The sequence below is a fragment of the Gopherus evgoodei genome, chromosome 1 (assembly GCF_007399415.2).
Source record: "Gopherus evgoodei ecotype Sinaloan lineage chromosome 1, rGopEvg1_v1.p, whole genome shotgun sequence".
In the NCBI taxonomy this organism is placed as follows: Eukaryota; Metazoa; Chordata; order Testudines; family Testudinidae; genus Gopherus; species Gopherus evgoodei.
In genome coordinates, this window is record NC_044322.1 from 2234336 (window position 1) to 2292908 (window position 58573).

General features: G+C 53.2%; 1 protein-coding gene across 6 annotated transcripts; it reads right to left on the reverse strand.

The window, feature by feature from the left end:
- Positions 1 to 2062: 2062 nt before the first annotated feature.
- PGAP2 (post-GPI attachment to proteins 2) lies at positions 2063 to 56431 on the reverse strand. 6 transcript variants are annotated; one of them, XR_003999535.1, is made up of 8 exons: positions 56398 to 56431; positions 50821 to 50995; positions 49936 to 50188; positions 41898 to 42004; positions 21152 to 21260; positions 19761 to 20407; positions 17763 to 17765; positions 2063 to 2075 (listed from the first exon to the last, which is right to left on the reverse strand). XR_003999535.1 is itself a non-coding variant. In XM_030555898.1 (6 exons), the coding sequence occupies exons 2-6, from the start codon at positions 50983 to 50985 to the stop codon at positions 20277 to 20279; spliced, it is 753 nt and encodes a 250-aa protein (XP_030411758.1). In that variant the 5' UTR covers positions 50986 to 50995; positions 56398 to 56431; the 3' UTR covers positions 16004 to 20276. The 6 variants fall into 6 exon arrangements, 5 of the variants coding, with proteins under 5 accessions (XP_030411758.1, XP_030411729.1, XP_030411745.1 ...); XM_030555898.1 differs by lacking the exon at positions 2063 to 2075 and having other exon boundaries at positions 16004 to 20407; positions 41910 to 42004; XM_030555869.1 differs by lacking the exon at positions 2063 to 2075 and having other exon boundaries at positions 16004 to 20407.
- Positions 56432 to 58573: the final 2142 nt, after the last annotated feature.

A 58573-nucleotide genomic window follows, 5' to 3' on the forward strand; every position in this document is an offset into this window, starting at 1 on the left:
TGGCCTGGCATGGCCTGGAGCCAGCCACCCCTCTTATCAGGGCTGCTTGGCAGTGCCTCTTCCTCCCACCTCCACAGGGATGCAAATAAGCCCTTTGTAGCGGCCTGACTTCCTGGTGGAGGGACAGACCCAGAGCCGGCAACAGAACCCCATTGTTCCCCCTCTGCCTCCTCATTTCACTAGCAAACCCGCCTTTCGAGGGGGGAGGGGGGCAGCTTGGCAGGAGGAAGGGAAGGGCCACAAGCTGGGAGCACCAGGCCTTGCCCTGCTGAGAAGCTGAGCCTGGCGAATGAATGCAACCCATTGAGCCAGGCACGCGCATGCCCACAGCGTGGGGCAGAGGGAGTGGGACAACTCTATGGGGAAAGGGGAGAGCCCAGCCCCCCAGGGGAGGGTTGTGAGACCAGCTGGTTCTCAGTGCCTCCAGCCCAGACCTACCAGCTACGCTGCCTTTCCGCATGCTGCTGGGCTGGCGTGGCCTCCCCAGGCCTCTAACAGGATGGTCTAGTGGGTTGTGCACAGGTTTGGCCATCCAGAGACCTGATTATAGTCCCAGCTCATCCTGTGACTTTGAGGTTCCTGCTATGTGCCTCAGTTTCTCCAGCTGTACAATGAGGATAATGATACTGCCCCGCTGCTGAGGAGCTCTTTGATACCACTGGATGCCAATTGTTACTATAAAAGAGCAAAAAGACCCCCATTCCCACAGGGTGGGTGCTTCCATCTTCCAACCTCTGTCCAGTCTATTTAGAAGAAGAATCGAGTTTCAAAAATAGGTCGTTGTGTGGGAGGGGGAGTTCTACCTTGGGAACCCCTTGCGACTGTATGTACAGTTGGGATTAGGTTTTCCAATGTGCAGTACTTTGAATTTCATCTGCCATTTTATTGCCCAGTCACCCAGTTTTGTGAGATCCCCTTGTAACTCTTCACAATCCGCTTTGGATTTAACTAGCTTGGGTAATTTTGTATCATCTGCAAATTTTGCCACCTCTGTTCATACCCTTTTCCAGATAATTTAGGAATATGTTGACTATTCCTGGAATATGTTGACTGGGCCCAGTACAGACCCCTGGGGGACTCCGTATTTACTTCTCTCCATTCTGAAAACTGACCATTTATTCCTACCCTTTGTTTCCTGTCTTTTAACCAGTTAGTGATCTATGAGAGCACTTTCCCTCTTATCCCATGACAACTTATGTTGCTTAAGAGCCTTTGGTGAGGGATGTTGTCAGAGGCTTTCTGAAAGTTCAAGTACACTGTGTCCACTGGATCACCCTTGCCTGCATGCTTGTTGACCTCCTCAAAGAATTCTAGTAGAGTGGTGAAGCATGATTTCCCTTTACAAAAGCCATGTTGACTGTTCCCCAACATATTGTGTTCATCTACGTGTCTGATCATTCTGTTCTTTACTATAGTTTCCACCAATTTTCCTGGTACTGAATTTAGGCTTACTGGCCTGTAATTGCCGTGTTTGCCTCTGGAGTCTCTTTTTTTAAATTTGCCATTACATTAGTTAGCCGCCAGTCTTCTGGTACAGAGTCTGATTTAAGCAATAAGTTATATACCACAGTGAGTAGTTCTGCAATTTCATATTTGAGTTCCTTCAGAACTCTTGGGTAAATTCCATCTGTCCCTGGTAACTTATTGCTGTTTAATGTATCATTTTGTTCCAAAACCTCCTCTATAGACACCTCAATCAGGGACAGTTCCTCAGATTTGTCACCTAAACAGAATGGCTCAGGCATGGGCATCTCCCTCACCTCCTCTGCACTGAAGACCAATGCAAAAAAAATCATTTAATGGCCTTGTCTTCCTTGACTGCTCACTCATCCAGTGGCCCCACTGATTCTTTGGCAGGCTGCCTGCTTCTGGTGTACTTTAAAAAAAATGCTGTTAGTTTTTGTGTTTTTGGTAATTGCTCTTCCAATTCTTTTCTGGCCTGCCTAATTATATTTTTACACTTGCCAGAGTTTATGTTCCTTTCTGTTTTGTTCCATAGGATTTGACTTCCAATTTTTAAAGGATGCCTTTTTGCCTCTAACCACCTCTTTTATTTTATTCTTTAGCCATGGTGGCTTTTTTTTCATCCTCATGCTGCTTTTGTTTATTTGAGGTATACCTTTAGTTTGAGCCTCTAAAATGGTGTTTTACATAGCTTCCATGCAGCTTGCAGACATTTCACTTTTGTGACTGTTCCTTTTAATTTCTGTTTAACTGGCTTCCTCATTTTGGTCTAATTCCCCTTTTTGAAGCTGCTGTGCTAGGATTCTTTGGTATTTTCCCGTCTATGAGGATGTTAAATTTAACGACTCTGTGGTTGCCAGTACCAAGTGGTTCACCTGTATTCCCCTCTTGGACCAGATCCTGTGCTCCACTTGGGGCTAAATCAAGAATTGCCTTTCCCCTTGTGGGCTCCAGAACTAGCTGCTCCAAGAAGCAGTCATTAGTGGTGTCCAGAAATCTCATTTCTGCATCCCATCCTGAGGTGACATGTACCCAGTCAATATGGAGATAGTTGAAATCTTCTAGTGAGTTTCCTGTTTTTGTAGCCTCGTTAATCTCCGTCATTATTTCACAATCACCATCACCATCCTGGTTAGGTGGTCAGTAGCATACTCCTACAGCTGTATTCTTATTTTTCAAGCATGCAATTTCCATCCGTAGCAATTCTATGGCACCGTTGCACTCATTTCACATTTTAACTATATTTGACACTCTGCTTTCTGTCACACACTGTGCCACTCCACGACCAGCACAACCTGCTCTGTCATTCTTCTATATTTTGTACCCTTGTTAGTTTAAAGAGGTTATTCTACCTATATTTGGCACTGGTGGGACCACTGCTGGAATCCTGGGTCCAGTTCTTGTGCCCACAATTCAAGAAGGATGACGAGAAATTGGAGAGGGTTCACAGAAGAGGCACAAGAATGATTAAAGGCTTAGAAAACCTTGTGACAGGTTGAGTCACAGAGACCCCCCTTAGGACTGCTAGCTGATGTGCTGAGACAACCTCTGAGCCTGTTTTCCCTGCCAGCTTGGGACTTCAGAACCCTGCCTTGTTGAGCCAGACACGCCAGCCTGCTGCAAACACAGTCCCAGGTCTGAACCCCAAAGCTGCAGGCTTAACTGAAAACAGTTTAAGAAGTGCTCCTGTCTCTATCACCCAACACTCAACTTCCAATGGGATCCAAACCCCAGATAAATCCATTTTATTCTGTATAAAGCATATACAGGGTAAACTCATAAATTATCCGCCCTCTATAACACTGATGGAGAGATATGCACAGCTGTTTGTGCTCCTAGGTGTTAATCACTTACTCTGGGTTAATTAATAAGCAAAAGTGATTATTAACTACAGAAAGTAGGATTTAAGTGATTCCAAGTAATAACAGACAGAACCAAGTAAGTTACCAAGCAAAATGAATTAAAACACACAAGTCTAAGCCTAATACATTTAAGAAACTGAATGCAGGTAAATCTCACCCTCAAAGATGTTCCAATAAGCTTCTTTCACATACTAGATGCCTTTCTAGTCTGGGCCCAATCCTTTCCCCTGGTACAGGCCTTGTTCCAGCTCAGGTGGTAACTAGGGGATTTCTCATGACTGCAGCCCCTTTGTTCTGTTTCACCCCCTTATATAGCTTTGGCACAAGCCAGGAATCTTTTGTCTCTCTGGGTCCCCACCTCCCCTTCTAAATGGAAAAGCACCAGGTTTAAGATGGATTCCAGTACCAGGTGACATGGTCACATGTCCTGTGAGACTCCAAGCCTTCATTCCTCCTGGCCTGACTCACAGCAAGGCTTGCAGGTAAACAGAGCCATTTACAACCAATTGTCCTAGTGGCTGGGAGCCATCAAGATTCCAAACCACCATTAATGGCCCACACTTTGCATAATTACAATAGGCCCTCAGAGTTATAGTTCATATTTCTAGTGTCAGATACAAGAATGATACATTCATACAAATCAGATGACCACACTCAGTAGATTATAAGCTTTGTAATGATACCTTACAAGAGACATTTTGCATGAAGCATATTCCAGTTACATTATAGTCACACTCATTAGCATATTTTTGTAAAATCATATGGAGTGCAACATCACCAACCCGCCTTACAGTGATAGACTCAAGGAGCTCAGAGAAGGTTAAAGGGTGACTCGACCACAGTCTATAAGTACCTACGTGGGGAATAAATATTTAACAATGGGCGCTTCAATCTACCAGAGAAAGGTCTGACATGATCCAATGGCTGGAAGTTGAAGCTAGACACATTCAGACTGGAAATAAGGTGTAAATTGTTAACAGTGAGCGTAATTAACCACTGGAACAATTTACCAAGGGCTGTGGTGGATTCCCCATCACTGGCCATTTTTAACTCAAGAGTGGCTGGTTTTCTGAAAGCTCCGCCAAAGAATTATTTTGGGGAAGTTTCTCTTTCCCTTGTTACACTGGCCATATACTGCTAGCAGCTAATGGTGAGTCTCTGTTAGCTCAAGTGCCTGGAGTCTGGATTTTGTAACAGCAAGAGCAATACCAGAAGTTGCTCCGAAGCGCTGAGAGACAACAGTCCCCATGATGTGGTGGGAGTCGAAGGGCAGGTTACAATACTGAATGCACCTGGTCGGGTCAGTGGCCTCGCTGGCTACCCTGGCCTGGAACACGGTGGTACCCTGCCTAGGAAGCCTCTCAGGCTGCGGATCTCTGGCACTGGGATGTATTTAGCCTGTGTGATCCCTGAATCCCTCAGGGCCAATGTAATGTGAAGAGGACGGGCCGAGGGTCCCACATACTACGGTGATGGGTGGCAGTATAAGCTTCCTATGGTTGGGGAGAGGGGTCATGCCACAAGGAATTCAGACCCTTATTTCTCTTTTTGCTGCCACCATAGGATGCCAGGGAGGGAAGTTGGAGTCCCCAGGGCCCAGTCTCATGGAAAGTTCCAGCAGGTTCCGGGAACGGGGTTGGGGGGCTGCCAAGAGAGAGCCGTCAGCCATGGTAGCAGATGATGAGAATGCTCCAGCAGCTCTGCAGCCGAGCAGTTCTGCCTGTGGATGAGCTCCACACACACGTTCCCGACCAAGCGCAGCCCGTTGGGCCCCCCAGGCTCTCCCAAAGCCGCCCCTTTCCTCATGCTGTGTAGCCCCCTCACAGGCTGCGCTAGCCCAGTGCAGTGCCTCAGCCGGCTGCACATGGCTGGGTGCCAGTGACCACTGGGAGAGAGAGAGAGAGTGTGTGTGTGTGTTGCTGTGCTGAGCCCAATGTCCCTCCGATGCCCAGGCGGGCAGGAGCATGCAGGGCACGGGGCACAGGGCCAGCGCTGTCCCTTTCTGGGCACTCCCAGTGGGCCAGAGAGCTGAAGCGAATTCTGGGTAACAGGCTGGAATCCAGTGCCCCCCACTGGACCCAGCTTCCAACCTCTAAGGCAAAAGGGGGGTGGTCCAGGCTCAAGGCTGGTGTCCCATGCCTGGCCTCATCCACCTCTGGCTCTGGGGCTAGCTCTTCTATGGCATCGCAGCACCCACAGCTCAATCATGGGCCACGTAGTACCTCATGCCTGCCTGGCCCCTAACCCAGCAGGGCTCAGAGACCTGTTCCCAGCTCCAAGCCCCAGCGAAGGTCCCAGCAAGGGCAGTGCTGGGAAACAGCAGCCGTGGAGCAGACAGAACCGGATACAGCTGTCATGTCATCTGTGCTCTGGGCTCATCCCTGGAGATTTGAGCACATAGCACCCGGGAAAATAAGGCCCCTGTGTGCCTAAAACTAAGCACCCACAAATGGAGGTTCCCGCAATGACAGGTCATTTGGTAGAGCATGGCCTTGTCATTGTCTGTGTCTCAGTTTTCCCATCTTGAGCAACAGAGAAATGGACAGAGAGTCCCCTCCCCTGAATCTCCCTCCTTCCGCGGCTGCTTGGGGACCCACTATCTCAGCAGAGCCATACGAGAAACAAGTGTCTTGGCCTGTCCCTTCCCCAGTGCCTCCCTCAAGCTGGGGAGTGAGAGAGCCCATGGACACCAGGATGTGGCAGGCCTGAGGGACAGCCCCTCCGACACGAGACGAGACGTGGAGCCCACTGGGCACCTGAGCTGCCCGCGGATGGCCTGGCTGGCACAGCCTGGCTTTGGGGATGGTGCCGCAGTCGAGCAGTGAGTCAGGAGTGAATAATAATGATGCACATTGATCCCTGTAGGGAATTTCACAGGCCTCAGAATGCCTGGGTTCTATTCCTGGTCTAGTCACGCCCCCTCTCTAGGCCAAATTTTCTCCTCCCATCCTTTGCAGATTATAGGCACTTCAGAAGTGGCTTTTTGTGCACATACAGTGCCTGGCGCAATGGGGCTCTGTGGCACGTTGCCTGGAGCGGCTCACGACTGCGAGTGCCAACCTCAGGGCAGACTGTCAGAACAGGCCAGCCCCCACAAGCTGGTGGTGTGCTCTCTAATTAGATTTCATCAAGCCAGTGACAAATGTGAACTCCCGGACCCAGGGCCGCCCAGAGGATTCAGGAGGCCTGGGGCAAAGTGGGGGAGCGGACATAAAAAAGGGCACCACTCGCTGTGGCACTTGTACTCACCGGGTAGCACCCCAAGTCTTCAGCCGCGGGTCCTTCACTCGCTCCGCGTCTTCGGCAGCACCGAAGGACCCGCCGCCGAAGTGCCAGTGATGACCCGGACTGCCGCCGGGTGAGTAAAAATTAAAAAGGCACCTCTAGCCAGGGAAGGGATTCTCAGCCAGGGCTTGCACAAGGCCCTGGTGGGGCCCGGGGTCTGGGGCAAATTGCCCCACTTGCCCTCTCCCCCTCTGCTGGGCATCCCTGCCCGGACCATTGTAAAAAGTCTTACCATGGAGTCACAGCCAGTCCCCTTAGTCTCCCTTGCCCCCCAGACAAACTGGACTTAATTAAACCAAAAATCACACTCCATCATCCCAAGAGACCAGTGTGACGATGCGGTTCTGGCGGGACCCAACTGAGAGTGCCAATTCAGGACCAATTGCTCAAACAGGGCAGTTACAGCCCTAGGCTTGGGTTTTCCCCCCTCTAAGGCAAACCAAACCAGCCAGACAAAAAGGACTTCGGTTTCACCCCACTGGCTAACCACAAGTCACACAAGCAATGTCCTTAGACACTCCAGTCTCCCAGTATCACCACCAGTGCCACCCGTCCTGGCGATGAATGGTTATGAAAACCAACACCCCAGTAAAAGAAAAAGGTTCTCTCAATCCCAAAGGACCAAGCCCCAGACCCAGGTCAATATACACATCAGATCTTACCCACAAATCACGCTGTTGCCAATCCTTTAGTATCCATTTAGTAAAGGTTTATTCATAAAGGGAAAAAGATAGAGATGAGAGCTAGAATTGGTTAAATGGAACCAATTACATACAGTGATGGCAAAGTTCTTAGTTCAGGCTTGTACCAGTGATGGAGTAAACTGCAGGTTCAAATCAAGTCTCTGGAGAACATCCCCCGCTGGGATGGGTCATTCAGTCCTTTGTGCAGAGCTTCTGTTTGTAGCAAAGTCCCTCCAGAGGTAAGAAGCAGGATTGAAGACCAAATGGAGATGAGGCATCAGCCTTATATAGGCACTTCCAGGTGTAAGAACACTTTGTTCTTACTGTGGAAAATTACAGCAAAATGGAGTTTGCAGTCACATGGGCCAGTTTCTGCACACCCTGCTGAGTCACAGGGCGTAACTGCCTTCTCTCAATGGGACAATTGTGTAGGTGATGGTCCTTAATGGGCCATCAAGCAGGCTAAACAGAGCTGACACCAACCTGTCTGGGATCTTTCCCAATAACACAGCACAAGTTTGAAATATAGACAGTATAGAGCCAATACTTATAACTTCAGCTACAAAATGATACAGACATACAGACAGCATAATCATAACCAGTAACTCATAACTTGGTCTTAGACACCTTATATGACCCCCTTTACATAAGATCTGGTGCCACTACAGGACCTTGGTTGCAACCCATGTTTTATATGGTCCTAGTTTATATCAATAACGTCACAGCCATTCACTGACCTCAGCTCCTACACCAAAGACAACGCTGCAGCCAATTCCACAGTAAACTAACTATTCTTAGTAGCTAAGAAAAGGAAGTGGGAGTTATTAAGAGGTTAAAGCTGATAAAATACATACACAGGTGAGCCACAGTCTGTAGGTCCAAAGAGTGGCAGTGATGTACAGGAGGGCTGGAATCATGTTTACAAGTTGGGTGCTGAGAGCCATTGAATCAAACTGCAAAGCCTGTATATGATGGAAACCACTTCAAGCCAGGGGGTGCAGCAGCACCCCTAATTCCAGCACCTGCGGATAAACTGCCAGTTTCCCACAAGCCTTTTCAGGGTACCCAAATTGTCTCTGGGGCTCTCCACTTTGCATCTGATACATTTCCCTGTAAGAGTCCAACCAGCCAGAGATGCAGGCTCTTTCCCTGAACCACACGTATATCTTCATCTCACAGGAAACAAGCTGTCAGGTCACTACCCATGCTGGCTTTTCCTTTCATCCTGGAGAGTGAGGAACACATTTTGAGTCTTTGACCTCTGGTCATGACACGCAATGACCACTTGCTTTGAAATGAGCAATTTTCTGTTACAGTTCTTCATTTGCATTCCTTATTTGCCTTCGTTCCCCTTTGCTGGGTTATTTAGTTACAGGGGTATGCACAAAGTACGTTTGCTACTCCATTATACCAGGATACAGGTAAGTGAAAACAATGCAGGTAACATTCCATTCATTTTCTTGAAGTTAAGAAACATAAGAACAGCCACACTGGGTCAGACCAAAGGTCCTAGCCCAATATCTTGTCTTCTGACAGTGGCCAATGCCAGGTGCCCCAAAGGGAATGAACAGAACAGGTCATCATCAAGTGATCCATCCCCTGTCGCCCATTCCCAGTCCTGGCCAATAGCCATTGATGGACCTGTCCTCTATGAACTTTAGTTCTTTTTTGAACCCTCTTATAGTCTTGGCCTTCACAACATCCTCTGGCAAGGAGTTCCACAGGTTGACTGTGCCTTGTGTGAAGAAATACTTCCTTTGGTTTGTTTTAAACCTGCTGCTTATTAATTTCATCAGGTGACGCCTAGTTCTTGTGTTATGAGAAGGAGTAAATAACACTTCCTTATTCACTTTCTTCACACCAGTCATGATTTTATAGACCTCTATCATATCTCCCCTTAGTTGTCTCTATTCCAAGTTGAAAAGTCCCAGTCTTATTAATCTCTCCTCATACAGAAGCTGTTCCATACTCCTAATAATTTTTGTTTCCCTTTTCTGAACCTTTTCCAATTCCAATATATCTTTTTCTTGATGGGGCAACCACATCTGCACACAGTATTTAAGATGTGGGCATACCATGGATTTATATAGTGGCAATATGATATTTCCAGCTTATGCATATATGATTTCCCAGCGGGAAGCCGGGAGAGGCACCAGACCCGTGTGACCAGCCAGCGTGCCAGGGGCTCTCGTGCAGGAATGACTGGTCTAGCAGCTATGGCCCATGAATCAGGAGATCTGTGTGGTAGGCCTGGCATTCCCCCCGAGTTCCTGCATGGCCCAAGGCAAGTCATGCCGGCGCTGTGCCTCAGTTTGCCCTTCCATACAATAGGGGTAATAACACCCACCTCATGGACATGGAGGTTTGTAAAGCCCTTAGGCTCCTGTGAAGGATGGCACTGTAGACAGGGAATGTTTTATCCTCTACATTGCAGGAGAAGTGTCTCTTCCCACTGAGCAGCGGGTGGCAGCTGGCTTGTGTATTAACGGTGTCATGGTGGCAAGGTTTTGGGAGAGCGAGGCAAGGCCTGGGCCCACGCCATGCAAATGAGGCCTCATCCCTCCCCACCCCGGGGACTGGGCTATGCAACTGTGTGAGCAGCACCAGGCATCCAGGGCTTGGTGGTGCCTGGTGTTACTCAGGAACAGCAATTCCTGAACAATGCTGGGGAGACATAACATCCAGCAGGTGAACTCTGAGCACACAGGGGTGTCTGCCAGCCTGGAGCTGATTGAGATACATTATCTCCATCACTGGCCACAGAGCTATCAGTTTTGTAGGGCTGCAAGCCTGCAAGATCCGCCCCCCTCCCTCCCGGCTAATCCTCCCAGTGGCGTGACAGCAGCCATTTGCCAGTGGCCATTTACGCTGGACAGGAGGCGCATTCATGTCCCTGCCTCTGGGAGCTGCCAGCTGCAGAGCGTGAAGTCAGCCGGGAAAGGAAGGCTGGGTCTGGCCCATCACCCCTTAGTGAATTCCTTCCCCACCTTCCCAGGGGGGCTGTGTCCTGTGACATAACCCTCAGTCCTGCTGCACCGTCCCCCTCCAGCTTCCCCTTCTCCCTAGTTCACCCGTGTGAGGCCAGGCTCAGGGCTCAGGGTGTGGGTGGGCACTGGGGTCATGGGCTGGGGAAGCTGGTGGGTTTCCAGCAGCGGGCCAGAGGGGTGGGAACTCCCAGGGAAGTCTGGAGCTGCTTGTCCCCGCAGCAGCAGGGACCCCTCTGCCCCATCCCTGCACAGTGCTCCCAGGGGTGCTGGCCCCAGGCAGCTGGGGGCAAAGGGGCTTCCAAACCCCAAGGAGAGGGAAAGCCTAAAATGGCAAAGATGCAGAAGCAGCAAGCAGGCGCATTTGTGCTGCATTATTAGCCTGGGTTTGCACTCGTGGAAGCCGGTTCTCGCTAACGCAGCCACACTGCACTGCTCAGCCCTTCTCAGGTGGGGTTGTGGCTTGAGCTGCGTCCACATGGCCCAAGGCCAGGGCTTGGCCCCCGTGTCTCAGCGGGACTTGAGCGCTGACCCTGCTCTCCCCCGCGTGTCCTAGGACCCGGCTCCTGAGTGCTGGCTGACCTGAGTCAGGCTGATGTGGTTGTGGAAGGAAGCAGGGCATGGGATCAAACTGGAGACAGCGCTGAGGATTAGTGCATCGTGTAGACATACCCGCAGGTTACACATTGCCAGCTGCCCAGGGCTATGGGCTCAGGAGCTTCCTGGCTGGCCTGTTTGTTCGTACCTCAGAGGTGGCAGCCCCCCAGTTCAGCCCAGGATGGGCATTGGCCCACAGGGGCCGGCAGGGGTTGGAAGTGCTGGGCCCCATTTGGGCTGGGGGGGATGCCATGTGAGGCCCATCTCTGGGCTGCAGCGAACATGCGGCTCCTGGTCCCAGGCCTGTGGCCCTGCCCGGCAGAGAGGGCAGCGGGGGGTGCACCCTGCGGGGAAGCGGCTTTCGCTGAGGCCTCCCCATTCTGCTGGTGTCTGCCAAGGCCCCTGCAGAGGAAGTCCAGCCAAGCAGCGAAGACAATGGGCATTTGAGAAGGGCCAGGGATGCTGTGGGATAGAGACGCCTCTGTTCAGCCAGCAGGCCCCTGCCAACCCAGGGCGCACCAGGCTGGGCAGGGGTGGGGCACTTAGAGCAGGCGCGTACTGCCCCTGGAAGGGATGAGCCGAAAACAGGCCGAGGCGGGGGCCATGAAGGGACGAGAGTGCAGGGGTGTCTGGGTCAGGAAGGGAAGGGAGTGTATGGGCGTCTGGGCCAGGAAGGGAAGGGTGTGGTTGTGCGCAGGGGTGTCTGGGCCAGGAAGGGACGGCAGTGTGTGTGTGCACAGGGGTGTCTGGGCACAGGGGTGTCTGGGCTAGGAAGGGACGTGTGTGTGTGTGCGCAGGGGTGTCTGGGCTAGGAAGGGACGTGTGTGTGCATGCAGGGGTGTCTGGGTAGGAAGGGACGCGTGTATGTGTACAGGGGTATCTGGGCCAGGAAGGGACATGTGTGTGTGCGCAGGGGTGTCTGGGCCAGGAAGGGACGGGGTGTGTGTGTGTAGGGGTGGCTGGGCCAGGAAGGGAGGGTGTGTGTGCGCAGGGGTGTCTGGGCCAGGAAGAGATGTGTGTGTGTGCACAGTGGTGTCTGGGCCAGGAACGGACGGGGTGTGTGTGTGCAGGGGTGTCTGGGTCGGAAGGGACGGGGTGTGCGCGCGCAGGGGTGTCTGGGTCGGAAGGGACGGGGTGTGTGTGCGCAGGGGTGTCTGGGCCAGGATGGGATAGGGGTGTGTGTGCAGGGGTGTCTGAGCCAGGAAGGGACATGTGTGTGTGCAGGGGTGTCTGCGTAGGAAGGGACGGGGTCGTGCAGGGGTGTCTGGGCCAGGAAGGGATGTGTGTGCGCACAGGGGTGTTTGGGCCAGGAAGGGATGTGTGTGTGCGCTCAGGGGTGTCTGGGCCAGGAAGGGACGGGTGTGTGTGTGCAAGGGTGTCTGGGTAGGAAGGGCAGGGTGTGTATGCACAGGCAGGTGTGTCTGGGTAGGAAGGGACAGGGTTTGTGTGCGTGCGCAGGGGTGTCTGGACCAGGAAGGGATGGGGGTGTGTGTGCAGGCGTTTTTGTGTAGGAAGGGGCAGGGCACCTGAGCCACAGTCTGAGGCATGACTCGAACTGGCTCCCAGTTCATCCATCCCACAGCCCAGGCCACTGGGCTCCTCGTGGGTGGGAGGGTTCGCCCTCCCCTAGGGGAAATGTCCATGGCGGTGTGGATGAGGTTTTTCATCCTGCCCAGTGCTGCCCGGGCCCAGCCATCCTATCACACCGTGCAGGGATTCCTGCTCTCGGCCCTGTGCAATGGGGAACTGAGACAGGAACCTGGAAATGGAAAAATGACTGGCCCAGGGCAGCTGGGGCAGGCCAACACTGCAAGCAAACCAGGCCGAACCCCTTCCTCTCCCTGGAAGTGGAAGCCATCCTAGTACAGCGACCCCACTGTGTGCCTGGGGGCTTGGCTCTGCACGAGCAATGCTGGAAGGGGCAGCCGGAGTCAGCCGGAAGGATTTTAATGAGGCTGCTCAAAATGCTCCCGGCAGGCATTTTCTGGACCCAAAAAGGACGGCTTTGTTCAAAACAGAAAAACAGCAAATCCCAGGAGAAGCGTGTTTTCCCAAGGGAACTGCTTGCCACAGTGGTGTTTCGCTTCCATTCGTGTTACTCAGAAATGGGAACAGTAGTTCGTGTCCGGCTCCTGTCTGCGGGAACCAGCCGTTCTGAACCAAAATATAAAAAGTCACTTTGAAATGTCTCATGGGAAAATGTTGGCTTCCTGACTGGATGGAGAAGTAACTCCCCTGCTTGTCTGGACTCAGGCGCCTGTACCAGGCATTTAGCCCTCCCGGCGGCAAAGCCCTCCTTGACCTCCACAGACCTCACCACGTTCTCGCTGCCACTGGTGTAACCCTGCTTTGCTCCCTGGAAGCCCATTTCCAGCCGCGTTACCAGGCCCGTCTCCACGGCAGAATCCCCTGCACCCCGGGTCATAGCCAGGTGAGCAGAGAACACACGGGCTGCAGCCGGTGCTTATCTGAGCAGAGGTCATGACCACGCTTGGGTTTCTTTAGCGTTGAGACCACTTCCCATCACGCTGACTGCTATGGTCTCTCTCTCTCTGCGCTCCAAGCTGTTGTCTCGGCTTATACTTAGCCCAGATCCTCAAACATCCTCAGCAATGTTGCTCAGGCTAAGAAGAAAGCCGCTGCCAAGCTCCTTTCCAGGTTCCAGCTCCCTCAACGGATGTAGCCTGTTGCTGGCAGGTGGATTTCAGTGGAAGTTAAGAGCTGAAATACCTAGGAGAATCTGGGCGTGAGTTCTGTCAGGCAGAGACAGGTGGTGTTCTCTGCTTGTACAGCTCCTAGCACAGTGGGGGCTTGGGTGGCGCTCATACCACTGTTGTCATGCAGAGAAATAGCAGGGGTGGGAAAGCCAATGGTGCCTGTCTACACTAGTGCTCCCACTTTTGCTATCCCAGTGGAGGAAAGGCCTGAGGGCAGAATTTGGCCTCATGAGCATCTGAATATAGATGACTTCAGGCATCAGCCCAGGAGGGCAGTGACAGAACAGAATGCTTTCCCGTTTGACCTGATAGCTCGGAGGCATGGGAAGGTATGTCTGCATGGCAAGTAGAAACCCACAGCACAGAGCCTCAGAGCCCGAGTCGAGGAGTCAGGCTCATGCGAACGCACTAAAAATAGCTGCATAGACACTGGGGCTTGGGCTGGAGCCCGGGCTCTGAACCCCGGGAGTGGGGTGAGCTTCATAGCCCGCGCTCCAGCCCCAAAGGCCGCCCAGCTGTTTTGAGCACCGGAATGCAAGCCCCACCAGCCGGAAGCTGTCGACCTGGGCTCAGACTGGCTGCTCACTGTGGAGATGTACCCCCGTACCTCGTTTATCTCCCAAACTACGGTGTAGTGCTCGCTCTCGGTGGAGAGAACCAGCTAGAACCACAAACAGGGTGTGCTCCAAGCAGGTAACTGAGATGCTTGCTATGGATGGTAGCCCCCTACAGCAGCAGTTTTCAACCTTTTTTCGTTTGCGGACCTCTAACAAATTTCGAATGGAGGGGCAGACCTCTTTAGAAATCTCAGACACAGTCTGCATCCCCCAGGGGTCCATGGACCACAGAGTCAGTGTTTGGGGATGTATAAGGCATGCATGCCTGGGCAGACTCTGGACAGAGCAGAGCTGCAGCCCCTGACAATTCTCAAGATATTGAAAATTTTTCCCACTTGGATTCAGGAGAAAAAGTCAAAATCAGGAAAGTGTGGCCAAGCTGGAAATCCAAAAGCTTCATTTCAAAATGTTTCCTTGTGATTGAACATATCTATTTACTATAACTAGCTTAACTGTCAAAACAAAGTCATTTTGAGCCGGAAAACGGCAATTTGTCATTTCAAAAACGTCCAAAGGAAATGTTTTGACAATTTCAAAACTTGAACTTTTTTTTGAGTTGAAAAATTCATCAAAACTGAGGCAAAACTGCAAAGAAGTTTCGGATCTGACAAAGTGGCACATCCCATCAAAGAAAAAAGCTTCATTCTGAACCAGTGAGGGAGATTATGGGTAGGGTCTCCCGGATCTAGTGAAAGTGACTCGTGTCCGACTGGAGACAGCATAAGGGGGCCGGCTATCAAAGAATGTTCTGAGTGTCTGACTGGAGACAGTATAAGGGGGCCGGCTATCAAAGAATCAGTTTTGAAGATTCGAGTCCACACAGGCCATTCATAAGCCACACTGCTCATGGATCACCACAGCGCACGGATGGCCCGGCACTTGGAGGCATTGAGGCGCAGAGCTGGGGGCGACAGCGCCAGGTGCCAGGCTGAGATAGGTGTGGTGGACGTTCCATAGGACGAGATGGAACAGATTCTGGTCTTGGTTACATCAGTGCGTGACTGGGCTGGGAGGGTCACAGGAGATATCTGCTACCTGTCTGGGCCGAGCAGACTCTCTCTGCAAGCTGCTGGCCTGGAGAGTGGAAACCGGTCAGTGAATCAAACCCGTGAGATGTCAGAGGACAATGATGTTAGACTGGCCTCACCCAAACTGACAAGTTTTATCTAGTGGAAAACAGGCAATTCCAGGAAAATTTCTTGCATCTTAGGACAGGAAGGTCTAGTAGTTAGAACCAGGGCTCCTGGCTCTGCCACTAAGTGACTCTGGGCAAACCACCAAAACTTGCTGGGCCTCCATTTTCTGAAATGCAAAACAGGGATCTAGCTTATTTATCATGTCTGCCACCATAGCACCCAGGGCTTTGATTCCACAGGTCATGGGCCATACCATTCCTGGTGGAACCCAGCTGAATCACTGATATTACACTTGGGATGCATTTGACCTGATAATATTTGCCTCACTGAAAGATTTTACAGGCAAAATTATAGTTCAGTGGTTTGAGCATTGGCCTGCTAAACCCAGGGTTGTAAGCTCAATCCCTGAGGGGGCCATTTAGGGATCTGGGGCAAAAATCGGTCTGGGGATTGGTCCTGCTTTGAACAGGGGGTTGAACTAGGTATCTCCTGAGGTCCCTTCTAACCCTGATATTCTATGTCTATTCATGTTTGTAAAGCACTTGGAGATAACACATCTGTCAGGAGAAAGGTCCCCGCATGCCCACAAACGAAGATGGGAACATGAGCCCAGGGGCAGGACTGGGTGGGTGGGAGGAGCCAATAACATTGAAATAAGTTGACAAAAATACTCAGCATTTTATTTCATCCTCCAAACCAATGAAAATATACAACCGGCAGTATCATGGCACAGAGTGTGCGCGATCCCCACCCCAGCAGAATACAATTGCATACAGTAACGGATGATGCGCACGGCGGATTCCACTTGCAAGCAGCAGCGGCTGGCGAGAGAGGGCCGCACCAGCAGTTCCAAAATGCCCAGGAAAATCAGGAAGAGAGATTGCCACTATTAAAGCCAAAGAACCGAGCAGACTTTATCCCAACCTCACCGAGCCCTCGCAGCCCAAGGCAGGTTCACTCCCGGGACTGTTGCTTGGATAATCTTGTGCTTGCTGCTCTCAAACACTGTGCTGGTCGGGAAGGGTGTGTGTGTGTGTGACTTCTCCTTGATGAGTGACCAGGCGTCACCATGTAGGTTGCAGCTGATCTCCCCAGCAGGGATCTGAAAGGGCGCTTGGCAGAGAGCAGAGGTAGGTGCCCCATCAGACCTGTGAGAGGGTAACCTGGCCTTTCCGCACAGACCAGTACTGGCTGTCTGATGGACCAGAGCTGTGTTCCACCAGTGCTAAGAGCAGAAAAAGCACCAGCTGAAGGCACCCAGCATCTCCTGACCTTCCCAGCTGGCTCCTAGACCATCCTACATGTTCTGCTGGGGAGGGCCCATGATGGCCTCTGCCTGGTTTCAGACACATCACCCAGGGTCCTTCCCTATTTCGGATGCCCTGTAACCCTGCCACGGGGCCTGTTCTCCGTACTCCACTCGCCCCCAACTTCACGCCAAAGAAAAAGGAGAATTAACAAGGAGAGGGAGAGTTTCCCATCTGCTGTTACTTATCAGCTGTGTCCCCTCCCTGAGCTCCAAGGAGGCAGCTACCACTGGATGACTGAATGGCTGTATTCTGTTCTGGCTTTGGCCAAAGGGTCTTGGCACATAGGACTAAGAAGAACGTGGTGCCTGACGCAGCACTCTGCTAGCTCTGCTCAGCCAGACATCCTGGGATGGGTTTATCCACCTCCCTGGCAAACCCCCTTGGGGCAGGCTCCTGTCATCTCTGCGAGTCTGCCCACTGGGCTCACCCCTCACCCACCCCACACGCTGCCATGTCAATGACTTGGTAGCCATACCACCCTTGCCCCTCCCACTTCTGCTCCCAGCCCTGGCTTCCTCTCCCCTTCACAACACAGGCAGGCTTCCTGCCCTGCCTTTCGATCCTCACCAGGCTTCGATCCGAGCCCGGCCCACTCTCTCTGTATCCTTCTCCCGGGTATTCCAACACATTTCTGCCACAAAGGTCATTGGGGTTAATTCACCAGGTGATTAATCTTCTGCTTTGCCGCGGTGGGACGGCAGGGCCAGCCGGTGCTCTGTATCCAAAGCACAGGGTCTGTTCAGGTTGGGTGCAGAGTTCTTATGTTTTGGACAGCACCAGGCCATCAGCACCCAGGAAGCCAAGCAGCAATGGTGGACTCCAGCTCAGGGCAGCGGCTGGCAGAAAAGGGCTAGGCTACGGGACACAGGGCCTTTAGGTGCTCAGACACTGCAGGGATGAGATTGGTAGGAATATCTATATCGTACATAACAGCTCTTGCTCTCTGGTCTGGGTCTGGCCCAGGCCCAGGTTGGTTGGGACTGAATGTCACTAGTAGCCAATGATTCTTTGGTAGGGCTCTGTGCAGATCTCCAAGGGCAGGTACCCACACCACAAAATCCACCACACAACGCGCCCTTATTCAGAGACTAGGCCCAGAGCCCAAACTTCCTCGGAGGGGTCACCTGCAGGTCAGGGCCAAGGCACGTTGGCAGAGCGATGGAGCAGGCCTCTTGGCACTGCCTGGCATAGATCCCGGCTCGGGCAAGCAGGAGTGTCTGGTCCCTGGGGTTCTCACTCCAGCCACACTAAATTCACACCTGCCAAAGGAGTCAGAGCAGTGCTACCCACAGCCTTTGCCGCCGGCACCGAGCCTGGGTCCGATGCAGCTGGAGAGATGGAACCACCAGAATCTCCCAGCTGGAGCTTGCCTGTACATGGGGCACCTGCACTGAAATGGACACGACCAGGGATCTGCGACTGCCCTCTCTCCCCAAACTATGTGGAAACCTGCCTGGTAGCATCACTCAACAGCCTCATGAAAAGCCATCGCTGCCTGGAGGCGTGCGCTCTAATGGAGGTGGAGCACTGCTCTGCTCAACCCACCTGGAGAGACTTTGGGGTGGTCTCATAAGACAAGGGCTTGCGCACGAAGGGTGGTCTCTCATAGGTGCCGGGGGGGTGATGCGCTGTGCTTCCAACCCTCCAAAATAAGACCCTGTCCTCCGCGAAATCCAGGAAGCTACAGCAGTGCCCCTCCAGCTCCCCCTCGCTGGTACTATGTCAATCAGGAGCCAGTGCAGCTACCCTAGTGAAGCAGGGTGACTACGGCCCTGTATATCCTGGGATTACAGCTCCTTTGCCAAGCACCCAGCCAAGCTGCAGTGACCCAGGCGAGGATGGAACCCAGCTGTACACAAGGAGACCAGTGACGGTCCTGGGAGAGTGGTCGAGGAGGCTGGAAGGCATGGCCCAAGAGAAACCCGTCAGGCTGGGCTGGCCTGGGCCTCGCTCCTCCCTTGTGGCTTCACCCTCTGTGGTTGTGCCTGGTCAGCTGGAGGCACTGCATCTCCAAGAGAGAGGCCCAACCCGGAGTCCACATCCCAATGGTCTCTGCAGCTCAGACCAGCTCAAGCGCTTGCTCACTCTGACCCTTCCTAAGAGCCAAGGGGCAAGATTTCTAAGAGGAACTAGTGATTGGAGGGGATGGGGGGGACAGGAGGGGACAGGGGGGACATCTTACTTTTTTGGGTGCTCAACCTGAGAGGCCTTAAAGGGGAACATCTCTCAGAAGCCAGATGCTCTGCACTTTGGGCTTCTGGCCCACTGAAGGTTGAGGTCCCTCCTCCCGCAGTCACTAGCCCCACCTGTGATGGGGGCGTATCCCCCCCGATCCTAGGCCATCCCAGGAATTGCTCAAGCTCTCTTAGTGTCCACTCTGTATAATTTATTCAAGTCCCCTCCACCAACACCAGGCCAATGCAACACACCCTGCCCAAGCTCTATGACTCTCTTGCCTTCAGACCTTGTTCAGCAGGGCCCCAGGAGGAAACCAGATCTCTCTTCCTTGGGATTTCCTTCAATCTAGGCGCAGCCAGCCCCGCCTTCTGCTACTCCAACACAGCCTCCCTGCCTTTTATCCAAGGAATTCCCTATCTCAGCCCGCCTCCCCACCTGATTAGCTAATTCCTCCCTACCTCCTCAATCAGCCGTCACACAGGAAACGATCAGAGTGTTGGCCCATCTGTCGGGCCTCAGCACTCTGTCACAGCACCTCTGGAGGCCTTGGCCAAGGATTTTGCAGGGTGAACAAAGCCGACCTGTTGGACTGGAGGGGGGAGAAAACACAGGGAAGACTAACCAGCCCAAGGCAATGCAGAAAAAGAGGCCAGGTCATTCTTCAGCGAGCCCTCAAGTTGATGTCTGAGTGAAGGGGAACTGGAAGTTATTCCAAGGTGCTGAGAATAAGCAACACAGAATGCCTTGAGAGGGGTTTTCCTCCAGTATTCTCAGCCTTTCCCTCCATCTTGTTTGCTCGAAAGGGAATACCGGGAAAGGGAAGTGGGGCTCAAGAGTTCAGCAGAGACCCTCCCTCTGGAGAAGTCCTGTTCCAATCCCAGGGCCACAGCAAGGAATCTCCCCTGTCGATCAGCACACGACTATTACCCGTGCAGAGTCTGGGGCTGCGGCAAGAGCCCTGGTGAGGCAGCAGGTGTGGGAAAGGTGCTGTGCTGAGCTGGGCGGGGCAGTAAAGAAGATCCCATCCCTGCATCAGTTGGCCTTGCAGAAGAAGGATTCCTAGCCACACGGGCCAACATCTTACCCATTCGACTCACTTGGGTCCTGCCCTCTCGGCTCCCACTAACTGCTCCTGTCCTGGCACTTGACAGGAATGACAGATCCATGGAGAGGCTGCTGTATTATTTGTGCGTAATCATCCCACTCCCCTACAATCCGCACTCTCCGGTATTTCTGGAGGTGTTTTTAACAGGATCCTGGCGGCAGCAGCACAAGAACAGGGAGGTCCTGGCGATGTCTCAACAAAGGGCGCTTTTGGTTTCCTCTCAAAGCACATCACGGTCCTCCCTGCCCAGCGTCGCTCCCAGGAGCTCATCTGGCCCCAACACTCGCACCAACTGCAGGACTCCAGATGCCAGCAGCAGCACGGGCAACGAGGCCGCCCTAGAAACGTTTGTCTTCTGGCTGGGAACTGACCACCAGCTCTTTGTTGCCAAAGTCCCACCAGGCGGTCATGTGGAAAGCCATGTTGGAAAGGACAACCAGGTACTCCAGGAAAGCGAAGATGGTATAGGCTGGGAGAGGAAGAGAGGAAACCCATCAGGTTAATGGAGGAAATGGGGCAGAGGAAAGGGAAGAACCAAGAATGTGAGCGAGACCACATCTCTGGATAAATTCATGGAGGTTACGTCCATTCATGGCTATTAGCCAGGATGGGTAAGGAAAGGTGTCCCTAGCCTCTGTTTGTCAGAGGATGGAGATGGATGGCAGGAGAGAGATCACTGGATCATTGCCTGTTAGGTCCACTCCCTCTGGGACACCTGGCATTGGCCACTGTCGGTAGACAGGATACTGGGCTGGATGGACCTTTGATCTGACCCAGTACGGCCATTCTTATGTTCTTATGTCTCTCTCAGCATGTTACCTGAGCCTCTGGCACTATGGGGACTGAAGCTTGGGAGCAAGACGCTCTCATTTCTCGAGGAGCCTGTTCCAGCCCAACCCGGCAGGGTGGGACAGGAAGCCGTTACTTTCTGATGGCCAGTCTCTGATGGCGCATCTCTGTCCATAATCCAGCAGGCGTGCGTCTCCAGCACCACACCCACTGCAAAACCCCAGCAATGCTGGCAGCCTTTCCAGAAAGCCAAGGCCTGAGTGGGAGTTGGAGGAGACTGATCGTATCCAGAAGGGGTCAGCAGGCGGGGGCAGACGCATGCTAGCAGGGAAGCGAAGGGAAACCAGCCCCTGCTACGTCTGCTCTTTGATTCAGGAGAAAGTTGTGATATGGGGCCCAGCGGTTGGGTCCTCAGGGACCTTACCTCCAGCCTCGCAGTACCAGTTGTGGTGGAAGTAGACACACACAGCCAAGGAGAACGTGACGAGGTTGAAGAGAAAGAGCAGCAGCTTCCACTTGTAGGACTTGCGCTCCTGGAAGAGACCGACAGGACAAGGTCTGACTTCCAGAAGCTGGGTTAGAGGAGCAGCCCCCTTCCCTTCCCATACCACTCCCAGGAGTCTCAGCAGAGACCTCCCACCAGCTTCTGAGAGGCCATGGCCTGGACCTCCCAGCCCTGAGCCTGCAGAGGCGAGGTCCTTAGCCCCTGGAAATGGTCCACGCTGCACGGCAACCCCCCGCATGGCCTCTCGGCAGAGCCCAGGCATGACAGTGCAGCTGGCATCCATTAGAACAGCGCCCCCAAGTGGTGGCAACTAAGCTCCCATAAATGGCACAGAAAGCTGCCCACACAAACAAGCAGAGCCACCCCCCTCAGCTGCTAATTCTCTGCCATCTTCTCCAGACATCCACCCAATGACTCTTGTAACAGTCACCATCCTACCGGGCAAGTATGGATCCAACGCCACCAACCAATTATCCCGCTGCCTTACAATGTACAATAAATACAATTTTCAAATAGGTGAAGAACAATTTTTCCTGTGCTGCTGTGCCGGGAGCTGGAGCTCAGGGCTCTGTTTCACCTGCGATCGCTGATCCAGAAAGAGGGGTGCTCTACCAGTGAGCTAGGCATTCCTAGGGTTAACATCAGCTCTGACACTGGCGCATTGTGTAGCCTCGGGGAAGTCATTTAACCTCCCTGTGAAGTGGATATAACACTTATTTAATCAACAGGTGGGTGCGTGTCTATGTGCAGGTCATTGGCCTCGGCAGGAAAGAATCAGGCTGCTCAACCACGTGTCACAGGCCCTATACTACCAACAGCTAAAATAGATTCTCCATTAGCTCCAGGGGTTGGTGCCTGTGCTTTTGGAGGAAGAGTTTGCGTGCCCCCGTGAAGTCGTGTGACTGCAGCATGCCTTGCAATGAGGAATGCAAATCCTAATGGAGGTGCCCATGGATGTTACAATGCTCCCCACCGGTTACCGGCACCCCCACTGCCAGATCCTACCCCTCTGCAGGCGGCCCGCCTCCCTCGGCATTGAGCCCCAGCCAAGGCGCAGTGGGTTCACCAGAAGAAAGCAGGCTGCTGCTGCTGCTCCTCCCCCAGAGCCGTGCCCCGCTCGCTTGCCACTGGGTAGGGGCGGAGGAGGAAACCACACCAAGGAGCAGAGCTGGCGTGGATGCAGAACCGAAGGCATTTCACAAGTAGCGCAAAGCGCCGGGGCGGGCTCTTCCTTCCCACTCCTGAGGAAGGGGTGGGGCCATTGCTGCTCCATAGGGGGTCTGCGTCCCCCTGATGCACACATGAAGAATCGTCTGTGGGGGGGAGAGGTTGCAGCCTGACTGCTCTAGGGCCCTCGAGCTCCACCGGTGGCCTGCAGACCCAAGTAACTGGCCACATTCCCCAGAACACAGGGGTCCAGGCTCTGAAAGGCGCAGCCACGGGAAACACGGACAAGCTGGAGCAGCCCCAAGGCCCATCCTGCCCTTAGACACCTCAGGGAGCCATGGACCTGCCTGCACACAGGGCACCTCCCAACTCCCCAAGAGGTGGAGGTGAGTTTAAGCCTGAAGCAGCCAGGTCAGAGGGACGCGGTCTCTCCTTGGGCAGTGAGAACTCCCCCTCCCCACCCACACATTTCCCATCTTTCTCCCCACACTCCTCAAGATCCAGCAGCAGCTCTCTCCTCCCTCTCACGCTGCCCAGAGCCAACCAGGGGATGCAGACCCAAGACACTGGGCAAAGGAAACAGGTATATCACTATATAGATATGACCCCTATCTCATAGAGCTGGAAGGGACCTTGAAAGGTCACCAAGTCCAGTCCCCTGCCTTCACAGCAGGACCAAGTACCATCCCTGACAGATTTCTGTCCTAGATCCCTAAATGGCCCCCTCAAGGATTGAACTCCTGGGTTTAGCAGGCCAATGGTCAAACCACTGAGCTATCCCTCCCCCCAAGTCATCACTTCAGCCTGCCTGCCTCCGGTAGCGTGGCTTTCCTGGCTCAGCCTTGCTGATGGATGAAGGCACGTCAGCAGCCCGGGCAGGGCGTGGGATAGAGTCGGACTGGGCGCTGAGGACAGGGCTGTTCACACCTTTCAGAACCTGCCTCTGGACAGCCATCACCGTGAGGGCGGACAGCGAGGGAGACCAGGCCGGCCAGGAAGGCTGTGTCAGGGCAGTCGGAAAGGGGGGAGCTACAGCTGCATTTTATTCCTGCTTCTCAGCAGTGGGAGGGGATTTTCCTCCTTTCTGAGGTTTGCAGCATGGCAGAAACTCTAAGCCGTGGGGCCTGCTGAGAAGTAGGAACATTCCAATCACAGCATCAGAGTTTCCATGACCCCACTGAAAGCGCGGTAGGTGCTGCCAGCCGCTCTCAACACACAAACAGGTGACGCTGGGGAGGAAAACCCCCAGAGGAAGGATGGGCTTGTGGTTAATGCACCGGCTGGAGCGTCAGGGGACCCGTGTTCAACCCCCCTGCTCTGCCACAGACTTCCTGTGTGACCTTGGGCTTGTCACATTCTCTCTCAGTGACCCAGCTATGTAATGATCTTTCCTGGCCTCTCCTCTCTATTCAGACTGCTCGGGCGGTCTCTGACTGGTTCCCCATCACTCTAGGGGAGGCTAAGATGTCACTAACTCCTGCATCATCCCCCTAATATATTGTCCTGGTTTTACTAGATAAAAGAATCACGTGAAAGATACTGGGCCAAATTTAAGCCGCCGCTAGAACAGGACTGAACTGGACTCACGACTTCCTTGGCCCTCTCGTGGGTCCTTCCAAGACTGGAAGGCACTATGGGAGAAGTTCCGTAGCTTACCTAAGGCAGGTGGCAGAAATCCAGGTTGCCCCACTCTGGCTGTTGCCAATCCCTAACCAGTAGGTCACACTACTTCCCAGCCCCACACTCTCTGTGCCCATGCCCAAGCCTGTTACTCGGGAGTGGAAGATGCTCTGAAATGGGACACCCCCGCCAAGGAATCCCCAAATTTCCCCAAATCCAGGCCTACGGCAGGAAGATACATTCCCCTAGCGCAGAGGTGGGCAAAGAACAGCCTGCGGGCTACATATGGCCCGTGGAACCGTCCTGCCCGGCTCCTGGCCCGGAAGGCTGTCCCCTCTCCCCCCGCGGGCAGTGCTCTGGGCGGCTGGGCTGCACGCTCATGCAGGGCAGCGTGGCAGTGTGTCTGGCTCTGGCTGGGAAGCGCGGCTCCAGACATGTACTGAGCAGCATGGTAAGGGGGCCGAGGCTGGGGGGGCTTGGATATGGGGCAGGGGGTCCTGGGGGGCAGTCAGGGGCCAGGGAACAGGGAGCGGTTGGATGGGGCAGAGGTTTGGGCGAGGGCAGGGAACTGGGGGGCTGTCAGGGGGCAGGGGTGGAGATAGGGGACGGGGGGGTTGGATGGAGGGGAGGTTCTGAGGTAGGGGGCAGGGGCCAGGCTGTTTGGGGAGGTACAGCCTTCCCTCTCCAGTCCTCCATACAGTTTCCAACCCGCTGTGGTCCTTGGGCCAAAAAGTTTGCCCACCCCTGCCCTAGCAGCAGAGCCCCCAGAAGCAGGGCTGGGGAGGAAGATGCGATCTCATTTGAAATGAACTGTCGCAGAGCAGGGGGGTGGGGCCGGATCGCCTGAGTGCCAGGGCCACATGTGAAATAACAATGAGCCGTACAGCAGCAAGCTACAAGCTATTACGTAAAACTTCACACAGGAAAAAGCAGCTCACAAACCACCTTGTTTTCATACTGGCCCCTCTGCCAGCGGAAACATTACTTTTCTGTAAGCTTGCAGCAAGGACAAACAACTGAGGGCTCATTAACTCAGCAAGAGCTCGCAGCTCTTTGATCCCAGCCTCTGCACTGCACAGGGACTGTGGCTCCGCCCTTGCGACCAGCAGAACCCAACTCTTTCCAAAGGCACGGGCTGCTTTTCAAAAGATTTCAGGTGCTTGAATAGCCCCCTCGGGGATTTCTGCTTCTCAAGGCACAACACTGCTAAGAGCTAAAGGCCAGAGCTTAGATCTAAAAGGCTACTTGGTTTGTACCAAGGATCGGGGATGGTTCAGCTCTTGATCTCACAACAGCCAGGAAAAAGAAGCACCAGCTGAGAAGTTTCTCTAGCCAGCAGAAGTTTCCATCCCTGGGGCTTTAGCCAGGTGACTTCACTAGGTCAGAACAAGTCTGGTCGGCACTTGGATGAAGGGCCCCCAAGCAATGCTCGGGTGCAGCAGGAAATGGTGACTGAGAGTCAAGGGGTTTCCACGTAACACCCCAGCCCCCAGCAAAGGGGGGGAAAGACCTGTGGCTGGCTGGAGATGTCATTTCCCCAGAGGAGATATGCACCCAGAATCCCGAGCATCCTGCTGCCATTAACGCTCCCGGTGCATTTCCCGCAAGAGGTGGCAGCTTAGCTCCAATGTCCTGGTCAAACGGCAGCTCAGACGATTCCATTCCGCCTCCCTACATTTCCTCTGTCATTTCAGTTAGACAAGTTAGCCTGCACTTCCCGTCCTGTAGCCTGCTGTGTAGCAGAGCCACGTCCCACCCCAGAAGCAGCTGCATTCTAGTGGGGAGAGGAGGGGCAATCCTCGCTCACAGAGTAGGAAGCATTTAAGAATCTTTCTGGATGACAGGTGCATTTACTCTGACAGGCGGTACAAACTTCCTCCTCTACCTTGTGGTGATCTCACAGCATTCAGTCATTTTAATACTCTCACGAGAGCCGCTATGGACTGTAACGCACACACAGGCTCTTAAATCCCGGTGCTGGAGCTCAGCCAGCTGACACGCCTGCGGGCCACCCGTCACTGACAGCCAGCATTGGGCACCGTGCTGCTGAACGGCCTTGGGCTGGTCCCGATCAGCTTCGGCATTAGCAAATAACTCTGCCTCACGCAGCGCCATTGTAATTATCTGCTCACCTCTGGGAGCCTGGCTTGGGCTAGGCCCAGCTCCGAGACTAACCACGTCTCCAGGGGGCAGGGAATCTGACTCGGATCCCTGGGACAGGGCCATTGCAGTGCAGCTGGGTGTCACTAGATGCATAGGAACAATTTGGGAAGGATGGATGGTCTTTGGGTTATCATGAGATCTAGGTTCAAGCCCTGGTTCTGCTCCAGTCTCCCTGGGAGAGTCTGGACAAGTCTCTAAGGGTCTGTCTACACTGCATTGTACACCCAGGTCTGTGGAACCTGGGCTTGTGGACTAGGTGTGTCCAAGACCATGTTGAGCATCTACACTGCACTGGAAACCCAGGTCTCACGGTTGTGCTAACGTCAACACTGCACTACTCAGAGTCGGGTCTGCAGCTCGGGCTGTGTCCACACTGCAAAGTGCCAGGGCTTGCACCCAAGTCAGAGCAGGACTCGGGCTTTGATCCACCCATGAGCAGGGTCCTAGGACTTGTTATTCGTGGGGGAATTCTGCGCCACTGCACACGTGCAGAATTTATGTTCCCTGCAGATTTCTTTGCTTCCCACAGAAAAATGACTTTGTGATGGGAAAGGAAAGGAAAGGGAAGCCACAAGAGCAGTCATACGACCCTCCCCAGCGGTATGTTTTGGGTGCTCAGGGCAGCTGGCAGAGAGGTAAATCATCTTGGTGTACGGGGCGGAGCTGGAGAAGACCCAGCTGGTGGCTCTTACCCTGCGCCAGGCTCAGCAGCTAGTCCCAGCTGGGCTGGAGAGGATGGAACTTCCTCTTCCCCTGCACGGCATCTGGGGCCACGTCAGACCCACCCTGATTTCTCTCCTGGCTGTAGGAAGCTCTACAAACTCCCTCCATCCCTTGTGCTTCCTGTACCCATCACTCCTCAGTGGCAAGGGGAAGGATCCCTGTACAGGGACCTGCCCCTCCATCTGCCCAACCCCCACGCATCCAGACCCCTCAGACTAAGACCCTCCTGCCGAGCTTCTCCCTCCCCTGCATCCAGAACCCCCCGAACAAGCTGCCCTTGGACCACCCCAAGCAACATGCCCCTGGATCCCCACCCTACTAAGCCCCAACCAGCTGCACATGGATCCCCACCCCACTGAGCCTCCCTCCCCCAACATCTGGAACTTCCCCCTGAGTCCCCCACACCCAGACCTCCCTGCCGAGCTCTATCCCCCCTACACCCAGACTCCCACACTGAACCCCAACCACCTTCACCTGGCCCCCCCGCAGAGTCCCATTAGCGTTGTACCGAGAACTCCCCAACAAGCCCCTGTGCATCCAGATCACCCCCACACCCGGATCCCCCACTGAGCCACCCACACCCAGATTGCCCCACACAGAACCCTCTCACCCCACACCTGGATCACCCCCCACTTGGATCCTGCCTTGCTAAGCCTGTCTGCTCACACCTGGCACAGAGGGGCAGGGCTGTGGGGTGTTTCTGGGGCAGGCCCAGCCCTTGCACTGTGCAAGGGTTGGGTGCAGCCTCACCGCTGAGTCCGTGTCCCAGGGAGGAGCTGCAATGTGATCTCCGACCTCTGTGCAGCCAGTGGCCTGTGCCCCCCAGTGCCAGGCTGGAGCCTCCACATTTATTTGCAAATAAAATGTGCAGAATTATGCAGAATATTAAAATATTGTGCGCAGAAATTTTAGGTGCAGGATTTTTAATGTTTTGGCGCAGAATGCCCTCAGCAGTAACTGGTGTCCCGACTGCTTGCTGACCTGAGTCAGACTGAAGCGTGTGCGGACAGACGTGGGGCTTGGCCTCAAACCTGGCTTAGCGTGCAGGGCAGGCATGCTCAGTCTGTCTTGGCCTCGCATATCGGTACACTGGAAATCGTAAAGACGGCATCAGCAGCCCAGGCATTGTGAGGACACATTTGCTAATGCCCGCAAGGTGCGCAGACAACACAGGGATGGTGCAATACGGCCCTGGGGGAGTTTGGGTCTCTGGATCCCGTTGGCCTGACCTCCCGTACGCTGACGAGCTGCAGAAGATCCTGCCCCAGCCGTGCTTTGTAAAATAACTGCCAGGCCTGAGGCGCTCAGCGTCCTGGGGGCGGGTCTGTTATAGTCTGAGATGAGAGCTTTGAGCTCTGATCACAACCTCCCTGCTCCATTCCCCCCTGGCTGCACGGAGACAGGGCCGAAGGGGCAGTTCTGATGCAGTTGCCTTGGGGGAACCACTCCTCCGGGGATTTCGCTTGAGAAGCGAACAGGGACCTGCTGCTTGGGAGAGGGTCTAGAAGAGTGAGGGACAGAATGTGGACAGTGGGAGGTCAGGGCTGCTGGGTGGATCAGTGGCACGCTCTCCTCACTTCCTGGGGCTGCAGGCTCTTCCTGGAAGACTCTGCTGCTAGTGGTGATCAAGGAGCTCAGAGCCCAGCTGGCTTCAGCCTCTCCTAAAGGCTCGGCCCAGAGCCCAGCTGGCTTCAGCCTCTCCTAAAGGCTCAGCCCACAGTGCTGGCTGCTCAGGACGCTGCACGGGCCGCCAGCTCAAAACTGCAGGAAGTCGAACTTGCTCAGTCAGTCATTTCAGCTTCCTACTTTCCCCCTGGCGAGACGGCAGGGAGAGACGCCGGGCACTAGCCCCACAATGCCAGCTCACTGTCCCGAGCAGCTGCCCTCGTGCAGCGGCAGTAGGTACCGAACGCGTGTCTGGGCCAGGAAACCACAGCCGAGTATATTTAGTCCAGCCAATTGCACCCCTCGAGCTGAGGCGTGTTTCCCATGCGCTCAGGAGCTAGTCAGCAGCAGGAGAGCAGACAGCTTCCTCCCCCCAGCCCAAAAAACCGCAGCCCCATGGCTCCCTTCCAGCGAGCGCCAAGCCCCTGGGCAATCTGCCGCTCTGCACCAGCCTGGACAGGACAACGGGAAGCCCAGCGCCACGTCACTCCGACCTCCCCATGCCAGGGTCCTGGTGGCCCCAGTGTTATCTCAATCCCTATCACACAACTGCTCTTGCTGCAGCAAACCTTTGGGCCTTTAAACAGGCAGAGACTGCGCACCCCAGTGTGGACTGCTCCCGTTTCACCTCTCAGCCATCCCAGAGCTCCTCAGCTCTCTCCCTCCAGCCAAACTTTTCGAGGGACCCCCAGATCTCTGCCGGGAAACATTCCTCACTCAGGAATTGCAGGATCCTAGAGGCATTTGCCTGGCGCGCTACACGCTTCAGCTCTATTTCCAGCTCAGTTTGCGTCTGCACTTTCTGCCCCAGTTCCCATGTGGTGAATGTGAGGACAAATACAGCTCCTGTGCTGAGAATTTCTAGGGGGATATTTATAGCAGGCTCAGCTCAGTGACCAGCAGCAACGCTGCAGGCTGCACTTGCTGTGTGCTGCCTGAAGGTATCATGGGGAGTGTTAGCACACCCACGAGTCTGGGAGACCCCGTCCATGGTTCTGATACAGGTTCACCGCTCCGCTAGGCCATACGGGTTTGAACACAGCGACCTTCCATTTGCTCACTCCTATGTGAGGAGTACTACAAAAATGCTGGAGGAAGATTGATCCTGTGTATCATGCCCCTTTCTGCTGAGCTCAGGGGTCCCTAAAAATGCAGAGTATAAATTAATCTCACACTAATTTCTCTACTTATAGATCTGTATGTACAGAGCAGCTTCCATCAAAGCCCTTTGCAAACTCAAACAGAGCTTTTAGGAATTGCTTCACCCACCACTGAAATGCAGCCACCTCTGGGGTTGAGTTTTGTCGCTACTGAACAGTTGCGCAGCAACACTGCAGAACAGTAAGGGAATAAGACGACAAATGGAAAAAGCAGGAGTAAGTTAAGAAGCCGGATGTCACTGCAGTTTGGCCAGGACACCAGGGTTAACACACGGCAACTCTTGTGTTTTGGTTTTGTGTGTGTCTGATACAAGGCACTACCTCCATCACATTGACATGCTAGATACAATCTGGGGGCTCCTGGTCAGGGGATATGCTGGAATCAGCACCCAGATGGCGAACGATGCATAGCAGAGTGGTCTTCCAGCTCCCCCTGATGCTGTAACAGGCCTTGGCAAAGAGTCCCACTAATGCAGCCAGAATCAGAGGATAACTAGCCAGAAGTTCCTGGGACGTTTCACGGCAGAAAGTGCAGAGCGTGGTGACGCCGGCTGCTGTGGAAGAGGGGAAATGTGTCTGCACACAGAGAGAGAGACAAAAGGAAACAAGCTTGGCTGACTGTATTGCTGGTTCACGCCTTAGGGGAAAGCTAGGCTGGGCAGGAGGGCTGCAGAGGACACACGCGGTGAAGCTCGGGAAAGACTTGGGAAGATGCAAATGTTGGACCAGAACCTCGGGCAGTGGACAGAGGGGGATAGATGGCTCCAAACCTGTCTGCTCCCGGTCTCTCCTTTATTCAGCCTGTTCCCTGTTTCTTCCCTTGTTCTCTCTGCACTGCCCCATGCCTGGCCTGCTCTCTCTTTCCCTCCCCGTTGTGGAGCTTTCCTTGCTAGTTCACTCATTACAGGCTGCCCTGTAACTGGAAACTGAACTCTAGTGGTTGGAGTTTCTACTTCCCCATTACAAACTACCTCCCCAGCGCCGTCCTGCCCTTGCTCAAAGACGGTTGCAACACGAGCAGTGATGAGCACAACGCTTTTGCAAGACTTCAGACACACATGCAGACACCCAAGCACCTGCACATGGTGCAAACCCCTGCAGAACCAGGAGCGCTGTACTCCCACAAATGCAATCCCCAGCATAACTTGGGGTGCTGTACCTCACCCTCCCACAAACCGCTACATAATCAATGGTGTTGTACCCGCACCAGTGCAAACTCCTGCATAAGCAGTGGTGTTGTACCTCGCCCCCTACCTCCACAAATCTCTGCATCACCAGTGGTGTTGTACCCTCTTACACCAGCACTGAAATTGGCCCCCAGCACATGGGATACGAGACCTGGAGGAGACCCTAGTGGCCATTCCTAACCCTGCTCTGCCCTTTCAGGCCTCCCGTTCCTGTCCCCGACCCCAAGTGTCCACACACAACACCAAGGAAATGCCTTTATTCAGCGCCAAGTCTCTCTCTTGCGCCTTCCAGCTGCAAGAAGGAGAATCGCCGCTCGTCTGCCAGCCCTGGGCAGCCCTGCGCCCGCTGAGAGACGCTTGGCAAAGGGGGCAGGCTCCAGGTGCTGCCCCGGGAATCTGACCCCAGAACCTCAGTGCTTTGTGTGGCCTTTGCTGCCAGTCCATCGTTCCCTGCTCAGTTCTCTTGAAGGTGAAGTGGCGCGAAAAGCCTTCGCCCTGATCCGTCGCGGCTTCTCCTGCGCTGGGAGGTGGCCTATGTTAAAATCCCATTTGGGGCTCTCGAAGGCAGCGAAGAGAAGCCCCCCAAGAACCAATGGCTGGAAGTTAACATCAGGCAATTTCAAATGAGAAATAAGGCACTGACTTTTCATAGCCAGGACAATGCACCCTGGGAACAAAGTCCCCCTGGAAGAGGCGAAGTCTCCACCTCACGCCTGTCTCTAGAAGGGGCGTGAGCTGAACCCAAGCCACTAGGCGCAATGCCGGGGTAACTGGGTGAGATTCTATGGCCGATGAGGGGGTAAGGGGGGTGTCAGACAGTAGCCCAGTGGGTCCCCAAGCAAATGGTGCCTTGGAGCTGGGTAATAACTAGATTGGCCTGAGGCCGCTGCGCCCAGGAGTAGGATTTCTAAGTGCGAGGGGGTGGGGCTGAATGGGAATACTTCCTTGGAGTCCCAAATGGGCTTGCTGTGGGCACATCCAGCCCTTCCCTCCGGCGGGGAGCTCTGCACCTTCCCCCTCCAACCGTTGCTACTAGCTGGTTCCTGCTTCCCTGCCTGGAGCTCTGTCCCCTGCAGCAGGCCCAGCCTGCTGCTCCGGCCCATGAAGGAACCTGCCTCTGCAGCCCCTTGGGGTGGTGGAAGACAAGAAGAGAGCCCAATGGTGGCCCTGACTGTGCAGTGAGGGGGCAGCGCTGCCGTCAGGATGTGGGGCCACCTTCCCCAGCATGAGGAGTTTGTCTGGGTTTTTCCCCCAGAAACTCCCATGGTCAGAATTTCCTACCAGGTCAGCAGCTGCTGATCCAACTTCTCTCTAATCAGTGCTGAGACTGGCAGTTCCAGCCCCGGTGCGAACGGCACAGCCGGGAAGGGAGGAGGATGTGGCAACACCACCGATGGGCTCTCCAGCCAAGCTTAGCCCTCCTGCCCCCGGCAAAGTATCCTGCGTGTCGCAAGAGATGGGCCCAAGCCCCAGGTTCCAAGCCTTTGACTGGTGCCTGCTCGGAGAGGCCACCCGAGATTGGCAGAAAGATCGCAGCATCCCCCCTCTCGAGCCCCTGGGCATGGCAGTGCCAGTCGCAGCTCGGTCTAGGCTGTGTGCTGAACTGAATGCCCGGCTCCTGGGAGCCAGCCAGAGGAAGTGCCTGATGGCCTCTCATTCCAGCACAGCCCACGGGACAGACCCCTGCCCCAGGACATCAGGCAGCATCCCAGCAGGCCCAGCCTGCAGGAGCCTAAGGATACGATGCCACCTGCTGACCAACTCATAGTACATGTCAGAGCGTGAGTTTGATCCAGTTCTGGCTGGGGAGATCTGCAGGTCAGGAGGTTTTCTGGGATCCTGTTAGCTAAGCCGGGGGGGGGGGGGGGGGGCTCCTCTCATCAAAAACCAAGGTCATCCCAGGAACACACACCAAGCAATAGACCAGAAACCCCACAACATTCGCATTGCTCGTGCCAGACAGGGCTGAGAGAGACTGCGGATGGGCTCGCCAGTGTTGCAGCGCCCCCTGCTGGTCTTGGGTGGTTCTGCAGTGCCTGTCCTCAGTTTCCCTCCTCCCATGAGCTCCTCAATACACGAGGCCGGCCTGTCAGAACGGCATCCTGTCTCACGGACTGGATTGTTACTATCCTGCTACTGAAAAACAGGCTCTCTACCCAGCCCCTCGCTGGGGGCACAGTTCCTCTTTCAGGAGGTGCCCAGCTCAACACAGCCTCTAGCCCCCCTACCTCTGCTCTCTCCCCTTCAGAACTGGAGCTTACCCAGCCTCCCATCCCTTTTTCTAAACTTCCAGGCTGCTCCTTGAAGGCTTACCAGCCTCTTTCTCTCAGAGCCCAGCCAGCTAGCCCAGGCCCCTGGCCCTCAGTGCCTGCTGAGTTCTCAGCTCTGTCTCTTAACTTCCTCCCCCTGCGCTGGGGTCAGTGCTGATCATTAAATCTGCCCGACCCTTCCAGCCCTAGATCGCCGGCCACAGGCAGGGCTGAGCCCCGCTTTCCTCAAAGGGCCGGCCAGCCTGTGACCGAGACCATCTCCCAGCCAGGGCACAACCAGATCAGTGTAGTGATGACAATGCCCAGTGCAGAGCTGGCTGGAGGGTCCTGCCCAGGCTCCAGCAGCGCCCACCACTACGCGCTCCAGTGTGAACGAAAACCCTGACCCATTTAGTTCAGATACATTTCATCTGAGAAAGATGCTGTGACTAACTAGCTGCCCCTTTCCCCATGTCATAGCGCCACCACCTGGTGCATCGCGTGAACGGCAGCCAGCTAGCACTGGGCGAGCATCGCTGGAAGAGAAGCGAGCGTGTGTCCGGCGGTGAGCGTGGGAGACTGGCTGTCGGGAGATCTGGATTCAAACTCTGGCTCTGGGGGACCTTGGGCAAGACCTTTAACCTTCCTGAGCCGTTGTGTTCCGATGGGCTGAGAAGGGATGACGAGACGTTCTACCTCAGAAGGAAGCTGCGAGGCTGAAGCATCAGCATTTGCAAAATGCCTTGGAATGCTCATGTAGGCAGGGGGCAGAGAAAGGCAGGAGAGACCTTTAAGCAAACTGAGCAGCAGCCCCCTATGCATCCTATCTGGTTCCGAGGTGCAACTCCAGCTTCCCCATCTGCAGAACCACTTCCTGGATAGGGAGAGGAAGTAGCACTGGTGAGAGCAGGTCCCTGCTGGCAGCACGCTCATCGGTGGTGCCCATACGGAACGTGCTCCACAGCCAGCCCAGAGGACAATGCCTCTTGGTGTTGAGCCAGGGGTAATGCACGTCCCCCAAGTCTGGCTGAGCGCTCACCGGAGCTCGAAGAGCACTGCCAGCAAGGCTGGAGTTCTGCAGACCTTAGGAGTGGATCTCTAGACCCCTCTAACCGGAGGAACTGAAGCCAAAGGCTTTAGGTCTTTTGGCAGGCCTCAAGTGCACCCTTCAGAGGCTGCCTGCTAGATACTACGGTGATGGGCACGACAGGACAAAGACGTTCATGGACCACAAGCACGGCCGGGGCCCGAATGCAGACCAAGGGCATTTCTTCGTAAGGCTACGTTTGCAGAAAGATCTGGGCAGGCACGGCCTCGCTGTGGCTTGGGGTGTCCCCAGAGGGTACGGCCACTTGGGTGTTGCCAGAGGTCGTGGCAGAAGCTCCGTTACTAGGACTGGTCTACACTAATGAGGGGGATTGATCTAAGATACACAACTTCAGCTACGGGAATAGTGCAGCTGAAGTCGACGTATCTTAGATCGACTTAGAATCACTAACTTCGCGTCCTCGCGGTGCGGGATCGACGGCTGCCGCTCCCGCTTCTCGCTCTGGTGGAGTTCCCGAGTCGATGGGGAGCGTGTTCAGGGATTGATGTATCGCGTCCAGATGAGACACGATACATCGATCCCTGATAGATCGATCACTCCCGCCGATAGTGTAGACATACCCTAAGACTCCGCTGAGCTCTCAGGAATAAGGAGACACGATTCTGAACGCCTTTGGTCCTGAGTTCTCCTCCCTAGGAGGGGATGAGGGGTGTAAAAGAGAGAGGTAGATGAGGAGCAAGGCGGAAGGATCAGGAGTGTATAAGGAACACCATCATCCCCACTGCACACACACATGGGAAGAGCAGCATAAGCTGCCTCCCACCGAGTTTCCTAATCTTCTCGGAAGGACCTAAACAAACAGCTGAGCGGGTGACTTGGCAGATTCAGGTTTCACAAAGCGGGCTCTGGAGGAGCAACCCTGCCAGGTGGGCACAGCCCCCTGCAGGCAGGGTTAACACCGGGCAACACCCTGGTTAGACCAGGGTAGCGCCCAGATGAGATGTTACCTTGGGAAGCTGAAAATCTGTGTTGAAATCTCAAACTATCGGCCAACAAAAGCAAGGTTCGCTGGCAATAAAGGCCATGGCTGGACACCCTCCATGGCCTGTGCATTCCTTTCCCCCATTATATTGCTACAAAACCGTGCATAACACACTTCAACACTTCATAAGACTTTTGCTGTCGTCTCGAGCAGAAAAAAGGCAGTATGTTCCCCCGCGTCAGCAACTGTACACTCTCACGCAAACCCTGGACAGATCTGAATTCCTAGTCTCCTTCCCAGCTTAGGGAATTTCTCCCAAGGCTAAAAGGATCTCTCTCTCTCTCTTTTTTTTTTTACCACAGAAGCGAGCGGTGTTTGTGCTGGGGTCAATTTGTCATCACATTACAATTTGATGCCTTTAACTAGGGGCACATGTTTTCTGTTACGATTAAAAATTATAACGTGCTCTAGAGACTGACACGCCCGATGTTCAGGGACTTCCAACCACCGAATCAGAGAAACATAGGGCTGGCAGAAGTCATCTAGTCCAGTGATTCGCAACCTTTGTGGGCTCAGGAGCCATTTGTAAAATGGCCTGTCGCCACCCACTAAATAGCCACAGTACAAAAAGAATCTGGCTTACTAAGTATTTTTTACCCACGATATAGAACGTACACCTGAATGTAACAGTCATAACATATTCCCAGATTTGGACCTTAGCATCCAAAATATGGGTGTTAGCATGAAAACCTCCAAGCTTAGTTACCAGCTTGGACCTGGTAATGCTGCCACCACCCAAAAAATTAGAGTGTTTTGGGGCACTCTGGTCCCCCCAAAAACCTTCCCTGGGGACCCCAAGACCCAAATTCCTTGAGTCTTACAACAAAGGGGAATAAACCATTTCCCTTCCAGGTGTTCCCCCCCCGGGTTCCTGGAGAGATACACAGAAGCAAGCTCCGTGAATCTAAACAGAGGGACTCCACCCTCTCTATTTCCAGTCCTGGAAACACAAGGAGACAGAGCCAATCTCTCCCCCACCCCCCTCCTTCATCCAGAGGGAATGCAAAGTCAGGCTAGTAAATCTAACACACACAGATTTCCCCCTGACTTCTTCCTCTCACCAATTCCCTGGTGAGCACAGACTCAATTCCCTGGAGTTCCCCACTAAAGAAAAACTCCAACAGGTCTTAAAAAGAAAGCTTTATATAAAAAGAAAGAAAAAGTACATAAAAATGGTCTCTCTGTATTAAGGTGACAAATACAGGGTCAATTGCTTAAAAGAAATATGAATAAACAGTCTTATTCAAAAAGAATACAATTCAAAACATTCCAGCAACTACATACATGTAAATACAAAAGAAAACTATATAAACCTTACTGCCTTATTATATTTGTACTTACAACTTGGAAACAGAAGATTAGAAAGCAAGAGACAGAAATCCTCCCATAGCTGAGAGAGAGAGACAGGCACAAGACCAAGAACAAAGGACTCACACACAAACTTCCCTCCACCCAGATTTGAAAAAGTCTTGTTTCCTGATTGGTCCTCTGGTCAGGTGTTTCAGGTTACTTCTTTCCAGGTGAAAGAGACATTAACCCTTAGTTATCTGTTTATGACAAACATGTACTGGATAAATACACCATGCGCATGGCAGCTCCTGTCCCATGGGGCTGCGCTCCCCGCTCTAGGCATCACAGTCTCTGGGGTTGCCGTGCCACTCAGCTTTGGCCCGGCCCAGCCCCCCGACAAGTGCCACTCATTCATATTTAGCCCAGTTGGCCCTGCGTCATCATAATGGAGGGGTGGCTGGGCCAAACCTGAGTGGCACCAGGACCCAGTGCACCTTGTTGCAATGCCCAGAGCGTGCTGAGCCCTGCAGGACCAGAGCTGCAGGAGCCGCTGGTGTGTGTGTGTGTGTGGGGGGGGTCTGCAACACTCCCCAAGGCCTCCCACATGACCCTTTGACACACCCTGTAACCCAGTTTTAAGTCATGACCTAGGGGTTGAGAAACCCTGATCTAGTCCATCCCCCTGCGTTGAAGTGAGATTAAGTATCCCTAGACCATCCCTGACAGACGGTACCGTCGGCCAACCCCAACTGACGGGAGCTTTAGTCTTCACTAGTTGGAGCTTTGTTCTTTGAGCACTCGCTTGAAATGAGTCTGCTAAAACAGTCGTGTCATTTGGAAAACCTCACCCAATATTCAGGTGAGAATCTGACAGGAGTGTCACAGGGGAGGTGGCTCTTTCAGAGAGCTAGTTGGGCTTATTTCACCTGTGCTCAGCAAACCCATAGGGGTCTGCGAGTCCAAGATCTGCTGAAGCTGTGCCCAATGTCCTTATGGGGGCTTGCGTACCATGTGACAAGTGGCCCCTGAAGACCACGTGACTTGTCAACCCTCCATGGACCTTGAGGCACCATTTCCCATCTCAGTCAGAAGCTGGTTTCTAAGGCCTGGTCTACACTATGCGGTTAGGTTGATGTAAGCTGCCTTGCATTGACCTAGCTGTGGAAGTGTCTTCACTTAAGAACGTCATACTAGGTCAGACCAAGTCTATCTAGCCCAGTATCCTGTCTTCCGACAGTGGCCAATGCCAGGTGCTTCAGAGGGAATGAACAGAACAGGCAGTTATCGAGTGCTCCATCCCCTGTTGCCCATTCCCAGCTTCTAGCAAACAGAGGCTAGGGACACCATCCCTGCCCATCCTGGCTAATAGCCATTGATGGACCTGTCCTCCATGAACTTATCTAGTTCTTTTTTGAACCCTGTTATAGTCTTGGCCTTCACAACATCCTCTGGCAAGGAGTTCCACAGGTTGACTGTGCATTGTGTGAAGAAATACTTCCTTTTGTTTGTTTTAAACCTGCTGCCTATTAATTTCATTTGGTGACCCCTAGTTCTTGTGTCATGTGAAGTTGTAAATAACACTTCTTTATTCACTTTCTCCGCACCAGTCATGATTTTATAGATCTCTATCATACCCCCCTTAGCCGTCTTTTTCCACGCTGAAAAGTCCCAGTCTTATTAATCTCTCCCGCTGATGTAAGTGCCTCTCTACGCCGACTTAACAACCCCACATCCACCAAGCAGCACAGAGTCACGGTGTTTGTCAGTATAGACGCTGCATTGCTAACAGCGACTGTTACTGGCTTTCAGGAGCTGTCCCACAATGTCTCACACTGACAGTACAACCGATACAAGCGCAACTGGGGATGCGCATCATTGACACAAGGCGCCAAGCACGCAGACACACTAGCGATTTAGTAACTGCGGTGGCTGTGTGCTGACATACGTTAAGTTGATGTAATTTTGTAGTGTGGACATGGCCTAACCTTTCTCAATTTCATGGCTGGGTGAAAGGAGCCAGACTGACAGCCCTGGAGCCCGAAGGCTTCTACTTTGCAGCTGCAGAGCAAGCTTCTTCTGCAGTCAGCATGCCTTAACTGTGATCCGGAGGGAGGGGCTGAATTCCTGGGCATACCTCCAGGTCTTCTTGCCTCACAGCTAAGGCTGCCAATGACAGGGCAATCTGCGAGCAGCATTTATGGGATGGGATGTGACGTTATGAGTGTAATATATCTCACCGAAAGGTGACATAGTGCCAGAAAGAATTAACTCACAGACTGACCTGACCCATGGTCCAACTTTAAAGACTGGTTAGGAAGATATGTAAATGAACAGTGCTTTGAAATGCAAGCCTGCGTTGTTAGAGGTAGAAGGGTAGATGTTTGCTCAGGTCTTGTCATGTACGCAAACAAGTCTTGTCTATTGCTATAGCTTTGATTCAAAGATCAAAAAAGGAATATTAACACTTATGATGACACTTGAGTGAAATAGTATTATTGTCCACACGTCTCTTTGAAAGTCGTGATAAACTGCACAATGGACAAATTACACTATGCTAATTGCCAGGGTGTTTGACAGACAAAAGATTAAGCTTATTCTCTCAGGCCAAGAGGCTGCTGGAAAATATATAAAAACCCTGGGACATGGTAGCGAGGGGATCTGGTTCCCCATCGCCCCGGAGAGGGACGAGCCCCTCCGGATGCCAAAGTGGGCAGAGCCAGTGGAGCTTGCGCCCGCGCCCGAGAGGTCAGGGCACAGGACAGGACGTACAAAAGCCCAACCCCAGAGCTCACTAGAGGCCCGGTTGCCGGTGAAGCCAGAGGTTTGTGGCCTAGCTCACGGTGAGGAGACTCCTGCAGTCTGCGACCGACCCGAGGACTGACCGGGATCGAGCCGAGGCCTGATGTCGACCAGACCCCAGAGAAGCTGTTAAGCCTGCCTGTGGCAAGCTACCCAGAGGAGTTGCCAAGCCTACCGCTCGTCGGGTACCCAGAGGAGCCCGTGGTGCTTGATTCCTTGGAAGACTCCGTCCTGACGCAGGTACCTCTGGAGGGGGAGGTAGGAAGTAGCCCAGGGGAAGCCGACCCTAGTCTGGCTGCAGCACTACCAGAGCCCATGTCGGTATGTTGCGGCCAGGATCCCCATTGATGCAGCAGCAGGTCTTCTGCTGCCGCTAGGGTGCCGGGTTGGGACGCAGTGGAGTGGATGGGCCTGTGTCCCCCCTGCCACCCAACGTGTGGGTGGCTGTCTCCCCCTCTCCCCAGGTCCTTCGGAGCCAGGGCCTTGGCCTCCTGAATTCATCTGTTTGCACAGTCCCTGCATAAGGACCTGAGCCAAAGACTCTCTACTGCCCCGCCCTGGGCTAGGGCCTGGGTCTGCAGAATAGAGCTGTTTGTTGGTGTCTACCGTTGCCATGGCATGAAACTCCACGGCCAGGCTAGTTCCCCGAAATAACCTGATGGACGTAGCGAGGCGGTGTGATTCCTCGCCCCCCCGGAGAGGGCCAAACCCGGCTGAACCCTTCTGCAGACACCACCCTGTTTTATCTCAGATCTGCTTTCAAGAGGGGGAAATCTTAAGCCGCAAGAATTGAGATCCCCAGTCACTGACTGGAGTCAACCTGAATATGGACATTGGACTGTCACCCATGGACTATTTCTAAAAGGATTTTTGGCAACTACAAACTCACCTTTGCCATGTACCTGAACCTCAAGAATTAAATTCAAGTCTGTCTGTATATTGATCTTTTAACCAACACTCACTCTCTTCTTTTTTAATATATTTTAGTTTAGTTAATAAGAATTGGCTATAGCGTGTATTTTGGCTAAGATCTAAGTTATAATTGGACCTGGGTGTGTGGCTGATCCTTTGGGGTTGGAAGAACCTTTTCTTTTATATGATAAGATTTTCAGTAATAATCATCATATCTGACGTGGGTGTCTGGATGGTGGCCTGTAGGGTGACCAGACAGCAAGTATGAAAAATCGGAATGGGGGTGAGGGGTAATAGGCGCCTGTATAAGACAAAGCCCCAAATATCAGGACTGTCCTTATAAAATCGGGACATCTGGTCACCCTAGAGGCCTGAGGCGGGCATTTTAAGGGAACTGCGTTGTCTGGATTTCTGAGTAACCAGTGAGGTAACAGCAGGAGCTGTTCTGTGCTGACTTGAGGTTTGTTTGCCCCGTTCTGTTTGCAGTTCACCCTAATTGAGTGACTTCAGCTGGCTCCCACTGGCAGCATTGTCACAAGGGGCATCTTTCCAGTGGGCACCAGAGGGAGAAGGGAAACAGGAAGATGACAGGAGTTAGGGAGCACTGAGATCCATAAATACCTGGAAATGTACAAAGACTTAGCCTAAAAAATAAAGAGCCTAAAAGCTGGAGCCCACAGTCCAGTGAACATAGCTTCTCTAGTGCTCCAGAACCAGCGTTCGCCCTCCCACTACTCAAACAACCCAATGCAGGTTAAACTATCAGCAGACTGGAAACCAGCAGCCCTACTCTCTCCAGCGGAAGCAGGAGCCTGTCCAGTGCTTGGAGCAGTGGACTGAGAGTCGGGACTCCTGTGTTCGATTGCTGACTTGCTATATGACAGAGGAGTCACTTTACCAATCTGTGCCTAGTTTACCAGCCTAGGAAAATGGGACTAACCCCCTCTCAGCACCCTGAAAGGGAGGGGATTACAGGGGGACAGTAAATAGCTCGGAGATGTTGGAGGAAAGGCTTAGCTGTGCTAAGTATTACAGTGCGGCTAATACTGCCCTCTGCTGGTGTGTATTAATAATGTATTCTTTTCCCGTTTGCTTGCAAGACCAGATGTCTTCACCCTTCCACAAAACACGAGCACCCAGACCACAAGGCAACCAAGAAACCAGAATCCAGATTCCAATGCAGGCGCTCCACCAACCAAGTGTACCGGGTCAGGGAAAGCAGGGTCACAAACAAGGCCTTAACCAGCTACTTGGGGACTGGTCCTGCTTTCAGCAAGGGGTTGGACTAGAAGACCTCCTGAGGTCCCTTCCAACCCTGACATTCTATGATACTGGTTTTGGTTCCAGCTCTAACTCCAGCACATGTTTTAGTAGAAGCAAGTAGGAAATCAAAGCCTTCAGACCTGCCCTTGTGCAAATAAATGCTCAATTCGTTTTGGTTAACTGGCCCATCTCATGTTTTCCAGTCATCACCTTTCCCTTCAGTCTGTTTCACCCCCTAAAGTCGCACCGACGTCCTGCCCCGTCGTAGCACTTTCCTGCTCACGAGATACAGACATGAAGCCCTCCACCCCCAGCTGTGCACCCCCAGCCCACCCAAGAGAAGAGCAGTGACAGTAGAGAAGGGAAGGTTACTGTACCTCGGGACTTACTGTGTGTTTCTTAGTCATCCGCCACAGAATGCAAGTCAGGAACATGTGACCCAGGGCTGAGGTGATAAAGAGGATGAAGGAATTTTCGTGGATTGCTGCATCAACAAGACAACAGGTTTCCCGTTAATGCTGAGCATGGAAATAAGCCAAAGGGAGCTGCCTGAGGAATGCTGAGGAGGCAAGGAGAAGGCAGTGTGCATTACAAGGCCCCTGCCAGGAGGCTTGGAGGAGCTGGGTCAATACCGCCTAGTAGTGACCTGGGACCCAAAGCTCCGGGGCTCTATTCATGGTGCTGCCACTAACAAGCCAGGGAATCAGGGGCCAGTCATGTGACGTCACCCCATTGCCTTTTTGGGGAGTGCTCTCAGTGTGCACAGAGCAGGAAGGAGAGCACTCCCCAGGGCCTAGAATGTAGTTAGTGGCTACACAGGGGTGGGGCGTAATTGGAGCACAGGGGTCTGTGACAGCACAGCTGAGTGGCACCCATTCCTGTGCAAAGGAGGCGGGGCAGGGGGGTTTGAGAAGGACACTGCTTGGTGATGTAATTGTCCCCATCCATAAGCAGGGACAAAGTCACTCCCCTCCTTGCAGGGGGAATGGGAGGCCGTATTCTTTCACGTGCATAAAGCACATTCACAGCCTGTACTGGAAGGTGCCAGATGAGGCCAAAGGGTCATTACTGGATGACTGTCATGCATCTTTGCATTTAGCCTGACATGCTTTACAGACACGCAAGCCTGGAAAACAGATCAGTATCATTATCTCCATTCTACATATGGGGGAAACTGAGACACAGAGACGTTAGGTCACTTCCACAGTGAGTCAATGGCAGAACTAGGAAGAGAAGCCTGGACTCTGGGCTCCCAGCCCTTTGATCTAACCACCAGACAATGAGCCATTATTATTCTGGTTAACAATAGCGAGACTCTCTCTGGGTCACTGACTGCACATAGATTCCGAGTCAGGACAGAGACATAACCTTTGACCTCTTTAGAGGAACATTGCCAATCCGGGCAGAGGAACTAAAGGCGTTCTCACCCCCATTAGCAAAACCTGTGAGATACTGGGTGGGTCATTTTTAAATAAATGGTTCAAATTAAGAAAAAAATATCCCAACCCTTTCCCCACAAACTCATCCACCGAGCAGCATCCGCAGCCTTGCACTTACAAGCAACTCTACAATAACAAAATGAACATGAGTGTCTTATTTCAGGGTAAAAGAAGCCTGGCAGGGAGTGGTGATAAACAGCGACTTCATCATGAAAAATAACCTTGGCGATCCCTTGCCAGAGACAGTCAAATGAAGCCTGTTTCCCTTTCAGTAAAAACAAGGGAGTTGGTCAATGCTATGGTCGTCAGCCCATAACACTGGGGCTGGGAGAACTTGTATGAAGTTCAGCTTGTACCCCGAACATTGCTCACACATGCCAGTACACTCCCAGGACTTCCAGTCCAATACTCACAATGCACTCTGGGCCAAAGCTGCTGGGCAAGCCACAGAGGACGCAAGATTTTGGGGGGAGGGGGGAGGGGAATGTCTGGCCCAGGGTTCTGCAGCAGATGGAGACAGATTAGGCCCTCGAGGGAATCTTTCAATGTGGTGGGCGAGTCTGTTCGGAAAGTTGCTGGTGGCAAGTTCAGCCACACAGAAACCTCGAGGAAGCAAATACATCAATGCACTATGGGGCACCAGAAGCCATCTATGAGTCATTGAAGTTATAAGAACATAAGAATGGCCAGACTGGGTCAGACCAAAGGTCCATCCAGCCCAGTATCCTGCCCTCTGACAGTGGCAAATGCCAGTTGCCCCAGAGGGAGTGAATCTAACATGTAATGATCAAGTGATCTCTCTCCTGCCATCCATCTCCACCCTCTGACAAGCAGAGGCTAGGGACACCATTCCTTACCCATCCTGGCTAATAGCCATTAATGGACTTAACCTCCATGAATTTATCTAGTTCTCTTTTAAACCCTGTTATAGGCTTAGCCTTAACAACCTCCTCAGGCAAGGAGTTCCACAGGTTGACTAAACTCTTTGGAGCATTCGCCAGTCCCAGTGACCTGATGACCAGACACTGGATTGGGAAGTTGAGGAGGGTGTTCTAGGGAACAGCACAGTTGACGTCGAAGTGGCTAGTCAGTTCTGCTCCTGCTTGCCCCAGGATAACCACGCATTAGTGAAGATCGGGGAGGAGAACATTCAGATTCATTCTCACTCCTTTATACCTTCTTTCTCAACCACTTTTCCCCAAACTTGGCAAATCCCCTGTTCCCCATGTCAGGAACTCGCCAGCTTGGAAGGTCTAAATTTAAATAGCTTCCTTCCCGTCCTTGGAAGAGCCGCGCAGCGAACAGGGCTAGCGGGACAAACCCTGTATCCAGAGAGCAAGAGCTGCAGCAATGTGAGCTTCCTCTTCATCATCCAGGTAATGCGCATCACACCTGGCCTGGACAGGGCACCTGGAGGTTTGCGAGGGGCGTTCAGTTTCCAGGGCCCACTCAGGCCTTGGCCCTCAGCACAGGCTTCCAGCAATAGGGCCGAGTAATGCCTCCTTTTGGAGGTGGTTTGTTACCTGGGTCTTTGCCCACAATGCACTGTACCGAGATCCAACCAACCCATTTCAGATAGGCCACCTAACAGCCATCAGTCGCTGCCACCTGGGGGTAGGTTCAGACTTAGGGATGACATAAATAGGCTCATTGCAACATTTCAGCAGTTGGTTGGCAAATGCCAACTAGTTACCCTTTATGCTGAACAATCTATCCCAATTCATATTTAGCTCACATGCTCCGATTTCCTTCCCCCGACCTGGAAAAGAGCTCTGTGTAGCTCAAAAGCTTGTATCTTCCACCAACAGAACATTAGAAAGGCCACACTGGGTGAGACCAAAGGTCCATCTAGCCTAGTATCCTGTCTTCCGACAGTGGCCAATGCCAGGTGCCCCAGAGGGAATGAACAGAACAGGGAATCATCAAGTGATCCATCCTCTGTCATCCATTCCCAGCTTCTGGCAAACAGAGGTTAGGGACACCATCCCTACCCATACTGGATAACAGCTGTCAATGGAACTATCCTCCATGAACAGATCTAGTTCTTTTTTGAACCCTGTTATAGTCTTGGCCTGCACAGCATCCTCCAGCAAAGAGTTCACAGGTAGACTGTGTGTTATGTGTAGTTGGTACAGTAAACGCTATTACCTCAACTACTTTATCTTTTTTGTATCCTGGGACTAACCTAGCTACAACACTGCAAACAAATACTCTGATGCGACAGACGGTGATTTCCTGCAATATCCTGGACAAATCATAGCAAATTAAGTTGAAATATCTTAGGAGTTCATCATATTAAAAATGGGGAAATGTTTATGTCTTATTGTGAGATTGTGTGTAACATCTCTCGGGAGGAGACCTGACTAATGTAAACTCTGAGAAGCGTTATGAGCTTCGAAGGACTAATTGAAAATGACGTGAAGTTTGAAAGTTATGTGGGTTTCCCAGGAACTCTCTAGCAGGAGGTGTTTGCAAACGTATTCTCTCTGGTTCCGCAGGAATGCAGCCTTCTGAAGCTGCACCTGTTCCATGAGGACACATCAAAGACCCAAAAGGTAAGCAGAAGTGACTCAGATTCCCAGGGGGTGCTTGTTCGGAGCTAATAGCTGTAAAGAAATTGTGAGCACGGAAAACCATCTTGATGCTTTGAAGGACGACCACCTGCCAGAGCCCTTGCTAGAGCTGGGGTGATCTCTGGAGATCTTATTAGCAAGCGGTCTGCCTCGCTGGGGAATTCACAGCGTAGGCAGGAGCTGTGCAGCCTGGAAATGCCCTGGTCAGGAGGGAGAGAGACGCATCACCAGAGGGGTGATGGCTGGGGAGCTGGAAGCCTGAGAGGGGATGCCCGTGCTGGATCACAGGTGAACCATGTCAGCTGGCATTAAAAATGCCAAGTGCCTAGAATGGACGTGTCAGTGAGGGGGTGAACAGGGGTGCCAGGCTAGCGCAGCAAGGGACAAGGCCCTGTAACTAGCACCAACCCAGCAACGAGTGCGTGAGCAGAACCAGAGCACCCTGCATATTGGCAGAGGGCACGTGCGGAAAGACAAGCAACAAGCTGAGAGACACTGAGAGCTTAAAAGGTGCTACATCTCCCCCCCCCCGAGATGTTTTTCCTGCACACCGACAGGGTGGCATAGCAGGACGCCATCTTTCACACACCCACTCGACGCCAAGTCTGGGCACTGGTTGCCCTGTTCTACCACTTGTACTGGCTGGGAAATCCTGGCCCCACTGGAAATCAATATGAAACGACCCATTGAGTTCAGTGGGGTGCGGGTTGCCTCCCTGACGTGTAATCATCACTGTTTTCCTCCTCGCTACACAGGATGTCTACGACCAAGTGCCAACTGGCCACTGATCCTTCCTGGCAATATCACCAGTCCCCAGCAAACTGAGGCTGGGACCTCCTCACCACCAAGTCAAAGCACCAGAGACAGCTCCACCCGGATCTGACTCCCAGCAAGTCAGCTGCTCTCTGCCTCCCTGGCCCTGCTGCTGAGCCTTAGAGTCCAGGTTGCTGAGGGTCGCTGCAACATCCAGGGCTTCTACTCAGAAAGTTGCATGTACAGAAATGGTACCTTCTTCCCATATGCACTCAGTGAAACCCACTCTCTGTCCTCCTGCTTCCACTGCCATGCACAGGCAGCTATGCCACAGTATGTCCCATTCCAGTCTGGGTCACTCACCACCACGACTGCCTTCCAACAGCCGGCCACCTACATCTGTTTGACCCAGTTGAAAGCAATGGGCCATTTTCATTGGTGGAACTCCAGTGAAATCACCAGGGATGAACTGGGCCCACTGGGTTATCACAAGCGCAACTGAGGCCTGAATTTGACATGCAAAATCTTTATGACTGGGGCGAACATGCAAGTCAGAAAGAACTCAGCTTATCTCTCCAATCCCAGGCTGGCAGCTAGAAAACTGACACAAACAAATGGTAGACACATAAATGCCCATCGTGCCTTCCTTACAGGGCTGTCATTCAGACTAGAACTGCACTAGTCTGTCTCTACACCTGTAAATTAAACCACGCTAATCAAACCGAATTACTCAAGAGCGAACATTTTTACTCAGTTGCAAACAGATGGGAGAAGCGCATCTCCTAGCCCAGCATGCAAAGATATCCCCCACAACACACACACACACACAAAATGGCGACACAGTTTGCTTTAATTTAAAATCAAGAACTTCACCTTCCATAAGAAGAGCCATACTGGGTCAGACCAAAGGTCCATCTAGCCCAGTGTCCTGTCTACCGACAGTGGCCAACGCAAGGTGCCCCAGAGGGAATGAACAGAACAGGGAATCATCAAGTGATCCATTCTCTGCCGTCCACTCCCAGCTTCTGGCAAACAGAGGCTCGGGACACCATCCCTGCCCATCCTGGCTAATAGCCACTGATGGACCTGTCCTCCATGAGCTTCTCTAGTTCTTTTTTGAATTCTGTTAGTCTCGGCCTTCACAACATCCTCTGGCAAAGAGTTCCGCAGATTGACTGTGCATTGTGTGAAAAAATACTTCCTTTTGTTTGTTTTAAGCCTGCTACCTATTAATTTCATTTGGTGACCCCCTAGTTCTTGTGCTACGAGAAGGAGTAAATAACACTTCCTTATTTACTTTCTCTACCCCAGTCATGATTTTATAGACTTCAATCATATCCCCCTTTACTCGGATTTTTCAGCTTGGAAAAAAGACAGGTCTTATTAACCTCTCCTCATACAGATGCTCTTCCATACGTCTAATCATTTTTTTTGCCCTTTTCTAAACCTTTTCCAATTCCAATATATCTTTTTTGAGATGGGGCGACCACATCTGCACACAGTATTCAAGATGTGGATGTACGATGGATTTCTATAGAGGCAATATGACATTTTCTGTCTTACTATCTATCCCTTTCTTAATGACTCCCAACATTCTGTTTACTTTTTTGACTGCCGCAGTACATTGAGTGGATGTTTTCAGAGAACTATCCACAATGACTCCAAGATCTCTTTCTTGAGTGCTAACAGCTAATTTAGATCCCATCAGTTTATTTGTATAGTTGGGATTATGTTTTCCAATGTGCATTACTTTGCATTTATCAGAACTTAATTTCATCTGCCATTTTGTTGCCCAGTCACCCAGTTTTGAGAGATCCTTCTGTAGCTCTTCGCAGTCTGCCCTGTACTTAACTATCTTGAGTAGTTTTGTATCATCTGCAAATTTTGGCATCTCACTGTTTACCCCTTTTCCCAGATCATTTATGAATATGTTGAACAGGACTGGGCCGAGTACAGACTCCTGGTGGACACCACTAGTTACCTCTCCATTCTGAAAACTTACCATTTATTCCTACCCTTTGTTTCCTGTCTTTTAACCAGTTACCAATCCATGAGGGGACCTTCCTTGAGAAGAAACACAGGAAATTATTGGAGATAAAGTAATAAGCAACTAAAGGAGAAGTTGGAATGCAAGGCAGACTCAGCCCAAACAGTAGTGTTTCTTATTGCAATGGGGTAAAACAGCAGAAAGGGACACAGTCTGAGTGCCTGACTTTGAGCGAAGAAGTCTTAAATTCCAATCCCAGCTCTAACACTGACTTCCTCTGTGATCTTGGCTATGTCGTGTCTCTACTATGAGGATGAATTAGTTAACGCTTGCTACGTACAAGTCTCAGGTACTTTTATTAATACAGGGACCATGGATTTTAATGGAATGTGGGCATTTGCAGAATGGAGAGGGGTAACTAGTGGTGTTCCCCAAGGGTCAGTCCTAGGACCAATCCTATTCAATTTATTCATAAATGATCTGGAGAAAGGGATAATAGTGAGATGGCAAAGTTTGCAGATGATACTAAACTACTCAAGATATTTAAGACCAAAGCAGATTGTGAAAAACTTCAAAAAGATCTCATAAAACTAAGTGATTGGGCAACAAAATGGCAAATGAAATTTAATGTGGATAAATGTAAAGTGATGCACATTGGAAAAAATAACCCCAACTATACATACAATATGATGGGGGCTAATTTAGCTACAACGAGTCAGGAAAAAGATCTTGGAGTCATCGTGGATAGTTCTCTGAAGATGTCCATGCAGTGCGCAGAGGCGGTCAACAAAGCGAACAGGATGTTAGGAATCATTAAAAAGGACATAGAGAATAAGACTGAGAATATCTTATTGCCCTTATATAAATCCACGGTAGGCCCACATCTCGAATATTGTGTACAGATGTGGTCTCCTCACCTCAAAAAAGATATTCTAGCACTAGAAAAGGTTCAGAAAAGGGCAACTAAAATGATTAAGGGTTTGGAGAGGGTCCCATACGAGGAAAGATTAAAGAGGCTAGGCCTCTTCAGCTTGAAAAAGAGGAGACTAAGGGGGGATATGATAGAGGTATATAAAATCATGAGTGATTTAGAGAAAGTGGATAAGGAAAAATTATTTATTTATTCCCATAATACAAGAACTAGGGGTCACCAAATGAAATTAATAGGTAGCAGGTTTAAAACAAATAAAAGGAAGTTCTTCCTCACACAGCGCACAGTCAACTTGTGGTACTCCTTACCTGAGGAGGTTGTGAAGGCTGGGACTATAACAATGTTTAAAAGTGAACTGGATCAATTCATGCTGGCTAAGTCCATAAATGGCTATTAACCAGGATGGGTAAGGAACGGTGTCCCTAGCCTCCGTTTGTCAGAGGGTGGCAATGGATGGCAGGAGAGAGATCACTTGATCATTACCTGTTAGCTTCACTCCCTCTGGGGCACCTGGCATTGGCCACTGTTGGTAGACAGATACTGGGCTAGATGGACCTTTGGTCTGACCCGGTACGGCTGTTCTTATGTTCATTGATTTTTCTCCTGAACCGATGATCCCAAAAATAAGCACTAAAAAAACCCCAACACCCCTGTAATTAAGTGACTCATGACTGTGCAGAACCCCCGTTGTTATGACCCAGAGAATCAGCACAGCATGCTGTAGAAACCTACCATAGTTTTCCGAGGAAGACACGTACGTCAGCAAAAGGAGGGCGACGTTTTCGAGGACATTGAGGGCGAAGTTAATGCGGCAGAGCTGCAGGTAGCGAGGGTGCGTGCAGTGACAGCTGTGGTAATGGTTCCAGTATGCGATGGCCACCAGGAAGCGGGGCGCGGAGTGGAGGCCAATGCAGAGACGCCACACGTAGCGCTGAGGGGTCTCGCCGCCAATCGCGGCGCTGATGGAGGGGAGGTAATTGGGGACCTGGGAGGAAAAAGGAGAGCTTGTTGACGAGGCATTGGGATTTTGTATTAGAATAGGTCACGTTTATAGCTCTCTAAGATGTCAGAGTGCTTAACAAGAACAAGTTCTATCTAGGGCTAGCACTAGTAAGTGGGGGGCCCGATTCGAATAGTTTCGATGGGGCCTCGGCAGGGATGACTCACCTGGCGGCGCTCTGGGTTTCTGCTCTGGGTCTTCCGCACTGAAGACCTGGAGCGAGTGAAGGACCCGCTGCTGAAATGCAGTCGAAGACCTGGAGCGCCACCGGGTGAGTAAAAATTAAAAAGGTGCATAAGTTAGGCACTTTTCTTTAGGGCGTGGGGCCCGATTCAGGGGAATTGGGGGAATCTGCCTAAAGCCGGCCCTGGTTCTATCCCTAGCTCCCAGATCAGGAAATTGAGGCACAGAGAAGGAGAGTAACTTGCTCAAGTTCATACAGCACCTATTGAGTTCCAGGGAAGCCAGGAATAAAACACAGGGCTCCTGATGCCCAGGTCTCCTACTCTACTCACTAGACAACACTGCCGTTCTTTGAGAAATCATGTCTTTAACAGATTTTGCTCTCAGGGTCTAGTGTGCCCCTTTAAGTTCTCTACCAAGCTACAGGCACATACACCGCAGTGAGTAGCTGTCGTTTCCTGGAAGTGGAACAGCAGAGACCAGATCACACAGAAAAGGAATCCAAACAGTGGGCAACACACGGTCCCGACAGCCAGGGTGGTAAAGCGGAGCCGGAAGAGGATCCCATCTCGATCCAGAGGCAATGGCACCTCAAACATGTTGCTGGACCTGAAAGCAAGAAGCAACTATTTGAACAATGTCCCTTCGACTACGACAACATTCATCTCCAAGAGCACTTCAGCGGGTAAAATGCATACAACTGTAATAGGTTGTTAGCCAATACATATAGGTTACATACTGTGACCCTGAGCCAGAAAAGGTTAAGCAACCAGCTGGCTAAAGTGACCCAGATCAACTTTTAAGAACATATTAGAGAGCAATGAAATGGTAAAAAGGGCCATTTTTTGTAGATAATTATCAAAGCCATGTAAGTGGACTAAATCCTTAGAAATGCAAACCGATATTGTCAGAGAATTAGAAGTAAATACTAATTGTCTTTGTCAGAGTTAAACTGTTAGGAGTTTAACAACATGATCTAATTAGCATGTAGAAGCTAAATACCAGTTCCTGTCTGCAATATTTTGTTACTATACTCTATTGACACAGAGATCAAAAGGGAATATTAGCAATTAGATGAAACGTGGTGTAATATCATTGTCTTTATTTCTCTTTGAAGTTTGTAGCAAACTACCTGTGAACCTCTGAATGGTCAATTGCTTTATGCTAATCAATGCAACTAATTTCCTGTGTATACATAGGAAATGACTTCAAAGCAACAATGTATATTACCTATTCTTCATCCAAGGAAGGTCTGCTGTATTATCTGCTGTCAAGAGGCTATCGTAACTTGCCAGAGATCGATAAAAGAACTCTAGGATCCTGTCATCTCACATCTGCTTTAACTTTGTCAGGGGAAGTTCAAGCTGCAAGATTGAGGTCTTCAGGTACCCTGGCCTGTCCCTGCAAATTCTTACGGAAGGATCTGAACTAATTCTATACACGGACTGCCTATTGGACTATAGACAATGGAATTAATTCTGGAAGAACTTTCTACAAAGGCAGTTCAGCATCTCTACTATGAAACTGACCTAAGAACGTTACTCATATCTGTGTGTATAATAATCTTTAACCACAATAACTCTCTTTTCTTTTTTAATAAATCTAAGTTTAGTTAATAAGAATTGGTTGTAAGTATGTATTTGGATAAGATCTGAATTATTCACTGACCTGCTGAGTAATGGGTCCGAACTCTTGGGATTGGTAGATCTTTATATATGGTGAAAACAATTTTAAGTAATCCTCACTACATTTGACTTGGTTGTCTGGGTTGGAGTCCAGGGCTGAATTGCTTAAGGGAAACTGTATTTTTGGGCTTCTTGATAACCAGTAAGATAATATAGAAGCTGTTTTGTTACTGTCTGGGTAAATCTAATTATAGGAAGGACCACCACTTTTGGGGAATGCCTGCCTCATTCTTTGCAGTTTGCCCTGATTAAGCACTCTCGGTAGGCCTCTCCAGGCATTATGGTCACATATACACATACTTCCCCCACCCCTCCATATTAATAGGTATTATATGCATGGTATTAATCTAATATGTATATGTTGAGTAATCATGCTAAATTGTACTATGCCTGTTCTTGCTCGCACATGCTAAGGCATATATCTCAGAATGCCCCAGGACAAATATAGCGTGGCGCTGGGCTTCGACAAATACAAAAACTGCCAAAAGCTAGATGTACAGGTGTTATGAACCAAGGGAGCAACATGGTGCAAGGAAATAACGTAAGAAGTGTGCCTGCTTTGCATTAGGGCACGTCTTCATGCCCCTTTCTGTTTGGAATTTAATATTCAAAACGAAAGAGGGGCAAGTACAGGGAGGCACCAGAGATGAAGTTGGCTAATTAAATGTGAAGTGACGTGAACAGTGCTGTGACTTGTAAACAGCCATGCTATCAAAGATGGCTAGTTTCAGGGAGCCTTTGGGAAGCACATCATCTGTATAAGGCAAACTGACCATGCTGTGAGAATTTGCTTCCTGGGAAGGACTGGTGTGGTATTAACTCTTTCTTTCTTATACTGTGCTGCTTTGTCTTTAGACCATGAATCTGGCTGAGCTTGGTTATTTGTTCTCTCAAATAGTCTCAGTGTTGAACTGCAAGTATAGTCAATTAGCCGACTATACTGGCAGTCAATAAGGTATAAGTGATGCTACAACCGAGGGATTCTGGCAGCTCAAATCAGCTCAGACTGGGCAGGTGGGCAAAGTCGCACAGGGGTCAGTGCAAGAGCCATCCACCCTTGGAATCCTGCGTTCGAATCCTGCATATATCCAGGGCTGGTCCTTAAATACAAACAATATGAACAGCTGCTTGGATCTCCATACTCAGACTCAGCTAATCATAGTTTAAGGGTCCTCTATGGCAGCTGGGGTGAGAAGGCTACACCTAGATTGATTCAGGTACTAGTTCCCCCTTTTATGGCCAGCACCAGGAAGGGATTGCAAATGGGTCATGCAAGCCTATGGCCTAAACCAGGGGTTGGCAACCTCTGGCACGCGGCTCACCAGGAGGCCAGTTTGTTTACCTGCTGCGTCGGCAGGTTCAGCCGACTGTGGCTCCCACTGGCTGTGGTTTGCCGGCCCAGTCCAACGGGGGTGGTGGGAAGCTGTGGCCAGCACATCCCTCGCCCGCGCTGCTCCCTGCCGCCTCCATTGGCCTGGGATGGCGAACCGCGGCCAGTGGGAGCCACGATCGGCTGAACCTGCCAATGCGGCAGGTAAACAAATTGGCCCGGCCAACTAGGGTGCTTACCCTAGCAAGCTGCGTGCCAGAGGTTGCCGACCCCTGGCCTAAACCCAAGTGCTGTACACCCATCATTCCCACTGAAGACAATGGGAGTTACAAATGCTCAGCTGCTCTCTGGATCGGGTCCTGAGAGTGCTGAGTAGGGGCCCTGAAAATAGTAAGGCTGTCCCTACCTCACACCTTCTACAACCAAGACAAACCCACCATGAAGTCAATTACCACACAGGGTGCAAGTCAAGGTAGGATTTAACAGCTGGTATCTGAACTGCGCTTTTTCCCTGATAGTGTTTGCTTTAGGTCATAAGCTCCTGAGGTCAGGGACAGCATCTCCTTATTCATCTGCATTAAGCACAGGACTGTGGCTCTACTAACTAAACATTGTTATTTATTTGTGCGATAATCGGATGGGAGTGGGATCTGCATTCTAAGAATTACACTTCTATAGATCAGCCTTCATCACGGCAGAGGCAATAGGATTACAGCATCAAAAATGATGGGGCAATGGTCAGTCTGGGCCACTAAGGCAGGGGTTGGCAAACTATGGCCCGGGGGCTGCATCCAGCCCTCCAGACATTTTAATCCAGCCCTCGAGCTCCTGTCAGGGAGCGGAGTCTGAGGCTTCCCCTGCTCTGCATGGCTTCTGGTAGCAGCGGCATGTCCCCCCTCCAGCTCCTACCCGTAAGAGCAGCCAGGGGGCTCTGCACACTGCTCCCGCAGCTCCCATTGGCCAGGAACTGCCGCCAATGGGACCTACAAGGGCTGTACCTGCGCACAGGGCAGTGTGCAGAGTTGCCTGGCCATGCCTCCATGTAGGAGTCGGAGAGGGGACATGCTGCTGCTTCTGGGAGCTGCTTGAGGTAAGCACCAACTGGAGCCTGCACCCCGACCCCCCTCCCCAGCCCGATCCCCCTCCTGCCCTCTGAACCTCTCAGTTCCATCCTGGGGCACCCTCCTGCACCCCCAACCCAACCCCAGAGACCTCACCCCCCCCCCCACCGCACCGCAATGCCCAATTTCATGAGCATTCTTGGCCAGCCACACAATTTCCATATCCAGATGTGGCCTTGGGCCAAAAAGTTTGCCCACCCCTACACTAAGGCCTTGCCTACTGCCTGTTTGCCTAAGCCATGCCTCTCCGGTTACACTGCTATTCATACCCGTGCTAGCTGGGCATGCAGTGTCTGTACTCTACACACGCCATCCTACGTGTAGACCTACCCTTGGAGGGAAGCAACTTGACCATAACAATACAGTCACAGAAGAGAAACTAATCTAGTCTATTCTAGTCTCCCCAGAAAATACCGAATTGTTTTCCTTTGTCTATTCTATCCATAGCTTTGTCCAGCATGGAAATTTCCATACTGATGAAAGCCACTAAACCTGCAGGTGAGGGAAAGTGTCTTTAAACACGGAGCAGCCCTTTCCTACTCAGGCAGGGAGGCCGAAGGTGACACAGGCATCCTGGCCTGTAACCAATATACAGGCAACTGGTCCCTGTGCACACAGCCACACAGACCTAAGCCACTGGGATGGTCACCTCCTTTGGCAGATCCTTCTTGTTAAAGACCAGGGTAGCCGGCAGTCCGCATTTTAAGCAAACATCCCCTGTTACTAGGAAGGAAGGAAGAATACGCATGAACACCCCTCTGTGGAAGCACCTTCCTCTGAGCTCCTGGGGTGTGGGACTGGCCGCCAGAGCTGGGAGAGACACAGCCTTTGCCTGGGCAAATATGCCCTCGGGTTTCGATGTGCTGGGGGCCTAGCTCCAAGACTCAGCCACACACCCACTGAGTTGTGCCAGAAGTTTGATCAGAACCACAAACACCCACCCTGCCTAAAGCAGCTTTTGGGAGGAAGGTGGGGTCCCCAACCCCCAGCCTGTGCTCTCCTATAAGGTGCCCCCAAAGCTGCTGCCCAAGATTTCCCTCCTCAGCCAGCCTGGGGCATGGAAAAACTGAAACCCAGGTGATCCTCCTTCTAAGACACCAGCTCCTCCCTCCAACCCTACCCCTACTCCAACCCCTCCCCACTGCCTGCCCCACAACCTCTCCCCCAGCTCCTGTACACCCAGGTCCTGCCCCCTCATGCCTGTCTCATAACCCCTCTCCCTCCCCACTGCCTGCCCCACAACTCCTCCCCCAGCTCCTGTACACCCAGGTCCTGCCCCCCCATGCCTGTCCCATAACCCCTCTCCCTCCCCACTGCCTGCCCCACAACTCCTCCCCCAGCTCCTGCCCCCAACCTCTTCCTCAGCTCCCCCTCCACGCCCCAACCCTTATCTCTCAACCTCTCCCCCAGATCCAACGCCGCCCCCCCGGCTCCTATCCCTCAACTCCTCCCTTGGCTCCTGCCCCACCTCCTGCCCCCAACCTCTTCCCCAGGTCCCCTTCAATACTCTATGCCCCAACCCTTGTCCCTCAAGCCCTCCCCCGGCTCCTGTACCCCCAGGTCCTGCCCCCCAATGCCTGTCCCATAACCCCTCCCACTGCCTGCCCCAACTCCTGCCCCACAACCCCTCCCTCGCCTCCCCGGATCCGCCCCCGGGAGCTCCCCTCCTTCCCCCGCGCCCAAGGGTGCAGCGGCCTCTCGCAGGCTGAGCCCCGGCCGGTTCAGCTCTCGCAGAGCCCAGGCCAGGCCCCGCCGCCCAGAGCCGGCTCCCTCCGTCCCTGCGGCCGCCGCGGCTCCCGCCCGGTCCCCCCGCTAGCCCGGGCGGCGCGGCCTCATTCCCCGGCCCCCCGCGGGCTGCGCCGAGCCTCGGCTCACCTGTTCCCCCTTCCGCCCGTCTCCGGCCGGCTGCGGGACCGCCCCCCGCTCCGCCCCCGGGCCGCCGCTCCCCGCCTCTGTCCCCGCCCCCCGGCGCCGCGCTGCGGCCTCTCGCAGGCCTGGACCGGCCCCCGCTGCCCTTACACCCCCCTTCCCCGGGCCTGCCCCACTGGGCCTGCCCCCTGCTGCCCTGCACTGCCTGCCTTCCCCCCACTGCCGCCCTGAACCTGCCCTGTGCTGCCCCTGCACTGCCCACCTGCCCCCTGCTGCACCTGCAACCCTGGTCCGGCCCCCCGCTGCCCTTGCACACACCCCCCGGGCCTGCCCCCTGCTGCTCCTGCCTGCCCCTGCCCCTGCCCCTGCCCCACTGGGCCTGCCCTCTGCTGCCCTGCACTGCCCGCCTCCCCCCCACTGCTGCCCTGAACCTGCCCCGTGCTGCCCCTGCACTGCCCGCCTGCCCCCTGCAGCCCTGGGCTGGCCCCTGCTGCCCCTGAACCTACCTGCCTATCTGCCCCCCGCTGCTCCTGCCTGCCTGCCCCTGCCCCGCTGGGCCTGCCCCCTGCCGCCCTGCACTGCCCGCCTCCCCCCCACTGCCGCCCTGAACCTGCCCCCCGCTGCCCCTGCACTGCCCACCTGCCCCATGCTGCACCTGCAACCCTGGACCGGCCCCCCACTGCCCTTGCACACCCCCCCCGGGCCTGCCCCCTGCTGCTCCTGCCTGCCTGCCCCTGCCCCACTGGGCCTGCCCTCTGCTGCCCTGCACTGCCCGCCTCCCCCCCACTGCCGCCCTGAACCTGCCCCGTGCTGCCCCTGCACTGCCCGCCTGCCCCCTGCAGCCCTGGGCTGGCCCCTGCTGCCCCTGAACCTGCCTGCCCCCCGCTGCTCCTGCCTGCCTGCCCCTGCCCCACTGGGCCTGCCCCACTGCCGCTCTGCACTGCCCGCCTCCCCCCCACTGCCGCCCTGAACCTGCCCTGTGCTGCCCCTGAACCTGCCCTCCTGCCCCCTGCTGCTCCTGCACCCCTGAACCTGCCCCCCGCTGTCCCTGCACTGCCCGCTTGCCCCTAACCGCCGCTGCCCCGGGCCGGCCCCCCGGTGCCCTTGCAGCCCTGGGCGGGCCCTGCACTGCCCGCCTCCTCCCCACTGCCGCCTTGAACCTGCCCCATGCTGCCCCTGCACTGCCCACCTCCCCCCCACTGCCTCCCTGAACCTGTCCCCCGCTGCCCCTGCACTGCCCACCTTCCCCTACCCGCCGCTGCCCCGGGCCGGCCCCCCGCTGCCCTTGCAGCCCTGGGTGGGCCCTGCACTGCCCACCTCCCCCCCACTGCTGCCCTGAACCTGCCCCATGCTGCCCCTGCACTGCCCACCTGCCCCCTACTATCCCTGCAGCCCTGGGCCGGCTCCCCGCTGCCCCTGCACTGCCCACCTGCCCCTACCCGCTGCTGCCCTGGGCTGGCCCCCCACTGCCCTTGCAGCCCTGGGCGGGCCCTGCACTGCTCGCCTGCCCCCTCCGCTGCTCCTGCCCCCCTGGGCCCGCCTTCCGCTGCCCCTCCACCTGCCCCTCCAGCCCTGGGCCTGCCTCATGCTGCCCCTGAACCTGACCCACACTCCTCCTCCACTGCCTGCCTGCCCCCCACTGCCCCCTCAGCCATGGACCGGCCCCTGCTGCCCCTACCCGCCTGCCCCTGCCCTACTGGGTCTGCTCCATGCTGCCCCTGCACCTGCCCCACGCTGCCCCGGGGAGCCCTGGGCCGGCCCCCCGCTGCCCCTACCCGCCTTCTCCAGCCCCACTGGGCTGGCCCCCCACTGCCCACCTGACCCCTGCTGCCCCTGCAGCCCTGGGCCTGCCCTATGCTGCCCCTGAACCTGCCCCACGCTGCCCCTGCACGTGCCCGCCTGCCCCTGGCTGCCCCTGCAGCCCTGGGCCGGCCCCCCGCTGCCCCTGCCCGCCTGCCCTCCGCTGCCCCTGCAGCCCTGGGCCTGCCCCTGCTGCCCCTGAACCTACCCGCCTGCCCCCCTGCTGCTCCTGCCCCCCTGGGCCTGCCCCTGCCCTGGCAGCCCTGGGCCTGCCCCCTGCTGCCCATACCCGCCTGCCTCTCCAGCCTTGGGCCTGCCCCATGCTGCTCCTGCCCCTCCAGCCCTGAGCCTGCCCCACGCTGCCCCCCACCTGACCCTGCAG

Coding starts and splice junctions, on each gene's coding strand:
- PGAP2 (XM_030555869.1), bottom strand. CDS start 50,985: ATGTTTGAGGTGCCATTGCCTCTGGATCGAGATGGGATCCTCTTCCGG. Junction 42,005..49,935: donor GTCTTCCTCGGAAAACTATG/GTAGGTTTCTAC, acceptor TTGTTGATGCAG/CAATCCACGAAAATTCCTTC. Junction 21,261..41,897: donor AACACACAGTAAGTCCCGAG/GTACAGTAACCT, acceptor GGTCTCTTCCAG/GAGCGCAAGTCCTACAAGTG.